At 47.9% G+C, this 72,089-nt stretch overlaps 2 protein-coding genes and 1 pseudogene across 5 annotated transcripts; all 3 read right to left on the minus strand.

Moving 5' to 3' along the window:
* Positions 1-13,939: 13,939 nt before the first annotated feature.
* LOC123162522 (G-type lectin S-receptor-like serine/threonine-protein kinase LECRK2) lies at positions 13,940-16,432 on the minus strand. The gene has a single exon (XM_044580300.1). It carries the CDS (start codon positions 16,430-16,432, stop codon positions 13,940-13,942), a length of 2,493 nt encoding a protein of 830 aa, XP_044436235.1.
* Positions 16,433-46,139: 29,707 nt separating this feature from the next.
* LOC123160184 (F-box only protein 6) lies at positions 46,140-58,091 on the minus strand. 4 transcript variants are annotated; one of them, XR_006480032.1, is made up of 6 exons: positions 57,997-58,091; positions 56,870-57,965; positions 54,760-54,876; positions 54,511-54,586; positions 54,297-54,362; positions 46,140-46,651 (listed from the first exon to the last, which is right to left on the minus strand). XR_006480032.1 is itself a non-coding variant. In XM_044577993.1 (3 exons), the coding sequence occupies exon 2, from the start codon at positions 57,924-57,926 to the stop codon at positions 56,871-56,873; it is 1,056 nt and encodes a 351-aa protein (XP_044433928.1). In that variant the 5' UTR covers positions 57,927-57,965; positions 57,997-58,091; the 3' UTR covers positions 56,362-56,465; position 56,870. The 4 variants fall into 4 exon arrangements, 2 of the variants coding, with proteins under 2 accessions (XP_044433928.1, XP_044433927.1); XR_006480031.1 differs by having other exon boundaries at positions 54,292-54,362; XM_044577993.1 differs by lacking the exons at positions 46,140-46,651; positions 54,297-54,362; positions 54,511-54,586; positions 54,760-54,876 and adding an exon at positions 56,362-56,465.
* On the minus strand, positions 48,289-52,066 carry LOC123160183 (G-type lectin S-receptor-like serine/threonine-protein kinase LECRK2; annotated as a pseudogene).
* Positions 58,092-72,089: the final 13,998 nt, after the last annotated feature.

The raw sequence follows: 72,089 nt of genomic DNA on the forward strand, positions 1-72,089 counted from the left end.
TTCTATGAATTATGAAAATTATTTTCCTGGGCGCAAAAGTTTCTGTTTTTCAGCAAGATCAAAACAACTATCACCGTAAGCCATCCCAAAGGTCTTACTTGGCACAAACACCAACTAAAACACAAAACCACATCTAACCAAAGGCTATATGAATTATTCAAAGAAAAACGGGAGCAAAAAGCAAAGAACAAAAATAAAATTGGGTTGCCTCCTAACAAGTGGTATTGTTTAACGCCCTTAGCTAGGCATTGATAATTTCAGTGATACTCACATAAGAGAGAAGAATTGAAGCACAAAGAGAGCATCATAAAACACGTGACAAAAGAGTCCAAAGATATCATATCATGCATATAAGAGTTCATGGAAGATTCCAATAATATTCATAGATAAGCTGATCATAAATCCACAATTCATCGGATCTCGACAAATTACATACCGCAAAAGAAGATTACATTGGATAAATCTCCAAGAACATCAAGGAGAACATGGTATTGATAATCAAAGAGAGAGAAGAAACCATCTAGCTACTAACTATGGACCCGTGGGTCTGAGGTAAACTAATCATGGTTCATCGGAAGGGCAATAGAGTTGATGTAGAAGCCCTCTGTGATCGAATCCCCCTCCGACAGGATGCCAGAAAAGGCCCCTAGATGGGATCTCATGGGTATAGAAGGTTGCGGCGGTGGAAAAGTGTCTTCTTGGATGCTTATGATGGTTTCGGGATATTTAGGAATATATAGGATGAAGAAGTAGGTCGGTGGAGTCAGGGGGCCCACAAGGCAGGGGGCGCGCCTTACCCCCTGGGCGCGCCCTCCACCCTTGTGGCCGCCTCATGGCTCTTCCAACTTGATCTCCAAGTCTCCTGGGTGTCTTCTGGTCCAAAAAAATCATCACGAAGATTTTATTCCGTTTGGTATTCCTTCTCTGCGAAGCTCAAAAACAAGAAAAAACAAAAACTGACACTGGGCTCTAGGTTAATAGGTTAGTCCCAAAAAATAATATAAAATAACATATTAATGATTATAAAAACATCCAAAACAAATAATATAATAGCATGGAACAATCAAAAATTATAGATACGTTGGAGACGTATTGTATGACTCTACGAGTAGTGAGATATATGTATCACTTGATTATAGTCAGTGATGTAAGGAAAGTGATTCTGTTTGAGAGTTTTAAGATAAAGAAAAAATTGCAGGTGCTATAGGCAGGTTGAAAGGTAGGTGTTAACTTTTGTGATGCACTATTTTATTTTTCTAGAGGGAAATAGTGCTCCTTAATGCTGATAGAACTTTGTTACTGATAGTTCAAGACATTCTTGATTAAATGTTGCTTTTGTGAATAATAAGATTTTTCCTGAATGCGGGTCTACAACCATATTTTCCTCTCTCATAATAATTATTTGTAGGATCATAAGCAAATTCAACAATATAGCTATCAACACGATCCACATGCATGCGAAGTTGATAGTCTTCCAAAATAGTGGGATTAACATCATTGCAATCATGCTTTTCATCCAAGGCACTACCGTGAATCACTTCAAAATTTTATTCTTTCAACATTTCATCACACTTTTTAGATTCACGAATTTCAAGCAAAACATGCATAGCGATAATCTAGTGCACTCAATTCACTAGCAATTGGTTCATCATAATTGGTTCTTTTAAAAAGATTAGCAAGTGGATAAGGATCCATAAACCTTTTGGTTCTTGATTTTCAATAAACACACAATTATACCAAGCAAATGAGCAATCAAACCAAGTAAGACATAAGGGAAAACAAAAAGACGAACGGAAGAAGGGCGAAAAAAGGCATATCTTTTTGAAAATCGTTTTATAAGTGGGGGAGAGGAAAACGAGAGGCAAATGGCGAACAATGTAACGCGAGAGATGGGAGTTTTATGATGGGTACTTGGTATGTCTTGACTTGGAGTAGATCTCCTCGGCAACGGCGCCAGAAATTCTTCCTGCTACTTCTTGAGCTTGCGTTGGGTTTTCCCTTGAAGAGGAAAGGGTGATGCAGGAAAGTAGAGATAAGTATTTCCCTCAGTTAGAGAACCAAGGTATCAATCCAGTAGGAGACAACGCACAAATCACCAAGACCTGCACAAACAATCAAACAACTTGCAACCAACGCGATAAAGGGGTTGTCAATCCCTTCACGGTTACTTGCAAAAGTGATATTTGATAGAGATAGATGAAACTAAACAAAAAATAAAGTAATTATTTTTGGTATTTTTGGTTTATAGATTGGAAAGTAAAAGATTGCAAAATAGTAGATTGGAAACTTATATGATAGAAAATAGACCCAGGAGCCATAGGTTTCACTAGTGGCTTCTCTTAAGATAGCATATAATACAGTGGGTGAACAAATTACTGTCGAGCAATTGATAGAAAGTGCAAAGTTATGACAATATCTAAGGCAATGATTATGAAATATAGGCATCATGTCTGTGTCAAGTAGACCGACTCCTAGCTGCATCTACTACTATTACTCCACACATCGACCGACTCCTGCCTGCATTTAGAGTATTAAGTTCATGAAGAATAGAGTAACACATTAAGTAGAGTGAATAGCATAAAACTACCACTTTTCGCGTTATGGTTCCCCAAAACTACCAGATTTTTGTTTGTCGCTGATAACTACCAGAATCGGCGTCGACTGTTTTCAAAAAACCCAAATGAGTGGGTATTTTACAATTGATCACGGTTATGACAGGTTGGGCCCACGCGTAAGAGCTATGATTGTTTGACCTTTAACTGCCGTAGCATAAGAACAATTAGGACCCTGCCAAGAAATAGGAAAGCAATCGGGCCCCTGTATTTTTCTTTAATAAAGCAATCGGGTCCCTGGTCGTCCTGCAGCTCACGCCCTCACGCAGCGACCTCGCCGGACTCCCTCCGGTCGCTCCTCATGCCTGGCCATGTTGCAGGACCGGCGAAGGGCTCCCTCGTGCCACTCCCCTTGCCCGGCCGCGCGTGCTCAGGCGAGCGCAGACGCGAGCCGCTGGAGAAGCGGCCTCCTCTCTCTGCATTCGGGCCACCATGCCCAGGAGCTCGGGCCGCCGCGTTCCTCGGGGTGGCATGGTCCTGCGAGAAGCCCCGCCGTGCCCGTAGACGTCGTGCAGCAGCTCCACAGGCTCGGCTCCCATGCCCATTGCCGGCAATCTCCTCGCCGGTAATCTCCGTGGAGCATAGGGCAGCAGGAACAGTGGAGGCGGGGCTCCACGTGCGCGGAAGGAGGCGGTCGGACGTGGTATAAGGCATGGTGTGCGCCAACAATGTGGCCGGTGGTCATGGCTATGTGACAGTGCTCTGTAGAGAGGAGGAGAAGAAGGGAGACAGATAGGAGGGGAAGATAGAGATGAGACACTAACATGTGAGGCCCACGTGTCATCTAACAGTCAAACAAATGGTCAAACAGACGGTTTGTTTAGGTGTGGGCCCAACCTGTCATAAACCGGTTTTATTTCTAAGCAACGGGCGGTTTGGGTTTTTCGAAACAGCCGACGCCGATTCTGGTAGCTATCAGCGACAAATAAAAATCTTGTAGTTTTTTGGAACCATAACGCGAAAAGTGGTAGTTTTATGCTATTCACTCCATTAAGTAAGATGACATGATGGTAGAGGAATAAACTCAAGCAATATGATGTAAACCCAATCTTCTTACCCTCGATGGCAACAATGCAATACGTGCCTTGCTGCCCCTATTGTCACTGGAAAAGGACACCGCAAGATTGAACCCAAAGCTAAGCATGTCTCCCATTGCAAGAAAAACCAATCTAGTTGGCCAAACTAAACCGATAGTTCGAAGAGAATTACTAAGATATCAAATCACGCATACAAGAATTCAGAGAAGATTCAAATAATATTCATAGATAAGCTGATCATAAATCCACAATTCATCGGATCTCGACCAACACACCGCAAAAGAAGATTACATCGGATAGATCTCCAAGAACATCGAGGAGAACATGGTATTGAGAATCAAAGAGAGAGAAGAAGCCATCTAGCTACTAACTATGGACCCGTGGGTATGAGGTAAACTAATCACGCTTAATCGGAAGGGCAATAGAGTTGATGTAGAAGACCTCCGTGATCGAAACCCCTCCGACAGGATGCCAGAAAAGGCCCCTAGATGGGATCTCACGGATACAAAAGGTTGCGGCGATAGAAAAGTGTTTTCATGGATGCTTCTAATGGTTTGGGGATATTTGGGAATATATACGACGAAGAAGTAGGTCGGTGGAGTCACGGGGGGCCCACAAGGCGGGGGGCGCGCCCTCCACCCTTTTGGCCGCCTCGTGGCTCTTCCGACTTGATCTCCAAGTCTCCTGGTCCAAGAAAAATCATCGCGAAGATTTTATTCCGTTTGGACTCTGTTTGGTATTTCTTCTCTGCGAAGCTCAAAACAAGAAAAAAAAACTGGCACTGGGCTCTTGGTTAATACGTTAGTCCCAAAAATATAAAATATCATATTAATGATTATAAAACATCCAAACCAAATAATATAATAGCATGGAACAATAAAAAATTATAGATACGTTGGAGACGTATCATATGACTTTACGAGTAGTGAGATGTATGCATCACTTGATTATAGTCAGTGATGTAAGGAAAGTGATTCTGTTTGATAGTTTAAGATAAGAAAAAAATTGCAGGTGCTATAGGAAGGTTGAAAGGTAGGTGTTAACTTTTGATGCACTATGTTATTTTTCTAGAGGGAAATGGTGCTCCTTAACGCTGTTAGAATTCTGTTACTGATGGTTCAGGACATTCTTGATTCAATGTTACTTTTGTGAATAATAAGATTTTTTTGGATGCAGGTTTACCCCGACGCAGTGCCTTTGGGATAAACCTGCTATACAGTTCACAAGAGGGTTAATTGGTTGGTTTATGCAAATCATTCTTATTACAGGCGTTATTTATCCAAAACCACCACACTTGAGGCTAGGGTAACAACTTGGTACCAGATTTGTGCCAGGGCACGAAAAACCTCCGAAATTGTGCGTAACATGTAACGCGGAGCACTGATGCTGGGATTTGATCGCGAAAATACTCGAACCGACAGGTAGGGCCCACCTGTCGGGCTAACGTGGCAAAGACCAAGCACATAAAAAAAGTGTTGACTAGGTGAGGTGGCAGATGAGATGCAGGTCCCGCCTGTCATTGTCTACGTGTTCAGTGACGGAGCTTGAAAGAAAATGTTGGGCGGGCCAGACTAAAGAAGAGCACATTAAAAAACCGAATCATAAGCATTAGTATATTACTGCATTATGCAAAGTTACAAGATGGAGCAAGCAAATATGTACATATATATATGGCAGCATATATTCAACCATGATTCCATGAAGCACCATTAAGTTAGCTAATACAAACAATGAAGCACCATTAAGTTAGCTAATTCAAGCAAGGGCAATACATGTTCTTCCTCAACTTTAGTTATGTCATCTATTTTTCTTTTAGAAACCAAACCAATTCTTTTCCAGGTGTGATTATCCTTCACATAATTACCTAGGTTGCAATTTGCATAAGATAAGACTATTACTTCTCATTAGATGTAAGGAGTTGAAAGAAGTCAGACTATTCCTTATCAAACATGGAATTTGGGGCAAGATGTTAGTTTACCAGTGCTGCCCTGTTCCGTGTCACTATGTGTCACTGTGTCCTCAAGAAAATTCAGTCCGACACGCAGTTGAGTCATGCACCAACGCAGGGATGTTGGCAGGACTGGATGTTGGAGCTTTGGATCAGGGCCGGTCCTGAGAGTTTGGGGGTCCGGGGCGAAACTAAATCTTGGGGCCCCTCAATATAAAGATCGCAACAATACTAATTAATACTTAGAGCCAAGGAAGTCAAGGTACACAACCTAATTATAGTCTCTGACTCAAAGCAAGTGGTGTGACAGATTAACCAAGGAAGTCAAGGTAGAGATGGAGCAATTATCATCGAGATCAGAACCAGAGCAGTTGTAGTTTTGTTTAATTGTATATTTACTTTTTAAGGTCGAGCAGTCAATATTGGCGCGCATAGTTTAGCTAGATTTTCCTTTTCCTTAGCTCCGGATCAAGTTTTGGTTTGGCAAACCACATGATCCAGATTGTGTCCCACTAGCTCTAGACATTGATTATAAAAGTTTGGCCTTACCTCTTAAAATAAAAACTTAGAGCCACTTAGATTGTTCTCAATGATGTTTCTTTCCTTCAAATTCAGAATTTATATTAGTTGGTCCTCTTACTGGCGGAACTATCACCAACTATTTATTGGGTTTCACCAATGCACCAATAGTACTTAAAAAACAATATCACTTCTATGTGGTTTTATCAAATCAATCACACGATGTTTTCTTCACTTTTTTCTTCTTATGGGCATACTTTCTGGACAATGCAACATGATAACACAGGGTGCTGACTACTGAGAATTTTAAAAACAAGTCAAAGATTGAAGAGTGCAAGCTATGCACCATGTAGGGAAATGCAAATTATTTAATTAGCAATATACAGCAGGGAATAGTAATATGAGACGTATATACCTCGGTCAGATCGGCGTGTTGTGTTTTGGCAACGGGGTGATGTGGGTTCGCGCATGGCAGGAGGCCCTCGGCTCGGCGATATGCGCGAGTGCAAGTTCGTCCTAGAGGATGGAGACCGAATCCAAGGCCTCGCCGGCGAGCAGAGTTCGTCGGTGTGGAAACTCGATCGGAGCCTGGGGGATGGGGAATAGGGTTCGTCGCTAGGTCTCGCAATCGGAAGGAAGATCCCGATGCGCGATGCATGATGCGTGTACGTTTTTTTGAGAATTCTCGCCAGTCTTTATTAAACCAACAAAATGTTTGTGGGTACAAGGTTTTGGTCGTGAGGCATGCCCAGCCAGACATGACGACCAACCGAAATACTACTAGCAAACTTGGTGAGATCATGAGCCCCGAAATTAAAATTTCTACGTTCAAAAACAAAATTGCAAGAAAGAAAAAGACTCTTCCATTCTGATATTTCATGTAGGATCGCTGCATGTGGCCCTCTGCTTCCGGAGTTGATGTCCGCGATCACCCCTTGACAATCATTAGCAATACATAGCCTGTGGATGTTGAGGTCTTCTGCCAGGGCCATTGCTTCTCTACACGCATAAACTTCAAGGATCAAAGGATCCGTGATGCCTCTAAACACAACAGCCGAAGAGCTGAGGTATTCTCCTGTGTGATCTCGACATATTGCAGCTACAACACCCACATTGCCATCACCAGAAATGGCCCCATCAGCGTTGATCTTTGCTACCCCCTCCTCCGAAGGAAGCCATCGAGGAGCAGTCGTTGGTTGTGACACAATTACGCGCGCCTGTCTAGACTGTTTAGGGATAGTTTGTAGCTCCTGAAGATATGAGTTCACAAAGGAACTACTCCCTCCGTTCGGAATTACTTGTCGCAGAAATGGATGTATCTAGATGTATTTTAGTTTTAGATACATCAATTTTCGAGACAAGTAATTCCGAACGGAGGGAGTAGTTTGTTGCGGACTCCGGAAAATGTTTTCATGGATCGCCTTACGCCTGGCAACCCAAATAGCCCACATGGTCACCGCCATTTTTGTGAACTTTCCATGATTCAAAGTGTCATAAAGATCAAACAGCCAGTGCTTGGCACTTGTCTGACCATTCTCCCTCATTCTGTCAACAATCTCCTCGTCTGATAACGCCCATGTACATCTTGCCATAGTGCAAGAGACAAGAGCGTGTCTCCATGAATCTTCCCCTCCGCACAAAGGGCATGCATCTTGCACTGACATGTTTCTGTTTCAAAGAACATCCGTTGTCGGTAACGAGTGTCGTGCCAACCTCCATAAGAACACTCGAACTTTGGACGGAACTTGCAACTTCCAGAGAGAGCTCCAGGCCTTCTCTTCTGATAAGGTTTCTGAAGGGCCTGCGCGCCCTTCTAACAAGCTCTCCCTTTCTATCTTTGTGCTAATGATCATTCGGTAGACTGAGCTAACCGAAAAGTTACCTTTCTTATTCGGGTACCAAGCCCATGAGTCAGGAACATCTCGCATGCATACAAGTATTTTTAGGATTTCGTCCACATCAACTGGCAAAAATATGCTCCTCACTAGATCTTCATTCCAGGACGCCAACGCTGGAAGGAGTAGCTCATGCACCATGCGTGGTGGGTTAGCAACCAGCGATAAGATCGGTCTACGTGAGGCCTTCTTCGGTATCCAGTTGTCTGCCCATATATCTGTACTCTGGCCATTGCCAATTCTGCTGATGATCCCTTGTTTCATAATGTCCCTTCCTTCCAATATTGCTCTCCAAATTTGTGATGGCCTAGAACCCAATTCCAATTCTGCCGTGAGGATGGTTCCATTTGGATAATAGGAAGCCTTCAAAATCCTAGCACTCAGGGAGGTTGGCTCCTGAAGAAGTCTCCACGCCTGTCGCGCCAATAAAGCCAAGTTAAACAGCTCAAGATCTCTGAAGCCCAAACCTCCCAAATACTTAGGCCTTGTCATCACCTCCCAATGCTGGCTTTCGTTTGCCTTGTTTGCAACCCCACCAAAATTTTCGAATAATGGCATTTATGTTCTCACACAGCCCCCTGGGGAGTTTGAAACATGACATTGAAAAACAGGTATAGCTTGGGCGACGAACTTAATTAGCACATCCTTCCCTCCTGCCGAAAGTAGTTTGCCCATCCATCCCTTTACCTTCTTCCAAATTCTATCACTTAAATATTTGAACGTCCCCTTTTTGGAGTGTCCTACATCCGTAGGCAGCCCCAAATATTTGTCACTCAACGATTCATTGGGAACATGAAGATGGCCTTTCACTGTCGATCTTATAATCTCAGGGCATCCCTTGCTGAAAAATATAGAGGATTTCTCTCTGTTTATTCTCTGTCCCGATGCCGCACAATAGGTCTCCAGTAGGTTTGATACCTCTTCAGCTCCATCAACACTTGCCTGAAAAACAGCAGGCTGACATCCACGAATAATAGGTGGTTTACTGACGGTGCCGTCGGTGCCACCTTAATTCCGCCGAGCTGCGATGACAGATTTTGTGATTTCAAAAGGCGCGAAAGGCCCTATGCTGCCAACAAGAACAGGTGATGCGTGTACGTACAGAGCCGTTCGATTACCTGGGTCCTACGGGCCAAGCCTAGTAGGTAACCTCTGTGGAGCCTGACTGCCTCCATGGGCCATGGCTGAGAGCCTACATGTGTGTACGTACCTGCTGCTAGGGCTGCAAGAAAAGCTCGAGGCTCGTGAGTTGCTCGAGATCGACTTGTTTTTTGACTTGACTCGAGATCGACTCTAAAAGAAATGAGCCGAGTTTGAACACTTTATGTAGATCGATCGAGAAACGAGTCGATCTTGAGCCAATGTTGGATCGCTCAATTTTAGCTCGATAGCTCGACATAATGTCATTATGTTAAATGATCATGCCATATATATATATGTATATATATATATATATATATATATATTAAATGAAGATAAGATTATTACCATATTTGTTGTCCATAATGTTTCTCCATTTTACTTACCAACGAAACATGGAAACTTAATTAAGTGCAGAGAAGATTTAGGCCTAATTATGGCACGTGGTTGGCTATGTGTTAAATATCCTATATTTTTGGCAAAGGTTCCCAGCATGTTCGCCTTAATTTTTTTGTTTTTCATCCATAGATTTATAATTTTTACCATCTCATTTAGCTCGAAACTAGCTCGAGATCGACTCGAGATCGTTACAAGCTGAGTACGAGTCATGTTCTGCAGCTCGATCATGAGCTTCACTCAGTTTGAGCTCGCTCGAATTTTCATATGAGTTGAGCTGAGCCAACTCCAACTCGCTCGAGCTCGACTCGTTTGCAGCCCTACCTGCTGCCGAGGGGCCCCCTGGATGTTGGGGGCCCGGGGCGGCCGCCCCCTGCCCCCCTCAGGGCCGACCCTGCTTTGGATGAGAGCAGACGCAAGGCCGCAAGGGGCTTATGCGCCAGCAGTTTGCCGGCACCACGACGGCGCGGCCGCGCAGATGTCATCGCCGCTCGTTCGGGGGGAGAGAGTAGGACAGGGGCGTTGACGACGTTGACGCGAGATCCCGACGGGAAGCTGCTTCTCCGAGATATGGTGGGTGGCGGCTGCTTTGCGAGATGCCGGACGGCTCGCTCCAGTGGCCGGTGATCCCTGATCCGGGAGACGGCGCGACTACGTGCTCGAGACGGGAAAAGGATGGGGATGTCATGCGCTGCGCTAGTTGGGCTGGGCTACGAAGATGCATATGTAAATTTAGTTTTGCCAAAATCCTGGGCGGGCCATGGCCCTGTTTGGCCCCTACAGAGCTCCGCCCCTGCATCCAGGAAGTGGCGGAGCTTGAAGAAAAATGTTGGGCGGGCTAGACTAAAGAAGAGCACATTAAAAAACCGAATCATAAGCATTAGTATATTACTGCATTATGCAAAGTTACAAGATGGAGCAAGCAAATATGTACATATATATACGGCAGCATATATTCAACCATGATTACATGAAGCACCATTAAGTTAGCTAATACAAACAATGAAGCACCATTAAGTTAGCTAATACAAACAATGAAGCACCATTAAGTTAGCTAATTCAAACAAGGACAATACATGTTCTTCCTCAACTTCAGTTATGTCATCAATTTTTCTTTTAAAAACCAAACCAATTCTTTTCCATGTCTGATTATCCTTCACATAATTACCTAGGTTGCAATTTGCATAAGATAAGACTATTACTTATCATTAGATGTAAGGAGTTGAAAGAAGTCAGACTATTCCTTATCAAACATGGAATTTGGGGCAAGATGTTAGCTTACTAGTGCTGCCCTGTTCTGTGTCACTGTGTGTCACTGTGTCCTCAAGAAAATTCAGTCCGACAGGCAGTCGGGTCATGCACCAGCGCAGGGATGTTGGCAGGACTGGATGTTGGAACTTTGGATGAGAGCAGACGCAAGGCCGCAAGGGGCTTATGCGCCAGCAGTTTGCCGGCACCACGCCGGCGCGGCCGCGCAGATGTCGTCGCCGCTCGTTCAGGGGGAGAGAGTAGGGCAGGGGCGTTGACGACGTTGACGCGAGATCCGGACGGGAAGCTGCTTCTCCGATAGATGGTGGGTGACGGCTGCTCTGCGAGATGCCGGGCGGCTCGCTCCAGTGGCCGGTGATCCCTGATCCAGGAGACGGCGCGACTACGTGCTCAAGACGGGAAGAGGATGGGGATGTCATGGGCTGCGCTAGTTGGGCTGGGCTACAAAGATGCATATGTAAATTTAGTTTTGCCAAAATCCTGGGCGGGCCATGGCCCTGTTTGGCCCCTAGAGAGCTCCGCCCCTGAACGTGTTCATCTTCATCCCATCTTTTTTTTTTTGAGCATTGCATCGAGCAGCTTGTGGGCATCCGAGCCATCTCTGCCCATGCGAGCCGAGAGCTCCATAGCTATGGAAGCTGAGCCCCTGCTCAAGCATGCCCTAGGCCGCCTCAGCCTCTTCCCTACACCTCATGAACCCTCGAATCCCGCCGCCGCCCCCGCCGGCATGGACGGCCGAGCCGAGAGCTCCATGGCACGGCAGCCGAGCCCTGCTCGAGCTAGCCCAGGCCGCCTCACGCTTGGCGTCGGCGTGCTGGCCTGCGAGCAGGGCCAGCAAGGAGGCGCAGCTCCCGCGCTGCCTCCTGGGCAGGGCGACTGCATCGGGCGGCGCGACGGACGGCCTCCATGGACGACGACGAGCATGACCTCGCGTTCTTCTTCACGCAGGTTTGCTCATTCATGGCGTCGGCGTGTCCGAGCACTTATACGTGCTCAAGGTGAGCCACTCGCCCCTTTCCCACGCAGCCACAACTTGGCTCGCCCGGCACCTTGCCCGCGCCGCCGTCGTATGCCAGCTTCGGCAAGGTGGCCACCACCTTGGTAGTTGGTAGAAGGATAGGAAGAGCTACGTGAGCCTGCGGACAGGATGGATAAGTCTGGCTCGCCGTTCCTCTGGTCGCTGCTCCGGCGTGGCCATGGCGTACTGTGCCTTCTTCAATGGCTAGAGGATGAAGGCAGGCAAGGTGTTCGATGGAATGCTCCATAGAAACAATGTTGTGAAGAAGATGACTTTTTAGTCATTGACAGGTAGGGCCTGTGTCTCATTTGCCACATCAGTCGGTCAAACTTTTTGGTCTTCGCCACGTCAGCCCGACAGGCGGGCCCTACTTGTCGGTTTGGCTGTTTTCGCGACCAAATCCCAGCATCAGTGCTCCACGTTACATGTTAGGCACAATTTCGGTGGTTTTTTGTGCCCTGGCACAAATCTGGTACCAAGTTGTTACCCTAGCCCCAAGTGTGGTTGTTTTGGGTAAATAAAGCTCTACTGTACTCACTGGGAAGTGGTGAATCGCCATTGCTGGACAACGTGGCTAGTACCTCACTTGCGATGTGTGTCCGCATCTTCTGGAGCTACTCATACTATTTGTGCTGCCGTGGTTCTGTATCTGCACTGTAGTGTTCCTGGTGAAGACGACGAAGAGGGTTCTGCAGGGTGCATCGAGGACTTATGAGAGACATCCTAGCAGGAACCACTACTTTCTTCTATTTTGTGCAATTCCCCATGCATTTCTGGCTAGGCCACATCAAGGCTTGTTGTTTCAGTCTTTTTTTTTAAAGATTGATGTTTCAGTCTTATCTTCGAACTGGGATAACACTTCTCCCCTTCTTTTCTTGAAGCGGAGGCAAAACTCGATCTGAATAAAGTTTGAGGTTTCTTCTTACTAATGAACTTTTGTAGTAGCCTTGTCTTTAGTTCACACTCTTGTTGGAGTGGGTAAATTTCTTGATAAAAGGGCAATGCAATCGATGTTTATCTTATTGGCCTGCAGAAGATGTTATTTTCTCACGATTTGGGATGAGGTGTATCTTCAATTATCACTGTTCGTGTTCATGTCATCTGCTGATATATTTGCAGCTGTTATCTTATTGGTAGGCTAAAAGGCCTGATTAAGTAGAACCTAGACTCTATTAACTAACAGAGTAACATGATCTTGAGTGTGAACTTATTTGGTGAATTAAACAGGTCATTGTTCTCCAAAATGTGGTTTCACATCAATTTTGATGAACTTATTTGCTAGTACTTCACAATGATTTTGAGTGACATCGACATGGCAGCGCCAACTTGACCAAGGAGCACCAAGGAAGCATGTGGACAGTGAATTTTGCATAGAAACACCTTTTTTCTTCACCCTCCAAAATTTTCTTCTCACCTGGATGGTTTTGTTTACCTCCAAGGTTACTATTCGTTCACCCTACTGTAGGTCTGTTATTATCCATTAGACAAATGAGTGAGAAGCTGATAAGCATTTCTAACCTTTAATTTGTTAACTTATACTGGTTGTTCTTTGGCCAAATATCTGTGAAGCACCCAGATCCATTTCCGTGAATTATGACTGTTGCTCTTATGAGAAATGCCTGACCAACTTCAGTTAGTAAATACTCCCTCCGTCCGGAAATACTTGTCGCAAAAATGGATACAAATGGATGCATCTAAAACTAAAATACGTCTAGATACATTCATTCCTCCGACAAGTATTTCCGGACGGAGGGAGTAGTTTGCTAATACTTTGCTCTCTGGCAGGTAGAACTGAATGGGCTATTGATGAATTTTTCAGCAAATCTTTCTGCTGCTGCTGCTGCTTTGGCTGTGTGGTATGTTTTCCGAAACCATTATACACACGTAAGTATTTAATTTCAACCAAGAAAAATATCTTGTGACATCAGAAAAGAGTCAAAAAATCTAATGATGAATTAGTGCTTAAACGAAAGGATTGTTGCATAACTGGACTACAATGGATGAATACATAGGATATGTTGGCATTTACTAGAAGACATGTACGTACATCATCAACAGTTACACAATGGTGAAACAATTAGCATTGGTAAAAAGTACAGTAAGAATCACTCTATCGCAAGAGTAGCACCACCTGGCAACAGAGGGCTCTCGTCGACTGAAGAGGTCAACGGCGATGAACAGTTGGAGCTTGTAGGCGCAGGTAGAGTGTCGACCTCAATCACACCCTCCAGCATCTGAACAACCTGATGCATTGTCGGACGGAGCGAAGGATTCTGCTCAATGCACCAGAGAGCAACACGCAAGAACCTCTCCACTCTGAACAAATCCTCAATGGCGTCGTCATCGCTATGAAAGAGAACCTCAGTCCTGCCATCACCAACCAACTGACCGGCCCACTCGAATAGCATGACCGAGTCATCACCATCCTGACCAGGCACTGGCTCCTGGGACTTTCGGCAGCATATCATCTCTAGTAGCACAACACCGAAGCTGTAAACATCAACCTTGGTGTCGATGCGCCTGTCGCTTTGGAACCACTCGGGGGCAATATAGCCCCTCGTGCCCCTGATGTTGGTCACCGTGGTGTGCATCTGCTGGTCACTAAGAAGCCTGGCAATCCCAAAGTCAGTAATCTTCGGATTTTTCTTGCTATCTAACAATATATTGTCGGGCTTGATGTCACAGTGGATGATTGGATAATTGCATCCTTCATGTAAGTACTCCATGCCCTTGGCAATGCCGAGCGCTGCCTCAGCGCGCCAACTCCACATCGGTTGCTGCTGAGGTTGGAAAAGGAAGCTCCGAAGGGAACCACCTGGCATGAACTCGAACACCAACATCCGTTGAGCCCGCTCTTTGCAGTAACCAACCATGCGGACTAGATTCCTATGGTGGATCTGGCCGATGGACTGTACCTCATTCCCAAACTCCCTCTCGCTGTAATCATTGGAGCTGATGAGCTTCTTCACTGCTATCTCAGGGTAGTGTAGCGACTTCAACACCCCATAGTAGACCTCGCCAAAGCCTCCTCTGCCTAGCAACCTATGAAAGCCATTGGTGGCTTTGTAAAGCTCTTTTGCAGTGTAAGCCCTCACAAAGTCATGGTTGGCGGTCTTTTTTCTGAGGTAGCAATGTAACATGAGACTACCTGCTGCCGACAACAACAGGAACGCCGAGCAACCGAGTAGTACATAAGGCAATATCCTTCTCAGTGATGCCGGCACCGAGGGGCTGCTTGTCCTCACCTTGATCAACACGTTCATGCTGACATTTCCTCCCTGCTGTCCGGCACCTGTCAATGACGCCATCTTAGCACAGTACGGTCCATGAAATAGAGCCGCTGTGCACAGGCAGTCGCTAAGGCAGAAGTCTCTACACTGGTCCTCTGTGACTGTGGTGTACGGATATCTTTCGTACGGCAAGTTTGTCCAATTGGTGTTGGGCATCTTGACAACTCCAAACTCGGCGGAGTGGTTGTTCCCATCACAGCTTTGCGGTACAAACTCCTGAGTGCATCCTCTGTGCTTGAGCTGCGCATCAAGGAAAGAGTAGCCGCTTGGACACTTGCAATCGAGACGGCCATTTGGGCCGTGCACGCAGTAGGAATTGGGGCCGCAGAAACCTTGCAAAGCGGTGCTCCTGCTGCAACCTTCACTTGGGAATAAGCCAGTGACTGCCCACGACACGTTGCTCCTTCCCCCAGCGGCATTCTTCGGCCGGGTGTAGACGCGGATGACGCCGTCTGGATCGAGTGTTGCGTATTGGTGGTAACTGGAGGTGGAGTTTGGAAATAGAGGTATCAGGTCTTGCACACTGCCGTCCTTGATATGGTAATAGAGATACCCCGGTGAGTCGAAGAAAAGGGTCGTGTTGCCGTCTTGGGTGTTGCCGGATTGGTAGGTGCCGCTCCCCCAATAAGCATTGTCCGATTTCAGGCTGCCGGCAGCAAGGTTGCTGCCAATGTTGTCGGCAGCGAGGTACAAGACAATGTTGCCGTCGGCCTGCATGTACAGGCCGAAGCGGCCACGGGAGAAATCCGTGTCCGAGCGCTTCGAATGAAGGGCTTCTCCAGAGCCCATGGACTGCCCTGGGAGGAGCGTATCGGTCGGATACCGAAAGCTCTCCCACATGACAGTGCTTCCCCCAAAGGCGAGGAACTGGAGGTTGCCCGAGTCCTGGAGCACGAGGTCAGAGCCATACTGTAAGTTAGGGTTCTGGTTTTTCCAAATTCTACCAGATGTGGTGTCGTCGAGGTAGAGCTGATCATTGATGCTGAATACGGATAGCCCTGTGACCGTGATGGCCGAGCCTGAGTCTGGGTCTTTCGCGTACCACACCACCCTCTGCTCCGCAGGGTCAGCCGCTTGGGTGAAGTTGAAGTTGAACCAGACGGCGAGGAGGAACCGGCTAGGGTCGTCGCCGAGGGCACGGAAGCCGAAGGCGTACTCCCCGGATGAGCAGGTGATGTAGTTTGGTGGCCTGAGAATCGACCCTCCCGCGAGCTTGTTTGCTACAAGCAGATGAGCTTGGTGCAGCAAGAGCACAAGCAGTGGGGCAAGGTGGCGAGAAAAAGAGGGAGAAATGCCTGATGGCTTCATTTGTGATTAGTTTGCTGCTGCTGGCCACTGTACTACTAGTCTACTACTCATGGTATGTTCTTATATATCTACAGTTCTCCACTCATATTGCATGCATTGTTTTTGCATGCATATATAGTGACACGGGCATGAGACAAGTTTATTTTGCAAGTCACACATGAGCCAAGCTAGCTAATTGCCTGAATGAAGTATTCCACTCGCCGGCCGGCTGCTATACATAGACGACACTGTCAAGGTTAAGCGTCATATCTCGTACGTATGCACCAGAGGATTTGATCGCCGTTTCATTTCTAAATTCGGCAGCCTTGCTTGAACTACCTCCAGTTTGATTGCCGTTTTGTTTCTGAACGCGACAGACTCAACCGCCTCTGGTGTGAATCTCATCCAGACCGCTAATTCTGATGTTTACGTCAGCAGATATAAGTGGATAAAGTTAGATGGGCATGTGCCATTTGTCACGAAGACGACGAGAACTACGTAGTAAAGTGTTGCCGTACGGCGAACAGGTCACGCTTAGATCTCATAGCTGACGTGAGGTTATCGTCTAGCGTTATATATATAATCATCAACAGAACGAGAGTGTACAAAAGAAGAAGAAAAAGAAGAAGAAAAACTCATTAGTGCGATTCGGCGAGTCAAAGGAATCTGACCTTTTCTTCTGCCCGGTGGTCTACCAATCTTATGTAGTTTTTATTATTTCTGGTATTCGTTGTACTGCCATAATTGGAGACGAATAGATCGAAAGTTTTTTTTTAAAAAAAAAGGATCACAACGCATTTTCACTGTTGCGTTCCTCACACCGATATCTATGCAACTATATCTCATGTTGACAGATTTCGACGGGTACTTTTTAGGACACAACATGTACTTCCAACAATAACATACTTTACTCATGCGATAATGTATTGTACTTCACACCATAACATTCTTTTTTTGAAACATAATCGACTTTATTCCTCAAATAAAGTTAAGGATGACAGAATCTCAAAACATGGAAGTATTATCTCTAAACAAACACTGTAATAACATCAAACTCAAAGCAAAAATCCTCCTCCTCCCTCGCTCCCGTGCGGCTGCACCGGGGCGCCCAAACTCCGGCCGCCTAGGGGCCCTCGTTCTCCTCCTCTCCCCTCACCGCCGCCGAAGGGCATCGCCGGGCAAAGCCCGAGCGGCGTCGGCGGCGGTGGGGCTGTATGGTGGCGTGGTTCGAGCGGATCTTGAGGTCCTGTCTGACTTCAATGGTGGTGTGCGGCGGCGGGAGTGGGGCTCAGCGAAGAAGTGGGGTGGCGGCCGTGGCTCGCGGAGGTGCTGAGAGCCGCGTGGCCGCGGCGACAAGGGGTGGCTGGGCGCACTGATGCGCGGCGGCATCCTGCTGCACGGATCTGGCGCCATGGCTCGCGTACGGCGCAGCGTTGCTGCTGCCGGGCGGATCCAGGGGCTGCCGGGCGCGGTGGTGTGTCAGGGAGGAGCGAGGGCGGTTCCAGGCCAGGTGCGGCAGCCCCGGGATGGTGGCTGCAACGGCGGCGGCTGTTGTCGTGGTAGTGGCGTGGAGTTCGTCGCCGCATGAGGTGCGGTGGTGGGGTTTGTGTGGTGGTGGTTGGCTGCATGTGGTGGAGGTGAGCTCTCGGGCGATCCGGGCGGCCATGGTGCTCTGGATCCGCAATCCGGTCGTGTGACGAGGAGCTCCGGCGAAAGCATTGCCCTGACCATGGTCAGGATCGGCGACGACGGCACCTACGGATGTCGTCTACCTTCTTGGAGGCGTCTTTGTGGAGCTCCTTCGGCCTCACGATGGATTTGGCTCTCCGGATGAAAATCCTAGCTTCGGTACTCCGAAGCAGGCGGCGGCGGCGTCTATGTCGTGTCCTCCTTGGAGGCGTCGCTTGGGAGAGGCAGTTGAGGCTGTTGCGGGGGATCTCTCTACCATCAGGGTCAGTGGATGTCGGGGCAGCGGCCCCGGACTTGGGCGCCGAGACGGCGGTCTCGGGAAGCGATGCAGTGACGGCTCCATGAGGTAGGGTTGCAGCTCAGCATGGCTTGGGTGGCGTTCTTGAGCTGCGAGGGCGGCAAGGTCGTCGGCTCGGTCGACGCGTTCCAGTGTGGACGGTTGGACTTTATGTCGGGGCGGCGGCCCCGGAAGCGATGCGACGGTCGTGGTCTGCGGGCGGTTTACCTGCGCAACGTGGGTTGCGGGTGGCTGGGTCGTGCGGCGTCATGGCTCGAGGGCGAGCGGTGGTATGTCGTGGCGGCGGCCCCGGAAGCGGTGCGACGGCCGTGGTCTGCGGGCGGTTTTCCTGCGCAACGCGGGTTGCGGGTGGCTGGGTCGTGCGGCGTCGTGGCTCGAGAGCGAGCGGTGGTATGTCGGGGTGGCGGCCTTGGAAGGTGGAGTTGGTTGATCGCGCAGGGCGCGGTGGAGCGGTGGATGTCGGGGTGGCGGCTCCGAGATATTGCAGCTTCGAGGGATCCGGCTTTGTGTCGTGTGGGCGACGAGGTTGCCTTGGATGTTGGCCATTGGCATGTTTATGCATTTGGGCGCAGGTCATGTGGTGTGCATGTCGTTCATTTCTTCCGGAGAGTCCCGTGACTGCTCCTCTCATAGTAGTCACGGATTCTTCTTTCCTGCAGTGGTGGATGGCCGGCTTGTTGTATTTCGGCATGTTCTCGACGAGTGTGGGCTTGGCCCTTGATGCATTGGTTTTTGCCCGGTTTTCCAGTAATTAACTGGGCAACTCTCTTCTGCTTAATTAATGGATGAGCCAAATTTTTTGCCTCCGTTTCAAAAAATAAACAAACATTGTGCTAACTCATGAGCCACCTTATTTGCTTCATGTAGGCAGTGAGAATACCCCACCCTCACGAAGTCCAACAATAATTGCTTGCATTCCAGTACAGTATCTAGTATCCGACTCCACTAGCACTTTGTTGCATCCAATTTTCTCAGCTAAGTATAGCATGTTCATGATCCCTATCATCTCCGTTGAATCAACACTGCCAAGTTGAGGTATATATCATGTTGCCGCCGCAATAAATTTTCCCTGTCCATTCCGGGCAATGCTCCCATTGCACCTGACAAGGTTAATTTCAGGCTTAAAGGCCGCGTCAACATTAACTTTCACCGGGGCATGCGGACGCGGCGGCATGGATGGATGCAGCTAGGTCATTCTCTGGATGGGGATTGCAATCGGGACGGGTGTGGTTCGTGTGTGTGTACAGTTTTGTGTGTCTAGAGTTTTGTGTATGGGTCACTTGCAAATCGGCCCTACAAGTCAGTAAGGGCAACTAATGTCATTTTTGCAAAAACTGACAGGTCTTTTCTTGGTCAACTGGCTAGAGTAAACGGTCAACTCACGGATGTGTAATGGAATGGCATTTGTGATATATTGTCAAAATCTAAGAGTGGCAGAAGTGAGATGTTGAATTCTAGGATGGCATAAGTGAAGTTAGCAAAAACTAGTGTGGCAAAAACAAAGTTTTCCCTTCAAAGAGTGGCCCGAAGTTTCTATCGGAGAGTCAAGATGAAAACGTGTGCCAACCCCTATGCATAAGTTCATTGAACCCGCAAGTTGATCACCAAAACATACATCAAATAGATCACGTGAATATCCCATTGTCACCATAGATAAGCAAGGCAAGACATACATCAAGTGTTCTCAAATCCTTAAAGACTCAATCCGACAAGACAACTTCAAGGGCAAAACTCAATTCATCACAAGAGAGTAGAGGGGGAGAAACATCATAAGATCCAACTATAATAGCAAATCTCGCGATACATCAAAATCGTATCACCTTAAGAACACAAGAGAGAGAGAGAGATCAAACACATAGCTACTGGTGCATACCCTCACCCCCAGGGGTGAACTACTCCCTCCTCGTCATGGAGAGCGCCGGGATGATGAAGATGGCCACCGGTGAGGGATCCCCCATCTAGCAGGGTGCCGGAACAGGGTCCCGATTGGTTTTTGGTGGCTACAGAGGTTTGCGGCAGCGGAACTCCTGATCTATTGTGCTCCTCGATGTTTTTAGGGTATATGGACATATATAGGCGAAAGAAGTCGGTCAGGGGAGCCAAGAGGGGCCCATGAGGGTGGGGGCGCGCCCAGGGGTGTAGGGCGCGCCTCCCTGCCTCGTGTCCACCTCGAAGCTGCCCTGGCGTCTACTCCAAGTCTCCTGGATTGCTTCCATTCCAAAAATAACTCTCCCGAAGGTTTCATTCCGTTTGGACTCCGTTAGATATTCCTTTTCTTCGAAACACTGAAATAGGCAAGAAAAACAACAATTTGGTCTGGGCCTCCGGTTAATATGTTAGTCCCAAAAATAATATAAAAGTGCTTAGTAAATCCCATAAACGTCCAAAATAGATAATATAATAGCATGGAACAATCAAAAATTATAGATACGTTGGAGACGTATCAGCGACGCTGCCACCAAAGAAACCATTTATAGAAACGGTAGTCCTATGAGGGGTCTCGAATGCCTCCTCCTTGACATGTTGGCGACGCTGCCACCAAAGAGACCATTTATAGAAACAACAGCCCTATCAGGGGTCTCCATCGCCTCCTCCTTGACATGTTGGTGATTGAGGGAGTCCTGGACTAAGGGGTCCTCGGACAGCCGGACTATATACTTGGGCCAAACTGTTGGGCTATGAAGATACAAGATAGAAGACGTCTTCCTGTGTCCGGATGAGACTCTCCTTTGCGTGGAAGGCAAACTTGGCGATTCGGATATGTAGATTCCTTTCTCTGTAACCGACTTTGTGTAACCCTAGCCCCCTCCGGTGTTTATATAAACCAGAGGGTTTAGTCCGTAGGACAACAATCATAATCTCATAGGCTAGACTTCTAGGGTTTAGCCATTATGATCTCGTGGTAGATCAACTCTTGTAATGCTCACATTCATCAAGATCAATCAAGCAGGAAGTAGGGTTTACCTCCATAGAGAGGGCCGGAACCTGGGTAAACATTGTGTCCCCCGCCTCCTGTTACCATTAGCCTTAGACGCACAGTTCGGGACCCCCTACCCAAGATCCGCCAGTTTTGATACCGACATTGGTGCTTTCATTGAGAGTTCTGCTGCGTCGTCACCAGAAGGCTTGATGGCTCCGTCAATCATCTACAACAACGCAGTCCAGGGAGATATCTTCCTCCCCGGACAGATCTTCGTATTCAGCGGCTTCGCACTGTGGGCCAACTCGCTTGGCCATCTGGAGAAGATCGATAGCTACGCCCCTGGCCATCAGGTCAGATTTGGAAGCCTGAATTTTGTGGCCGATATCCATGGAGACTTGATCTTCGACGGGCTCGAGCCCATGACGGCTGTCCTCGGCCACCACAATGAACATGACCTACACCTGTCATCTGGCCGTGCGCAGGAGATAGCACATGTGACCGCTCTGGCCCTATATCCGGAGCAGATTGCATCGTCCGAAGATGGGAAACTCAACCCCGCCATGGAGGCCGCAGACTCAGCGGCGCTTGAGCCGCACACAGACCCAACATCGAGTTGGGCTTGTGTCACCAGAACCTCGGACTCGTCTCTGGCCATGGGTTCCGAACCGCGTGCATCCGCGTCCATCGAACCTGATTGGGCGCCGATCTTGGAGTTCAGCTCCACGGACATCTTCCAGCACTCGCCTTTTGGCGACGTGTTAAACTCATTAAAATCCCTCTCCTTGTTGGGGGACTCTCAGCCGAACTATGTCCGACTCGAATGGGAAGTGGATGACAAAGAACTTCATTTCCCACCCACCACCCACTTTATAGCCACTGTCGACAACTTAACCGACATGCTTGATTACGACTCCGAAGACATCGACGGTATGGACGACGATGCCAGAGAGGAGCAAGAACCACCGCATACAGGGCATTGGACAGCCACCTCCTCGTACGACATATACATGGTGGATACACCCAAGGGGAACAACGGAGACAATGAAAATCCAGTCGAAGATAAACCTCCTGAGATACATCCAAAGCGCTGGCATCAGCGGCGCCGCTCTAAGCCACGCCGTAGTAAAAACAGCAACACCGTCACAGGAGAAAACAATACTCCGGACGACCCGAAGACAATGAAGACCCCGTTGAGCTAACCTCTGAACAGGACGAACGGGAAGATGGGCAAGCTAGCCCTGATGAACAAGCCACGAATGAAGACGCGGAGGACAGTAATTACCTTCCGCTCTCCGAGGATGAGGTGAGCCTCAGTGACAAAGACTTTATCGTGCCTGAGGAGCCCGCCAAGAAGGAGCGCTTTAAGCGTCGGCTAATAGCCACTGCAAGGAGCCTGAAATAGAAGCATCAGCAGCTTCAACCTGATCAAGATCTACTCAATGAAAGATGGATTCATGTCCTGGCAGCCGGAGAATATGGCCTCGAGCGCCCAACCAAAAGCTACCCGAAGAGCAAACTGTTACCACAGTTCGATGACGAGGCGCTGGAGCCCGTCCTACCAAGTTACAATGCGGCTGACCGACCACCACGTGGCCGGGACAAAGCGGCACCTCGAGCCGAACACCAGCCCGCATTACCTCGCCGAACAAACAGAAATACAACATCTCGGGGATATACACATGACCTGCGAAATGACTTGGAAAACAGAGCAGGTCAGACAAGATCGATCTACGGATCACGGGGGCGTGCCCCTACGCGCTATGATAGCCATCCGGCTGAATGTGACAAACATAACCACGTCCGGGCCGAAAACCGCAGACGAACTCCATCCGAGCTACATCACGACTTGGCCCGATACAGAGGCACCACACACCCCCTTTGCTTCACTGATGAAGTAATGGAACACGATTTCCCAGAAGGGTTTAAACCCGTGAACATCGAATCATATGATGGCACAACAGACCCCGCGGTATGGATTGAGGACTTTCTTCTCCATATTCATATGGCCCGCGGTGATGATCTTCACGCCATCAAATACCTCCCACTCAAACTCAAGGGACCAGCTAGGTACTGGTTGAACAGTCTGCCGGAAAACTTCATTGGCAGCTGGGAGGACTTGGAGGACGCCTTCCTCAACAACTTCCAAGGCACATATGTCCGACCTCCGGATGCCGATGACCTAAGTCACATAATCCAACAGCCCGGAGAGTCAGCCAGAAAATTCTGGACTAGGTTCCTAACTAAAAAGAACCAGATCATCGACTGTCCGGACGCTGAAGCCCTAGCGGCCTTTAAGCACAGCATCCGCGATGAATGGCTGGCCAGACACCTCGGCCAGGAAAAACCGAAGTCCATGTCAGCCCTTACGGCACTCATGACCTGCTTCTGTGCGGGCGAAGACAGCTGGCTAGCCCGTAGCAACAACAATACAAGCAAACCTGGCACGTCTAAAGCCAGAAGCAGCAACGACAAGCCCCGACGCAATAGACATAAGCGTCGAAACAATGGTGACAACACCAAAGATACGGCGGTCAACGCCAGATTCAGTGGCTCTAAGTCCGGTCAGTGGAAGAAGCCATTTAAGAGAAACAATTCGGGCCCGTCCAGTTTGGACCGCATACTCGATAGTCCATGCCAAATTCACGACACTCCTCATAAACCAGCTAATCATACCAACAAAGAATGTTGGGTTTTTAAACAGGCGGGCAAGTTAAACGCCGAGAACAAGGAGAAGGGGTCGCAAAGCAAGGATGATGACGAGGAACCCCGGCCACCGAACACAAGGGGACAGAAGAAGTTTCCTCCCCATGTCAAAAGGTTAACATGATATATGCTACCCATATCCCCAAAAGGGAGCGCAAGCGTGCACTCGGGGACGTCTACGCGATGGAGCCAGTCACCCTAAAGTTCAACTCATGGTCGTCCTGTCCGATCACCTTCGATCGCAGGGACCATCCGACCAGTATCCGTCATGGCGGTTCAGCCGCACTAGTCCTTGACCCAATTATTGATGGATTCCACCTTACGCGAGTCCTCATGGACGGCGGCAGCAGCCTGAACCTGATCTATCAGGATACAGTGCGCAAAATGGGTATCGATCCCTCAAGGATCAAGCCCACAAAAACCACCTTTAAAGGTGTCATACCAGGTGCAAAGGCCTGCTGTACGGGCTCAATCACACTAGAAGTGGTCTTCGGATCCCCGAATAATTTCCGAAGCGAAGAGTTGATCTTCGATATCGTCCCCTTCCGCAGTGGCTATCATGCACTGCTCAGATGAACTGCATTTGCTCGCTTCAATGCGGTGCCGCACTATGCTTACCTCAAGCTCAAGATGCCCAGACCACGCGGTGTTATAACAGTCAATGGAAACACGGAACGCTCTCTCCGTACCGAGGAGCACACCACGGCCCTTACAGCAGAAGTACAGAGCGGCCTTTTCAGGCATAACAGCAATTCAACAGCCAAACTCCCGGACACCGTCAAGCGAGTCCAGACTACTCTGCAGCAGGACAGTCCAGCTCGTCCAGAGCTTGACTAGCAATTCGGCCTCCATCCCAGTCCCAATCAAGCGGTGACATTTGTGTCACGCGTACATAACTATGCACTTAAAACACCATGGGCATGGACAGAGGCACAGCTAGACCGTGGTCCATAATGCGGCTCAACTGCTCCTGGACCCGCATACCTTTACTTTTTTTTCTTTCAGGTTTTTCTCTTTCCGAGGCTTTTTCTGATAACATGATCATTGGACCTATCAAGGGACGGATACACTAAGAAGGCAAAAAGCTTTGACGTACGAGGGAACCCCCAGGTGGTCTCTGCTAACGATCGTTTTACCTGTTTTACAAACCCGCACGCAGCTCGCCCTTGGTCATGGCATGTCAAATAGCCTTATTTTCTTATCGCATTACTTGTACAAATACGCCTTGACGTATTAATCAAATTACAATGGAAAATATTTTGCGGCTTAGTATTTGCAGCGTCAGCTTATTACTTGATTGTTTCCTTGTCTTTATATTTTTCATCAATTGCACCCGTACACTTTGGTACGCCTTAATTCGCCAGGGGCTTCATCATACCCCATAACATGGCAATAAAGTCCGAACACTTTCATAGTACAGTTCGGCACCCCGAACTTATAGCATTATATGCATCGGCTCCGAATCATGTCTTTGGTCAATAGTTGGGTTGCCTGGCTCCTGTGCTTACTACCTTACGTTCCGCTATATCGGCTAGGGTAGTAAAGGGAGAACTACTCGATTGTGTCCCGGTTCTTCCGGACAAGCACCTCAGTAGAGAAAGCCGAAAACTGACTGTCATGATGTGGCGAGAGCTGGTCAGCTGTTCGAGAGGTTTCAAATCCTTAGAGATTTTTTCCGCATTATGCGAGGAATCGGTTTTTATCCGATCAGGTGTTTACAGCATCCCAAGTCTGGATTTTCGAACACTAGGGGCTGCGCCTAAATTTTTGTTGTCAAACTCCTATGGCTAAGTGAGGGTGATAAAGCTGTATAATCTGATTGCCTTGTTTGTTGCGCTAAACACCTCCTTTAAGAACCAAACTCTAGAGTAAAGAGTGTTTAGATTTATCCCGAACACCCCCCATACTACCTACGTGGGGGCAGAAACCGACGACTGGCCAACTCTCAGATTTAACAAAACGGCCGCATAGGAGGTAAAATTTTAAATAACAAACATTATATTACACAACAGATCTATTTCATATTACAGGACAGGATAACATGAGTGTGTTCATGGGAATATGATATCCTTAGCATATTGCTCCACCACAAGGGGGGATCCCTCCAGGACACTGTCAAAATACAGTTCGGGTCGATGGTGCTCCTGCCCCTCAGGCGCCCCCTCGGTCATCAGCTTCGTGGCGTCCATCTTCACCCAATGCATCTTAGCGCGGGCAAAGGCCATCCGCGCACCTTCGATACAGACCGACCGCTTTATGGCTTCAAGCCTAGAGCAGGCACTGACAAGCTGCTTCACGAGTCCAAAGTAGCTGCTGGGAATGGCTTCGGCAGGCCATAGCCGGATTATCAAATCCTTCATGGCTAGTTTGGCCGCCCTATGCATCTCGACCAGCTGTTTTAGCTGATCGCTAAAGGGCACTGGATGTTCTAGTCCAAGGTATTGCGACCAGAACAGCTTCTCCATAGAGCTCCCCACTTCGGCTCGATAGAATTCTGCAGCGTCTGACACGCTGTCCGGCAGATCCGCAAACACCCCTAGAGAACTCCAAACCCGGGTCAGTAAGAGGAACCTTTCCTTCACATATTTGCTCTGCATTATAAAAGCCTTACCCGTGGTGATTTTCTTGGCTGCCTGGATTTCCTGGAGGGCGCCCTGGGCTTCAGCTCGAGCATCTTGTGCGCTCTGGCGGGCCTTGGCAAGTTCGCACTCTCGATCCTTAAAATCGCACTCCAAGGACTCATACTTCTTGACGGCGTCCTGGAGCTCTTACTGGACCTCACTGACTTGAGCCTCATGCTTTTCACGTGCGGCCTTTTCTTTAGCCGCCCTATCCTCGGCCTCGGCCAGCGACCTCTTGAGAGCCTCTGCCTCAGTCATTGCCCCTAACAAATATTATGACACTTCAGTCAGAATAAATCCTTCATTACACCTGAATTTGGACAAGGTTAAATACATACCTTTGCTTTCCTCCAGCTGCTTCTTCACGTGGCCGAGCTCTTCCTCGGCCCGCTCCAGATTCTGCTTCAGTCCGGAGACTTCCGTAGTATGGGCGGATGCAGCTAGCAGCGACGCCTACTTGTTCACATAGACATTTTAGATTAGACTCCTGCAAAAATTATTTGATCCTCTATTCGGCTTTTCTTTCCGAACACCGGATAGAGTATCAGGGGCTACTGTCTATACTATGACATTCTTTTTACAATTATATTACTTACCTCAAAGCCTGTTAGAAGGCTAGTGCGGGCTTTGGTCAGTCCGCTTTTCACGGACTGGATCCTCTCAATCACCGTACCCATAAGGGTACGGTGTTCATCCACAATGGAAGCGCCTTGCAGCGCTTCCAGCAAGCTATCCGGTGCCTCTGGATGGACAGAGGCCACCGGTGGAATAGGCGCACCGCCTCCTTTTGAAAGGGGCGGCTGGCCTGGTTCCGGAGCCGCATGTGTCTCCAAAACTATATTCGGCTGAGGGCCAATTTGTATATGGCCCCCACCGTCAGTGTCCATGGGGGCTGTTCCCCCATGTGTTCGGCCGCCGAGGCTTCACCCTCCGGCGCCTCCCTGACGGCCTCCGGATTCTCTCCCGGGACGGGGATCCTTCGGGACGATGCCTCGGTGCCATCCAGGTCCCGTGGATAGGTGGCCGATGGAAGGGTCCCGCTGTCCATCGCAGCCGGATCCAGCGAATCCTCTGAGGATAAGGACTGCTCGAGATTGGACCTAGCCGGACTGCAAATACATAAATCAGCATATTAAAACAATAAAATAAAGAGGTCGGATACATGAACATGTTCGGATACTTACAATTTGGCCAGGAGCTTCTCTCTGGATTCCCACTCCCAGCTGTTATCGGTGGCCGCTGCGGAGCTATCCGAAAGGGAAGCTTTCCCCTTCTTGGACGCCTCGGCCTCTAGGTGCGTGGAGGCCGTCCTCTTCTTTCTCCCCCCTGCAGGGGGGAATGGATTTCTTCTTCTTCCTCCTTCTCTTCCTCGTCGTCTTCGGCGATGGAGGAGTGATCCTCGGCGTCTTCAAACATTGCGTCCGAAACACCCTTGCGACGGAGACCATCTCTGGTCCCCTTGGCCTTCTTCTTGGCCTTCTTCTCCGGTACCTCATAAGGCGCCAGAAACAACATCTTCGTTAGAAGCGGGGTTTGTGGGCCTTCGGGCGGCGGAGCCAGACAGTTAATCCGCTCCGCTATCTCTATCCAGGCCTGAAAAAATTAATAGGGAGACTTAGATTCCTTCCTCAAATATGCCAGTAAAGGGTATACCTTGAACACATGAAAGAACTTACCGGATTAGCCTCGCGAGTTAAGCTAAGCCCACGATCCTCGGTCGTGGGCGGTGGTGTCACGCCGGCCTTGAAGAGCACCTTCCAGATGTCTTTGTGCATCATGCCGAAGAGCTCTAGTAGCGTCTGGTGCTTGGTCGGATCAAACTCCCACAAATAGCAAGTCCGGCGTTGGCACGGGAGGATCCGGCGAACAAGCATAACCTGGATCACGTTGACGAGCTTGATTCTCTTGTTTATCACGTTCTGGACACACGTCTGGAGCACTGTCAGCTCGTCCGAAGAGCCCTAGTCCAGGCCTTTCTCTTGCCAGGAGGTGAGCCGCATCGGGACTCCGGATCGGAATGCGGGGGCCGCCGCCCGATTGGTGCCACACGGCTCAGTGATGTAGAACCACCCCGACTGCCACCCTTTTACAGTCTCCACAAAGGAGCCTTCGGGCCATGTGACATTGGGCATCTTGCCAACCATGGCGCCTCCGCACTCTGCTTGTTGGCCGCTCACCACCTGTGACGCCCCCGATTCAATCGTACACTAATCATGCACGCAAACGTGTACGATCAAGACCAGGGACTCACGGGAATATATCACAACACAACTCTAAAAACATAAATAATTCATACAAGCATCATAACACAATCCAGGGGCCTCGAGGGCTCGAATACAAGTGCTCGATCATAGACGAGTCAGCGGAAGCAACAATATCTGAGTACAGACATAAGTAAACAAGTTTGCCTTAAGAAGGCTAGCATAAACTGGGATACAGATCGAAAGAGGCGCAGGCCTCCTGCCCGAGATCCTCCTAAACTACTCCTGGTCGCCGTCAGCGGCCTGCACGTAGTAGTAGGCACCTCCGGTGTAGTAGGAGTCATCGTCGACGGTGGCGTCTGGCTCCTGGGCTCCAGCATCTGGTTGTGACAACCAGGTAGAAGGGAAAGGGGGAAAAGAGGAAGAAAAGCAACTGTGAGTACTCATCCAAAGTACTCGCAAGCAAGGATCTACACTACATATGCATGGGTATATGTGTAAAGAGGCAATATCGGTGGACTGAACTGCAGAATGCCAGAATAAGAGGGGGATAGCTAGTCCTATCGAAGACTACGCTTCTGGCAGCCTCCGTCTTGCAGCATATAGAAGAGAGTAGATTGAAGTCCTCCAAGTAGCAATGCATAGAATAATCCTACCCGGCGATCCTCCCCTCGTCACCCTGTGGAAAAGCGATCACCGGGTTGTCTATGGAACTTGTCTGGGTGGGTTTTATTTTGTATCCGGTTCTAGTTGTCATAAGGTCAAGGTACAACTCCGTCATCCTTTTACCGAGGGACACGACTATTCGAATAGATAAACTTCCCTGCAGGGGTGCACCACATAACCCAACACGCTCGATCCCATTTGGCCGGACACACTTTCCTGGGTCATGCCTGACCTCGGAAGATCAACACGTCGCAGCCCCACCTAGGCCTAACAGAGAGGTCAGCATGCCGGTCTAACTCCTATGGCGCAGGGGTCTGGGCCCATCGCCCATTGCACACCTGCGTGTTGCGTGGGCGGCCGAAAGCAGAACTAGCCCCATTAATACAAGAGCAGGCTTACATTCCAATCCGGCGCGTGCCGCTCAGTCGCTGACGTCTAGAAGGCTTCGGCTGATACCACGACATCGAGTGCCCATATCTTTCCCGCGTAGTTGGTTAGTGCGTATAGGCCAGTGGCCAGTCTCAGATCAAATACCAAGATCTCGTTAAGCGTGTTATTATGAAGTAACCGCGGAAGCCGACCAGGGCTAGGCCCACCTCTCGCCTAGGTGGTCTCAACCTGCCCTGTCGCTCCGCCACAAAGATCCACACAGAGGGCTGTCGGGACAAAGGTCCTTTCAGCCCCCAATCCGTGAATCACTCGCGGGCACTCAACAAGCCGACCCGACTTTAGTCACCATCTGTATAGTATGTATATATTTATAGTATATACCCGGGATCACCTCCCGAGTGATCACGGCCCAATAGTATAGCAAGGCAGACTGGAAAGAATGTAGGGCCAATGATGATAAACTAGCATCCTATACTAAGCATTTAAGATTGCGGGTAAGGTATCAATGACTGTAGCAACAATGACAAGCTATGCAATAGAATAGGAGTAACCGAACAGTAACATGCTACACTACTCTAATGCAAGCAGTATAGAGAGGAATAGGCGATATATGGTGATCAAGGGGGGGCTTGCCTGGTTGCTCTGGCAAGGAGGGGTCGTCCACTCCGTAGTCGAACTGGGCAGCAGCAGCGTCGGTCTTGGTGTCTAGAGAGAGACGAGGGGGGAAGAAACAATGAATACAATGCAAACAGAGGCATAACGATGCATGACAAAGCAAACAGCGGTGTTAGGTGTGCCCTAACGCGGTAGTAGGTGATACCGGCGAAAGGGGGAAACATCCGGGAAAGTATCCCTGGTGTTTCACGTTTTCGGACAGAGGAACCGGAGGGGGAAAGTTGGGAGTTCGATAGGATAGGGATGTGTGGCAGACGAACGAGCTGCGTATCCGGATTCGTCTCGTCGTTCTGAGCAACTTTCATGTAGAAAGTATTTTCATCCGAGCTACAGTTTATTTTATATTAATTTTAAAAGATTTAATCATTTTTAGAATTTATTTAATTATTTAATTCTAACATTATCCAGAATAGTGTATGCTGACGTCATCATGAAATAAGCAGTCAACAGGGCGTTTGACTGGGTCAAACTGACGTGAGGGTCCCGCATGTCATTGACTGATTAATTAACAGTTAACTAATCATGGTTAATTAGTCCTAACCAGTTATTAGGTTAATCTAAACAGAATTAATTAAGTTAATTAATTAATTATTTACTTATTTATTATTAATTTTAATGTATTTATTATTATTTTTTCTTAAAAAAACGTTTCAGGGGCGGGCCCCACGCGTCATAGGCATAGGGGGCCTTAACGGGTGCTGGGTGCGGGGTGGCTCGAACGGGCGCTATGGGCACCCGACCGCAGGCAGAGGCCATGGCCCGACGTGTCTGGGCGTCGGCGGCCAAGGTGCCGGCCAAGGCAGGCAGCGGAGGTGGCCGCGGGGCGCGGCGATGAGGAGTAGCGCGGGGAGGAGGAGGCCGCGGGTGGTGGCCGGAGTGGGGCGGCTGCCGGAGGGGCGAGTCAGGGCGCCAGGGGCGCGAGGTCAGCCGGCAAGGCAAGCGCGGTGGTGCGCCGGTGGCGCGAGGAACGGGACGAGCGGGGGCGGGCAGCTGCAGAAGCAGCAGCCGTAGTGGCTGCAGCAGTATTAGGCAGCCACGACATGGGCACGCGCGGCCAGGGCGCTGGTGAGTACGGGGCTGCGGGAGCAAAGGGGCGCGCGGGGAACAGTGTGGCTGGACGTGGCCGCAATCGACGGCGGCGAGCTCGCGGACGACGCGTGCGGAGAGAGGAGGAGAGGCGGGGCCTCACCGCGATTTGTGGGGTCAAGGGCAGCGGGCTCGAGCTCGAGGAGGAGGACGGGGACAGCGACGACGTAGGGGAGGCAGTCCAGTGAGGCGACATCGGCGACGGGAACGGGGAGCGCCGGCGACGGAGAGGACCACGGCGATGGCGGGGTGGCGCCGAAGACGACTAGTGGCGTCGGCGCGTCGGGGTCAGGGGCAGCGACCCATGGGGAGGAGATGAGGAGGCGTCGGTGGTCCGGCGGGGAGGTCCGATGAGGGGAGAACTCCGGGCGGCGAGGCGCGGTCGTCGGTGGGGTCGGGGCACCATTGTCCCGATCTGGATCGAGCAGAGGGGGCGAGGAGCGAGGGGAGTGGGGGAGGTTGGTCCCGGATCCAGATCGAATCGGGAGAGGGAGTGGCGACGTGGGGGGAAGTTGGTGGGTTAGGGTTTGGCCTGGGAAGGCCATATAGGGGGCAGGGTGGGCCGGCCTGGTAGGCCGATGGCTGGGCTGAGGCCCAGTAGGTGGGGGGGGGGGGGTTGTTTTATTTTATATTTCCTATTGTTTTCTATTCTTTTCCTGTTTTAATTTTAGTTCCACGTTATTATAATTTTAGTTAGTAAAATATGACAATAGCTCCTAAAATTACGTTTCAAAATAACCATCTGCCACAAAAGGTTTTAACCCAAAATAAATAGTTTAGTATTTTATAAAATACCAAAGGCATTTAAATAATGTTTTGGCTACCGTTTAAATCATTTTAGTGCATTTATACATTATATAAAGATGTGGATTCTTCATCATAATCACCTATGCACTAACTGGTACAACCCGAACATTTTGGTTTTAATATTTGAAAATTATGATGTTTGGCTTTATTTTGAATTTGAATTTGTATCGGTTTTGAACTAACGCGAGATTAGCAATAGTAATCGAGGTGACGTGGCATCATTAGCAGTGGTTCACTGTAGCTTAATTATCCGGGCGTCACAATTCTCCTCCACTACAAGAAATCTCGTCCCGAGATTTAAGAAGTTGTGTATGGGGGAAAGTTCTGGTTACGAAATTCTAACGAGTCATCTCGGTCTGGGTTGCTCTTCTCGATGAGGTCGATCCATTACGTTGATGTCTTCATTTCTCTGCTTCAGATCATGATGATGAAGTCGGCATCTTTTCTTCGGGAACTCCATCGTACTTATGAAAGAATAAAAGGTGGGTATTCCGGGAGAATGGACCTCTGCAAGGTTGTCTATCTGGTAGATAACATCGGGGGAGGTGGCGGAAAGTAACTCTCAAATTGAAACTTAATAATATATCAAGAGAAAAGTATGAAGGTCGCATGAGAAGTTCCGAGCGGTCAGGCAATCGCTCATTGCCTGAAATGGAGTGTGGAAAGGGGTTCAAAGCAACGAGAATAAGTACTGCGTATGATACCAGAATAGATCACTAGGAAGGTGGGTCACGAATTACCTACAAAACCAAGAGCAAGGGATAACTTTGTCATCAAGGTGTACAGGAGAGTCAGGTTTCGATCCTATGGAACTGTGGGTTATGGGCCCACCATGTGGTCTAAAAGTAGGAAGGTGGGTGACATCTTGCACGATCATGTAAGCAAAGGCATGTCAGAGGATAGTATGTCGGTTATGTCGGCAACAACATCGATACCAAGGGCGAGGGACGAAGAGAACCATCTTCCTGCTCATTGAACGAGGCGGACCAATAGGCAAAGTTCTCGTCCATCGGTGGTTACCGGAATGTCATCAACAATAGTAACAGGGTCTTACTGACAGAATTGTACACCGAGGTGTTTACATAAGCAGGAGAATTTTACTGCTTATCTAATATACATCACAAGAAGGTTTAAACAAACCAATGGAAAGGAAAAGTGTTTATCAGGTTTAAACAGAACAATGGAAGGGAAAATGTGTATACACACATATTTCGGGGGTATATCCCTCCCAAGGACAAGCGGAGCATGATATCCATGACAGGATAGAAAGTAGAAAACCATTTAGGTAAGGGGGGAGGAATCTCATGATATTACCCATACAACGGTGTTAGGATAAATGATAAAGGAAATTTAGCATTGTGCTTCAAATGCTCTTATTGAAAATCGGATTACCACAGACATGCTTCGAGATAGCATTGACATGGTCTTCAAGCAAAGGTCAGACTTTGGATAAAGGAAGGATCCATCAGGAACAACTTGTAGAATAAGTCTTACAATTTCCTCATGGAAGAATGGATAACCTTGCAGAAAAGGAATCTATAACAACAGGGCCTCCGGCCAGGTGTGCTAGGTGACATCACCTTACCGGGCCATGTAAAGATGTTTATAACTCCTGGAAGTATGTTCCAACCATCATATCTGATCGAGATTCAGATCTGATTGGTGTCAGGATACCTCAGACTCAGGATGTCTGAGAAGAAATGGTGCAACACAAATTGACGGGATGACATTGTAAGATTCTCGGGAATGAACTATGGAAGCGAGTTCCGAACAAGAGTTCATCAGTAAACCAAGGAGAGGATGAGGGGGTGGCTGATGGACTCAGCGACAATTCCTCGAGATCTCCAAAAAGATGGATTTCCACAATCATGTGAACAAGGAGATAACATTTGTCAGATCAAATGATATAATGATGTATGCCTGAGGAAACATACGCAAGTAAACATTGGTTGAAAGGTCCACCTGAAAGATGGGCTTAGGTAGCATGATCAATGTTAGAAGGGTGATCCGATATCCAATACACAAAGAATGTGACTATCGTTCATTAACTTACAAGCAATAGGGTTGCTAGAAGTTTTGAATTGTTCACATCACAGTCTATTTGTCGGTATTCCGGTTAGAAATAACACAGGGACTAAGGAATAAAGGGAGATGGCAAGAGGTATTACTTGTATCAAGAATTTTTAAGAGGTGGCGAAATTCTCACGAAATTCTTGACATAAAAGATAGTAATACCCCAAGGTAAATAAGAACAAATGCTGGATAGCAAGGAACTCAAGGTATAACACAAAACACGGACAAGTTTGTGTTGAACGGAAGGTAATAAAGTGGTCGATGATAATACAAATCATCGAGGGAAAGGATGGTATTTCTCATCATGAATTCTTGATACCCTGGAAGAGCTTAGAATGCTAATGATGATCACGACACCATTGTCGAGAGATTTCATGAAGATGTAATTGACCGGCGATGACATCAAGTCAATGGAATGATGAAGTGAAAGGTTATTGGAACCATGAGTACGACACAAACTCGAAATCAAGCTTGCTGTTCAAGGCGAAATGATATGACGAGGAAAATCGACGTAAGCTTAGCTCATCGTCGAAAGTGGTGCTCCGGGAATAAGGACCAGGTAGCACAGTTAAAAATTGCACGATAATGATATAGTCGATCAGGCTATGAATGCCATGATGGAGTATTAAACTCGTAAGCAATGAAGATTACTAAGAGTTGTCGAATCGCAGTGCGGACTCGATTCACTATTAGGTGTTCTCGGTTGACGACAACCCAAAACTCATGGAGTGACTATGATAGGGAAAGGTATTACTCCGACTCAAATTCATAAGATGTAGTGCAATGGCATGATATCCTTGAGATACCAGGGAGATAATACTCGAAGGCATATCAAATTAAAGGTTGAAGTGGGGTGTATTGATCTATAGAAGACAAGCGCTTTTACTTGTCTGAGAAATGAAATCAAAGGAAGAAATTATGGTCGGAACCACGATTGCAAAGGATCAATTCACAGATCCAGATGATATTTTCAAGGAAATAGTTATTATTGCAAGAAGCTTCCATGATAGGATCTACATCGTGTCCATGGGCATGAACACCAAGGTTCAAGGTCGACTCCCACTTCGTCAATGCATAACCTTCCATTCACCTCTCATATTTCAAAAATGACATTAGTTCTTGAAAGTTTTACCTAGTGCAATACCAAATAAGTATGACCCATGAAATCTTTCGGGTTCACACTGATTAGGAAACACGTAGGTTCAACCCATCAGGGCATCTTAGGAACATATACCACAAACTTCAATAGTAATTAACACAAGCTCGATATTAGAGCATGGGTGACAAAAGGAGAGGATACAATTTACCGAATGAATTATGTATCAGGGAAAGATCTTCTCGAGGTTTTTGTATACGAAGGATACTATCGGATGATATTACAACAAAGGGTCTGACGGTCATAGCGGAGCTGATGTGAGTATCGATACACAAGTAGAGGAAGAAACAATGCGAAGGCATTGGATTATAGAAGCAACTAACTAATTCAAAGCTCAATGTAAAGAATCATGATTTCTGATTCAAGGGATCATAAGCAAACGCTCTGATTAAGGATGGGTAAGCTGAATGGACTTAGGGGTACAATCGACGACAATTTGATTGGTCGATAAACAGATCATGTTCAAAATGACATCTCAGCCGAAAAGATAATTTTAAAAGAATCAACCGATGATTGCGTGCATTCGCACTCATGTTGAATCAATAGGATCAAAATGACGGTGTCAAAGGAGACTAATGAATGTTGCTAGACCTATGGGAAGCAACCATAGTGCAAGCAAACAAGTATATGTAGAGCAATAGTTTTAAAGAGGAATCTCGAATGATCGGATAGAATTTCAAAGTATCATATGAAACATATGAACAACTGGGGATGGATGAATACTCGATAAGTACGAGTAATTATTTGCAGGGGTATTCATGTGGTAAAGAACTGCACGGCAGTAGACACAAGGTATTCTCATATCAATAGAGAGCAAGATAAACTGGGGATAAAAATAAGAACGACAAGTGTATGTATTTATCCATAGGGATATTTCGGTGGTAGGGAATTGCAAAAGCAACAGGCACAAAGTCTCAAGAGAACATCAGAGGGTATCTTTGGAATCCTTTGGTGCACCAAGCAATCATTTGGAGTGAGGGGCTCTCCGGGAGAAAGTAGTTACGAGAACCTAGTGTTTAGAGTTAGCAAAAATCATTTAACCCAAATAGAAGAGATGACAAAGTCCCAGAGTATAGGACGAGGAATAAAAGATCCTAATACCACCCAAATGGCGACGTGGGCCCATGGGCCGCACATCCATGTTCGTAAAACAGTTTTGCAATGTCTAGACTCGACTTCGGCCAAGGAGTTGGAGAGGGGATTCCTACAGGCAGTCGGCTCTGATACCAACTTGTGACGCTCCTGATTCAATCATACACTAATCATGCATGCAAACGTGTATGATCAAGATCAGGGACTCACGGAAAGATATCACAACACAACTCTAAAAACATAAATAAGTCATACAAGCATCATAATACAAGCCAGGGGCCTCGAGGGCTCGAATACAAGTGCTCGATCATAGACGAGTTAGCCGAAGCAACAATATCTGAGTACAGACATAAGTAAACAAGTTTGCCTTAAGAAGGCTAGCACAAACTGGGATACAGATCGAAAGAGGCGCAGGCCTCCTGCCTGGGATCCTCCTAAACTACTCCTGGTCGCCGTCAGCGGCCTGCACGTAGTAGTAGGCACCTTCGGTGTAGTAGGAGTCATCGTCGACGGTGGCGTCTGGCTCCTGGGCTCCAGCATCTGGTTGCCACAACCAGGTAGAAGGGAAAGGGGGAAAAGAGGGAGAAAAGTAACCGTGAGTACTCATCCAAAGTACTCGCAAGCAAGGATCTACACTACATATGCATGGGTATATATGTAAAGAGGCAATATCGGTGGACTGAACTGCAGAATGCCAGAATAAGAGGGGGATAGCTAGTCCTATCAAAGTCTACGCTTCTAGCAGCCTCCATCTTGCAGCATATAGAAGAGAGTAGATTGAAGTCCTCCAAGTAGCAATGCATAGCATAATCCTACCCGGCGATCCTCCCCTCGCCGCCCTGTGGAAAAGCGATCACCGGGTTGTCTGTGGAACTTGTTTGGGTGTCTTTTATTAAGTATCCGGTTCTAGTTGTCATAAGGTCAAGGTACAACTCCGGGTCGTCCTTTTACCGAGGGACACGACTATTCGAATAGATAAACTTCCCTGCAGGGGTGCACCACATAACCCAACACGCTCGATCCCATTTGGTCGGACACACTTTCCTGGGTCATGCCCGGCCTTGGAAGATCAACACGTCGCAGCCCCACATAGGCCTAACAGAGAGGTCAGCACGCCGGTCTAACTCCTATCGCGCAGGGGTCTGGGCCCATTGCCCATTGCACACCTGCACGTTGCGTGGGCGGCCGAAAGCAGAACTAGCCCCCTTAATACAAGAGCAGGCTTACGTTCCAATCCGGCGCGCGCCGCTCAGTCACTGACGTCTAGAAGGCTTCGGCTGATACGATGACGTCGAGTGCCCATATCTTTCCCGCGTAGTTGGTTAGTGCGTATAGGCCAGTGGCCAGACTCAGATCAAATACCAAGATCTTGTTAAGCGTGTTATTATGAAGTAACCGCGGACGCTGACCAGGGCCTGGCCCACCTCTCTCCTAGGTGGTCTCAACCTGCCCTGTCGCTCCACCACAAAGATCCACACAGAGGGCCGTCGGGACAAAGGTCCTTTCAGCCCCCAATCCATGAATCACTCGCGGGCACTCAACGAGCCGATCCGACTTTAGTCACCATCTGTATAGTATGTATATATGTACAGTATATACCCGTGATCACCTCCCGAGTGATCACGGCCCAATAGTATAGCAAGGCAGACTGAAAAGAATGTAGGGCCAATGATGATAAACTAGCATCCTATACTAAGCATTTAGGATTGCGGGTAAGGTATCAATGACTGTAGCAACAATGACAGGCTATGCAACAGAATAGGAGTAACCGAACAGTAACATGCTACACTACTCTAATGCAAGCAGTATAGAGAGGAATAGGCGATATCTGGTGATCAAGGGGGGGGCTTGCCTAGTTGCTCTGGCAAGGAGGGGTCATCAACTCCGTAGTCGAACTGGGCAGCAGCAGCATCGGTCTTGGTGTCTAGCAAGAGACGAGGGGGGAAGAAACAATGAATACAATGCAAACATAGGCATAATGATGCATGACAAAGCAAACAGCGGTGTTCGGTGTGCCCTAACGCGGTAGTAGGTGATACCGGCGAAAGGGGGAAACATCCGGGAAAGTATCCCCGGTGTTTCGCGTTTTCGGACAAAGGAACCGGAGAGGGAAAGTTGCGAGATCGATAGGTTAGGGATGTGTGGCGGACGAACGGGCTGCGTATCCGGATTCGTCTCATCGTTCTGAGCATCTTTCATGTAGAAAGTATTTTCATCCGAGCTACGTTTTATTTTATATTAATTTTAAAAGATTTAATCATTTTTAGAATTTATTTGATTATTTAATTCTAACATTATCCAGAATAGTGTATGCTGACGTCATCATGATGTCAGCAGTCAACAGGGCTTTTGACTGGGTCAAACTGACGTGAGGGTCCCGCATGTCATTAACTGATTAATTAACAGTTAACTAATCAAGGTTAATTAGTCCTAACAAGTGAGGTTAATCTAAACAGAATTAATTAAGTTAATTAATTAATTAATTAATTATTAATGTATTTATTATTATTTTTTTCTTAAAAAATGTTTCAGGGGCGGGCCCCACGCGTCATAGGCACAGGGGGCCTTAACGGGTGCTGGGTGCGGGGTGGCTCGAACGGGCGCTATGGGCACCCGACCGCAGGCAGAGGCCATGGCCCGACGCGTCTGGGCGCTGCCGGCCAAGGGAGGCAGCGGAGGTGGCCGCGGGGCGCGGCAATGAGGAGTAGCGCGGGGAGGAGGAGGCCGCGGGTGGTGGCCGGAGTGGGGCGGCTGCCGGAGGGGCGAGTCAGGGTGCCAGGGGCGCGAGGTCAGGCGGCAAGGCAAGCGTGGTGGTGCGGCGGTGGCGCGAGGAACGGGACGAGCGGGGGCGGGCAGCTGCAGAAGCAACAGCCGCAGTGGCTGCAGCAGTATTAGGCAGCCACGGCACGGGCACGCCCGGCCAGGGCGCTGGTGAGTACGGGGTTGCGGGAGCAAAGGGGCGCGCGGGGAACGGCTTGGCTGGACGTGGCCGCAATTGACGGCAGCGAGCTCGCGGACGACGCGTGCGGAGAGAGGAGGAGAGGCCGGGCCTCACCGCGATTCGTGGGGTCAAGGGCAGTGGGCTCGAGCTCGAGGAGGAGGACGGGGACGGCGGCGACGTAGGGAGGCAGTCCGGCGAGGCGGCATCGGCGACGGAGAGGACCACGGCGATGGCGGGGTGGCGCCGGAGACGACTAGTGGCGTCGGCGCGTCGGGGTCGGGGGCAGCGACCCGTGGGGAGGAGATGAGGAGGCGTCGATGGTCCGGCGGGGAGGTCCGGTAAGGGGAGAACTCCGGGCGGCGAGGCGCGGTCGTCGATGGGGTCGGGGCGCCGTTGTCCCGATCTGGATCGAGCAGAGGGGGCGAGGAGCGAGGGAAGTGGGGGAGGTTGGTCCCGGATCCAGATCGGATCGGGAGAGGGAGTGGTGACGTGGGGGGAAGTGGGGGTGTCGGTGGGTTAGGGTTTGGCCTGGGAAGGCCATATAGGGGGCGGGGTGGGCCAGCCTGGTAGGCCGATGGGTGGGCTGAGGCCCAGTAGGTGGGGGAGGGGGTTGTTTTATTTTATATTTCCTATTGTTTTCTATTGTTTTCCTGTTTTAATTTTAGTTCCACGTTATTATAATTTTAGTTAGTAAAATATGACAATAGCTCCTAAAATTACGTTTCAAAATAACCCTCTGCCACAAAAGGTTTTAACCCAAAATAAATAGTTTAGTATTTTATAAAATACCAAAGGCATTTAAATAATGTTTTTGGCTACCATTTAAATCATTTTAGTGCATTTATACATTATATAAAGATGTGGATTCTTCATCATAATCACCTATGCACTAACTAGTACAACCCGAACATTTTGGTTTTAATATTTGAAAAATTATGATGTTTGGCTTTATTTCAAATTTGAATTTGTATCGGTTTTGAACTAACGCGAGATTAGCAATAGTAATCGAGGTGACGTGGCATCATTAGCAGCGGTTCACTGTAGCTTAATTATCCGGGCCTCACACCACCTTCGGCTTCACATTGAAGGTCTTCAGCCATAGGCCGAAGTGAGGTGGGATGCGGAGGAAGGCCTCGCACACGACAATAAATGCCGAGATGTTGAGGATAGAGTTGGGGGCCAAATCATGGAAGTCTAGCCCGTAGCAAAACATCAGTCCGCGAACGAATGGGTGGAAGGAGAATCCCAGCCCGCGGACGAAGTGTGTGAGAAACACCACCCTCTCCTGGGGCTCCGGGGTGGGGACGATCTGTCCCTTGGCCGAAAGTCGATGAGCGATTTCCTTGGCTAGGTACCCGGCCTCCAGGAGCTCCTTGATGTCCTTCTCCTTGACGGAGGAGGCCATCCACTTGCCTCCTGCTCCGGATCCGGACATGATTGGAGTGCTTTTTTGGGAGGAGAAGGCGAAAGTTTGGGCGCTGGAGCTCGAGAATGGATGGGAAGAGGAAGGAGAAGGCGTGGGTGAACAAGGACGAATCCTTATCCCTTTATAAAGGCGGTAAAAATCATGTGCCTCCCCACTCGCCTTAAAACTCGCCTATTCCCCAAGGGTCGTGCAGATGGCATGGTTGGGTTACCCATGCCCGTATTGATGAGAATCCCGTGATAAGGGGACACGATCTCTGCTTTGACAAGACGTGCCAATGAAACCGCACCCCAAAATACGGAGCGGCAAGCTAAAAAACGGTTCGAATAATGACCGGGTAGTTGCGTGATGTCACGCTACAAAAAGTTGTCAGCGGATTGTACTCGTGAAAATATTATACTCTCTACGGTTGTGTGTGGAACTTGTTTTGCAAAGCCGGACACGATTCTTGTGTTCGAAATCTACTTTGAAGTATTCGGAGAAGGAACCCGCCTTGCAATGCCGAAGACAATCTGCGCGCCGGACTCATCGTCATTGAAGCCTGGTTCAGGGGCTACTGAGGGAGTCCTGGACTAAGGGGTCCTCGGACAGCCGGACTATATACTTGGGCCGGACTGTTGGGCTATGAAGATACAAGATAGAAGACTTCTTCCCGTGTTTGGATGGGACTTTCTTTGCGTGGAAGGCAAGCTTGGCAATTCGGATATGTAGATTCCTTTCTCTGTAACCGACTTTGTGTAACCCTAGCCCCCTCTGGCATCTATATAAACCGGAGGGTTTAGTCCGTAGGACAACAATCATAATCTCATAGGCTAGACTTCTAGGGTTTAGCCATTACGATCTTGTGGTAGATCAACTCTTGTAATACTCACATTCATCAAGATCAATCAAGCAGGAAGTAGGCTATTACCTCCATAGAGAGGGCCCAAACCTGGGTAAACATTGTGTCCCCCGCCACCTATTACCATTAGCCTTAGATGCACAGTTCAGGACCCCCTACCCGAGATCTGCCGGTTTTGACACCAACAACGATGCTGCCACCAAAGAAACTATTTATAGAAATAGCGGCCCTATCAGGGGTTTCGATCGCCTCCTCCTTGACATGTTGGTGACGCTGCCACCAAAGAAACCATGTATAGAAACAACAACCCTATTAGGGGGCTCGATCGCCTCCTCCTTGACATGTTGGCGAAGCTGCCACCAAAGAAATCATGCGGCCACTACTATGAGCTCCATCATTGGTAGCCCTTCTATGATAGAGTTATTGCGACACAAGATTTCTACAGTGATTGAGCCCGATCTATCCTGCTCGGCCGCTTTTGCAATAATCTTCTGTAGCTTCAACTCTGACCACACCTCCTTCGCCCTCTTTCAAGTGAATAAAAGATGTTGAATGTCCTCGATCCCCACTACATAAAACGGGCATTGGGGAACAGGTGGTTGTGTCTATTTGCTAATGTCGCAAGACAGGGTAGTGATCCATTGAGAGCCTTCCACACAGAGTGTTTGATCTTCCCTGGGAGTTCAAGTTTCCATACCTCCTTCCATATTGTATTAGGTTGCATGTTCCCTTGTCCATCCGACCGAACAAGCCGCTGGCCGTATTGATGTTCAAATTCCTTGTGGTATGCCGACCGGATAGAAAAGGTCCTTGATCATGTAATTCCAAGCTATGAAGCCCTCCATTAAATGAATGATTAAAGGGATCTATGGAATCCTATAAGCGTCCACTGATGAAAACACATCTCTGACCAAAACTTCATCCCACCTGCCAGTATGTGGATCAATAAGTTCCTCCACATATGTTAGCACCGTTGCGCCTTTCGGGGTGATTACTTTCCTTGAAGGACTTGATACAATCCAAGGGTTGTGCCATATGTTTATTTGTACTCCTGATCCCACGTGCCAAATGCACCCCCTTTGAAAGGTTTGGATGCCTGCACAGATGCTCTGCCAAGTAAATGACGATCCCTTCTTTGGTCATGCCTTCAAAATGTTTCCATCGAGGTAGCATTTTGAAGTCGCCAGCACTCTGATTGCTGCTTGTCGAGTTTAGTTTGATGGTTCTCAAGTTTTGGTTTGCCATTTATGGTCTCGAAAACTTGATTGATCTAGGTGAGATTCTGAGATCACTATTCCGGATGTAGTAGAAAATAGGATCAATAGTGTTACATAGTTCATGGCTATGAGCATTGTTTTCGGATCAAATCACTTCTGATGAAGCAAAGAAAACAAAAGAAAGAAAGAAGAAGTGAAATGAAGAATGGCCTTGTTTGTATACTAACATGGAGAACAATGTCTAGTATTCTGAATGTCTTGCTGGAAGTTTTGCCTTGAGAATTAGAGATAAATGACTGGTGATGGCCTAATGGAGGCAAATATTGATGGTATCGCTCGCCAAGTTTTGTCCGTTCAAGTTGATCGTAGTCTTTTAAGCTGGTAGTTCGTTTAACTACTGATGGCAAGTGCTATTTAGGGAAGGAAACATCAATATTAACCCTGAAGTTACAAGTCAGACAACCAGAAACAGGACTGTTTTGTGTCTACATCATCTTGACGTTGCAAGCTATGCTAAAAGGAGGTCAGGAACTTACATACAACCCCCTTTATTAGCACACAAGATGCAAACTAACTAACGGCCTTTACAGAGGAAAAAGAATTGGTCACCCCAGGGTATACAGAACAGAGCTAATTTTTTCATTTCCCAGCGTGTCAAAATGCCCACTCCTAATTTCTCTTCAGGAGGAAGCCGAGAAACTGCGGATGACGCTGAGGAAGAATTGCAATAGCTGTGGATGTTGCCAACGTTTCTCATTCTAGTTGAGTTGATTTTGAATGAAGCTGTGTAGTTTGAATTCACATGATGTATCATGCAGTGTAATTGCCTTAACTCAGTGGATCCATGTCATTGAATATGTTAAGTAATTGAAGTAAACCATTGCTGCCAAGTATTGATTTTCTCTGCAGTGTGACATGAAACTGGTCCGGCATATGCACCAATTGTACTGAACGAAATTTGCAGCAGTGGCAAACTTCAGACAGAAAGTACACATGAGCTATTGCCTATTGGCAACAATGGTGTAGGTATGCATCAGGATTCAGGATTTCAGCAAACATGGTTTTTGGCGCCTTCCTAATGCGACAACTAGATTCTGCATTGCGAGGTGTAAACTTTTCTAGACGGAGCACACATTTGTGAGGTGTAAACTTTTCTAGATTCTGCATCTGTTCTTCTCCTGAAAAATAGCAGCCATTTGGAATAGTTAAGCACAGAAGTAATCTTCTTCGTTAAAGAAAAAAAGTGTTACTAGGAGGGAACATACAACAGATGAACACATAGAAAGAGATCTAGTGTCAGATGCTTGCATACATCAGATCCAATGTTTTTACATGAACAAAACCCTTGCATTAATTGATCACTGTGATCATAATGCACATAATTAATGCTAAACGACACTACTGGAAAACATGCCATTGAGATACTACTACACACTCGCAACCGGAGTAGATTACATAGTTGACAACTTGTAGCTTCCTCTGCTTTTCTCAGCTACTCCCTCCGTTCGGAATTACTTGTCTTGGAAATGGATGTATCTTAGTTCTAGATACATCCATTTTCAAGACAAGTAATTCCGAACCGAGGGAGTAGGTAAGAGTAGACTATCACTGCCTCCTCTGTTTTGCTTCCTCTGATGTAAGACTACCAAGCAGCAAGCCTGCACTACTGATGACTTCTTCCTCTGCTTCCATCACTTGAGCACACATCCGTGGATTTGCATCGCTTGAGGAACGCCTCCATGCATGTCCCGTTGACGAGCCATCGCAATGAGTTGAGCTTGATAACGCCATGCTTCCTGTCTTGCTTGTAGCAGCTCCTCGGGGGACTTGGTCACGTCGGAGAGATCGATCCACGGGTCGTTGAACTGCACGGTGTCCACCATCTGCTCCACCTCCCGCCGGGCCTCCGCGCGGCTGCGCTCGATGTCGCGCCGACGGCCGGCCTCTTCTTCTTGGGCGGCAGCGCGAGCCATCGCGAGGCGAGCGTTCTGGATCAGCTCGCGCATGCTGGCCGGTGGCTTCGACTGCGTCGCGGCCACCGGCGAGCCGGCCACGGGGCTCTTGGTCGCGGAGGGGTGGAGGCACGCCGGGCTTTTCGGATCCTCGCCGCCGCTGCTGGTGCCGAGACACGGAAGGCCGCTGCTGTCGATCTTGGCGGCGACCGCGACATGGAGGAGCTCGACCCCGGAGCAGACACCGCGTGCGCGCTTCGCCGGCGGCTGCCCGTCGCGCACGGGCATGGGCCGCTTCGGCCTCTTGGCAGCGGCGGGATTCGCCATCAAGGCAGGGTTTACGCGCACGCGGGTAGAGCAGGGGTGGAGGTCGGCGGCGGCGCTGCGGCGCGGGAGCAGAGACGGCGGGAGCACCATGGTGCCGCCCATGGTCGCAACGATCAAACGATCGATGATCCGGCGTCGGGAGAGGGAGGAAGATGGGTCGAGGGAGGCTGATCGGAGGGCGAGTTCAGATTGATCGGGAATTGGGGAACGGGGCGAGCAAGAGAACAGGGACGCGGGAGACAGAGAAAGAAGTGGCGGCAAGCAATTTGAATCCGAGTCGGCCCAGGCTTAGCCAAAACGCGCTTTGTTAACTTTCCCGACTTCAGTTCAGAGTTTAACATCTTAACCAACTTATTTTGAGATCCTGATGTGTTTGTAGCGTGTTCTCCATTTCCACAGATGTACAGATCTTAACTCTGAGCTCTGTGGTTGCTGCTTGTCAAGTTGAAGTATGATGATTTCTCATTTCTCAAGTTGAATGTGCCGGCTAAATATCAGTTTTGGTTTGCAAACACTTGTTCTCATGGCCTTCTCCGTGTCCCCATAACCGTTCACAAATATGAGCAATCCCGGGTAAACTTCGCTAAAACTTGAATAGTAACAAGAAAGCATGAAACATAGTATATCTGAATTACAATGCAGCTGATGGAAAATCAATCTGGCAGCTGCTACCACACAACATGTTTATTTTCACTCTGAAATTGGTCTCAATATCTCGAATATGTACGCTACATGACACGTAAAAAGCCCACGATCCATACTCGCATTTTGTATATTATATATGGTACTGAATGTTGTTCATCATATCAAACCTCCGGGTCCAGAATGATTCGAACTCTAGTAGACATTGGAGCGGAACTCGTCATGGTTATGTCAATTGTCCTGCTTGATTGGTCCACGTATGTCGATGTCGTGTCTCTGTCGGCACACCCATGGATCAGTGTGGTGGGAAGCTTAGGCTCCATTGGTAATCTTATGCTTTCAGAGTTCAGGATTGCAGCAACATCTGTCATGGTGTGGGTCGATCTGCTGGACCTTCCCGAGCACAAAGCAGCGCCACCTGAGCGCATTTCATTATCTCGGCGACTTCATATCCGTCCCCTAACAACGGATCCACAAGCTCATGCAACCTTTGTTCCTTCCACATACGCCAGGCCTGAAATAGTTTTCAACAAGATTGACATGAGAGAACCGCAGCGCAAAAGAAGGAAAATAATTTGGCAACAAAATTAAACATCTCGTGAACCTTTTAGATCACTAAAGTAGTGGTCTAAAAGGTCTTATATGTTCTTGGAAGGTAAATGCACGGCCAGAACAACTTTTGATTCTTGTACTTGTAGGAATCGACAAGAAATGTGATGTATGACTCTACGAGTAGTGAGATATATGTATCACTTGATTATAGTCAGTAATGTAAGGAAAATGATTCTGTTTGAGAGTTTAAGATAAGAAAAAATTGCAGGTACTACAGGAAGGTTGAGAGGTAGGTAATAACTTTTGAGATGCACTAATTTTATTTTTCTAGAGGGAAACTGTGCTCCTTAGCTGATAGAATTTCGTTATTGATAGTTCAGGACATTCTTGATTCAATGTTGCTTTTGTGAATAATAAGATTGTTCCTGAATGCAGGTTTACCCCAGATGCACTGACTTTACAGTTCACGAGAGGGTTACTTGGTTGGTTTATGCAAGTCATTCTCATTAAAGCTCTACTGTACTCACTGGGAAGTGGTGAATCGCCATTGCTGGACAACGTGGCATATGCTGGGTATGGGTTTGCTGGTACCTCACTTGCGATGCTTGTCCGCATCTTCTGGAGCTACTCATACTATTTGTGCTGCCGTGGTTCTGTATCTGCACTGGAGTGTTCCTGGTTAAGACTGATGAAGAGGGTTCTGCAGGGTGCATCGAGGACTTATGAGAGACATCCTAGCAGGAACCACTACTTTCTTCTATTCCTCGCGGTTGCGCAATTCCCCATGCTTTTCTGGCTAGGCAACATCAATGCTTGATGTTTCGGTCTCTTTTTTTTAAAGGTTGATGTTTCAGTCTTATCTTAGAACTGGGATAACACTTCTCCCCTTTTTTTCTTGAAGGCGAAGGAAAAACTCGATCTGAATAAACTTTTGTAGTAGCCTTCACACTCTTTTTGGAGCAGGTAAATTTCTTGATAAAGGGGCCGGAAAGAAAATGAGTCGATGTTTATCTTATTGGCCTGCAGAAGATGTTACTTTCTCACGATTGGGATGAGGTGAAGACAAATGGATAAATGGATTTTCAATATTGGTTTGTACCTCATCCTGAAAGAGTGAAAGTATATCTTCGACTATCATCGTTCGTGTTCATGTCATCTGCTGATATATTTGCAGCTGTTATCTTATAGGTAGGCTAAGGCCTGATTAAGTAGAACCTGGACTCTATTAACTAACAAAGTAAACATGATCTTGAGTAACTGAACTTATTTGGTGAAACAAAGAGATCATTGACTGTTCTCCAAAATGTGGTTTGGCATCAATTTTGATGAACTTCTTTTCTACTCCCTCTGTAAACTTTTATAAGAGCATATAGATCACTAAAATAGTGATCTAAACGCTCTTATATTTGTTTACAGAGGGAGTACTTCACAATGGTTTTGAGTGACATGGCAGCGCCAACTTGACCAAGGAGCACCAAGGAAGCATGTGGACAGTGAAATTTGCATAGAAACACCTTTTTTCTTCACACTCCAAAATTTTCTTTTCACCCGGATGGTTTTGTTTACCTCCAAGGTTACTATTCGTTCACCCTACTGTTGGTCTGTTATTATCCATTGGACAAATGAGTGAGAAGCTCCTTTAATTTGTGAACTTATATTGGTTGTTCTTCGGCCAAATATCTGTGAAGCACCCAGATTCATTTCGGTGAATCATGACTGGTGCTCTTATGAGAAATGCCCGACCAACTTCAGTTAGTAAATATAAGTAGTTTGCTAACACTTTGCTCTCTAGCAGGTACGAGTAGAACTGAATGACCTATTGACGAAATTTTCAGCAAATCTTTCTGCTGCTGCTGCTTTGGCTGTGTTGTGTGTTTTCCTAAACCATTATACAAACTTAACTAGTTAATTTCAACCAAGAACAATATCTCGTGACTTCAGAAAAGTGTCAAAAAACATCTGATGATGAATTAGTGCTCAAACCAAAGGATTGTTGCATAACTGGACTACAATGGATGAATACATAGGATATGCTGGCACTTACTAGTAGAAGACATGTATGTAGCTACCCTAGAATGCATGACTGATGTCCTGTTTACAGAAACGCAGCAGATTTGGCAAGTACAGTAAGAATCACTCTATCTCAAGAGTAGCAGCACCCGACAACAGAGCGCTCCCTTCATCGATGGAAGAGGTCGACGATGATGAACAGTTGGAGCTTGTAGGAGCAGGTAGAGTGTCGACCTCAACCACACCCTCCAGCATCTGCACCACCTGATGCATCGTCGGACGGAGCGAAGGATTCTGCTCAACGCACCAGAGAGCAACACGCAAGAACCTCTCCACTCTGACCAAATCCTCAATGGCGTCATCATCGCTATGAAACAGCACCTCTGTCCTGCCATCACCAACCAACTGACCGGCCCACTCGAATAGCATGACTGAGTCGTCACCATCCTGACCAGGCACTGGCTCCTGGGACTTTCGGCAGCATATCATCTCTAGTAGCACAACACCAAAGCTGTACACATCAACCTTGGTGTCGATGCGCCTGTCGCTTTGGAACCACTCGGGGGCTATATAGCCCCTTGTGCCCCTGATGTTGGTCACCGTGGTGTGCATCTGCTGGTCACTAAGAAGCCTGGCAATCCCAAAGTCAGTAATCTTTGGATTTTTCTTGGCATCTAACAATATATTGTCAGGCTTGATGTCACAGTGGATGATTGGATAATTGCACCCTTCATGTAAGTACTCCAGGCCCTTGGCAATGCCAAGGGCTGCTTCAGCGCGCCAACTCCACATCGGTTGCTGCTGAGGCTGGAAAAGGAAGCTCCGAAGGGAACCACCTGGCATGAACTCGAACACCAACATCCGCTGCTCCTTCTCTTTGCAGTAGCCAACCATGCGGACTAGGTTCCTATGGTGGATCTGGCCGATGGACTGTACCTCGTTTGCGAACTCCCTCTCACTGTAATCATTGGAGCTGATGAGCTTCTTCACTGCTATGTCGGGGGAGTGTAGCGACTTCAACACCCCATGGTAGACCTCGCCAAAGCCTCCTCTGCCTAGCAACTTATGAAAGCCATTGGTGGCTTTGTAAAGCTCTTTTGTGGTGTAAGCCCTAACAAAGTCATGGTTGGTATTCTTCTTCCTAAGGTAGCAATGTAACATAAAACTACTTACCCCGGACAGCAGCAACAGGAATGTCGAGCCACCGAGTAGTGCATAAGGCAATATCCTTCTTGGTGGCGCCGGCAACGAGGGGCTGCTCGTCCGCACCTTGATCAACGCCTTCATGGCGATGTCACCTCCACGGCGTCCGACACCTGCCAGCGACACCATCTTGCTACAGTAAGTTCCATCATAAGTAGCAGCGGCACAGAGGCAGTCCTCCAAGCAGTAGTTTGCACACTCGTCCTCTGTGATGTGCAAAAGTCTTTCGTATGGCGAGTTTGTCCAAGTGGTGTTCGGGAGCTTGACAACCTCAAACTCGGCGGAGTAGTTCTTCCTGTCACAGCTCTGCGGCATGAACCCCTGTGTGCAGCCCATGTACCTGAGCTGAGAATCGACATAGGAGTAGCCGCTTGGGCACTCACAATCGAGCCGGTCGTTAGGACCATACACACAGTATGAGTTGGGGCCACACAAACCTTGCAGAGAGGTTTTTACCTTGCAACCTTCGGTTGGGAACTGTCCTCTGACTGCCCACGACACATTGCTGCTTCCCCGGCGCTATTCTTTGGTCTGGTGTAGACGCGGACGATGCCGTCTGGATCGAGCGTTGCGTGCTGGTGGTAACTGATGGTGGAGTTAAGAAGTGGAGGTATCATGTCATGCACCGTGCCGTCCTTGATTTGGAAGTAGAGATGCCCCGGCGAGTCAAAGAAAAGAGTCGTGTTGCCGTCCTCCCCAGTTTTGTATGTGCCACTCGCCCAGTATATGTTGTATGAGTCCCGAGCCAGATTGCCAGCGGCATGGTTCAGGAGGTGGAAGACAAGGTGGCCGTCAGTCTGCACGTTCAGGCTGAAGCGGCCACGAGACAGGAAGTCTGTGTCCGAGAGCTTGGAATAAAGGGCAGCTCCAGAGCCCATGTACTGCCCCGGGAGAAGCGTATCGGTCGGATCCTGAAAGCTCTCCCACACGACAGTTGTAGCCAGGGAGGTGAGGAACTGGAGGTTGCCTGAGTCCTGGAGCACGAGGTCAGTGCCCCACATGCCAGGGTTGGGGTTCCTCCAGATGTTGCCGGTGTCGGCGGCAAGGGAGAGCATACCATCTTTGATGGTAAGCTTGGATAGTGCCGTGGCCATGACGGCCGAGCCTGAGACTGGGTCTTTCGCGTACCAGACCACCTTGTTCTCCGCAGGGCTGGCTCCCTCGGTGAGGTTGAAGTTGAACCAGACGGCAAGGAGGAACCGGCTAGGGTCAGCGTCAAGGGCGCGGAACCCGAAGGCGTAGTCCCCGGACGAGCATGTGATGTTATCTGGGGGCCTGAAAGTCGATGTGATTGTGAGTCTGTTGGCTACAACTAGAAGCAGATGAGCTTGGAGCAGCAAGAGCACAAGCAGTGGGGCAAGGCAGCAGTGGCGGGAAAAAGAGGGAGACATGGCTAATGGCTTCGTTTGTGTTTACTTTGCTGGTCAGTGTATACTCATGTTATGTTCTTATATATCTTCAGTTCTTCACTTACGCTACATTGTTTTCCATAGTGTGATAGTGACACACACAGGAGAAAAGTTAACTGATAGCCAAAACAAAGCATTCCACTCGCCGGACGGCAGTCACAGACAATGTCAAGGTTAAGCGCCATATCTCATACGTATGCAGGAGATAATTTGATTGCCGTTTTGTTTCTAAATGGGACAGACTTGTTTAAACTACACACATGTCTGGACGGAATCGCACTTTTGAATCTTGACCCAGACTGCTAAGTACGAGGTTCCATCAGCAAATCGGTGGATAATTAAGTTAGATGGGCATGTGCCATTTGGCACGAACCATGAGCTCCAAAGGAGGTGACACTAGCTAGTGACCTGTTGCCGCACAGCCAAACCATCAAGCTTAGATCTCGGAGGTGACGTGAAGGCCAGGGTGCAATTTGGCCGGCCAAAGAAAGATGACATTTTCTTCCCCCATCTTTATTTGTTACTCCCTCCTTTCACAAATATAAGATGTTCTAACCTTTTTGTGAGTCGGATGTATAGTCACATTTTAGTGTATTTATTCACTCATTTCAGTTCGTATGTAGTCCGTCATAAGTGAGTAGAGGGTAGGTCGGATAAAATCCGCATGTAAATAGATACCTTGTAACAAAACCGAGAGCCAACCCTAGCCTCCCGCGACTCCGCTGGCGGCCGCCGCCGCCGCCACCGCGCAGCCCCCGCCGCCGCCCTCGCCCATGGCCCCCGTAGCCCCCGCCGCTTCCCCCGCCGCCGCCCCTCCCCCTCCCCCTCCCAGCCCGGCCGGGGATGAAGGCCCTGACCCGAATCCCTACCCGCGCCCCTCTCCGACGGTCGTTCTTTTCGCCCCTGCTGCTCCGGCACCGGCGCCGGCCGCTCCGGCCCCTGCTGCTCCGACCCCGGCGCCCGCCGATCTGGCCCCGGCCGCCCCGCACCTGGCCGCTCCGGCCCCTGCGGCTCCGACCCCGGCGCCCGCCGCTCTGGCCCCGGCCGCCCCGGCTTGGGTGGAGGTTGGGAGACGGCGCCGCCCGAGCCTGGAGAAGGTGGCTGCTCCCCCTCCCAGGAAGGATGCTGGACTGCCTCGCACTTTCAAGCAGAGGACTTTCGGCCTCTGCTTTCGGTGCTTGGCGTCGGACCACTTCGTCGCGGGTTGCCACGGCCCTGTCCGGTGCTTGGGATGTGGCCACTCCGGCCATCGCGAGCGGGAGTGCTTGGCACGGCATCCTGCCGGTTCAGAACCTTGCCGTCCCCCCGTCGCGCCTACCGGGCCTCGTCAGCGGCCTCCCCCTGCAGCGGATCGCCTCCCGCCCCACTTCATCGACCTGGTTGCACTTGGGCTTCGGTGGTTTCTCATCAAGACAGCCCTGCGACTGGTGGTGTCGTGCCGGCGGCTGACCCCGGCGTGCCTCCTGCTGTTTTGGAGCCCTTGCGGCCTCTCCTTGCAGCTCAGGCGGAGGCGCTCGGCGCTGAGCTACAGGCCTTGTTCGCTGCTCGTCTTGGTGCTGTTCAAGCCTCTTCAAGACTTGGTTGCTGCTGTGGAGAGTTGGACTGCTCAAGTCTCAAGCCTATGGGAACCTATGGAAGCTATCGGGGGCAGCCAAGACCTTGCCAATGTTGAATCTGCTCCTCCTGCTGTGGCCGTTGGTGAGGATTGCAGTGCGCTTGTTGTGGCTGGCTGCTCAGCTGAGTTGAGTGAGAAGGCTCAGTCCGTCGATGATCCGCCTGCCTTGGATAAGGTCATGGTTGAGGATGATCCTCCTGACTTGGCTTCTGTCCTACCCGGGATGTCGACACTGGAGGAGCCAAAGGTTTCCAGTGCTCCTTGCACCGGGAAGCCTTCAAAGGAGCTGATCCAGATGGATGCAGATGAGCCTCTTGGGAGAGCCTCCTCTCCGTGGGAGGAGTTCCTCGAAGAGCTTGCTCTCACTGTGTCGAGCTCGCCGCAAGTTTTGCAGGTGGGAGAGGCTGCCCCTTCTCTCTTAGAGCGACGAAGCTGCCGTTTGGACAAGAAAAACAAAGATTGCGACATTCCTATAGCCAAGCGCGCGGAGTATAGGCGGGCAGAGGCCTTTGGAGAGGTTCCAACACTCAAGAGCAAAGGAAAAGCATCTGAGGAAGATCTGAATGAGAAGATGCAACACTATCTGCAGATGTACAAGAAGGAACACACGCCCAAGGCGATCGAGGCGGTGCGCGCATTAGTTCAGGCCAATGCTTGACCACTTCTGTTGCGAGGGTGCACTTCGGTGTGCTGCCATTGTAGAGAGTTTGTGGGTGTTTGCGGAGTTCGTCTTTGTTGGATACAAGGCATGGCCTCCGTTCCTAGGTCTGGGGGCTCTTGTTTCCGGCACAGATGATGTGCCATGAGTTGTTGGGTGTGGTTTTTGCCGGTTTCCCATATTAACTGCGCGTTGTATGGTTTTCGGGTCCGGTTTCCCTATTAACTGGACCATTTTCCCTCTTCTATAATGCAAAGGCAGAGCACCTGCCATTCACGTCAAAATAGATACCTTGTTGTAATGGTGGTTTGGGGCTCCCCACCCCTCTTCTTCTTTAATGAATGATACGCAAAAGTTCGTATGTAGTCTATATTCAAATATCTAAAACATTTTATATTTGTGAACGGAGGAGTACTTATTTCATTTCTTTTCCGACAGATACATGTTTCATTTCTTACTTTAGGGGAACTTGTTTCGTTCATTCCTAAACAAAGAAACACTAGTGGATGAAACTCATCGTGTAACCGCTTTTTTCAGGGAAGGCCATCATGACTATCTTTATTTGACTGCAAATGATAATTACATCATCAACACGATTTTTTGAAATACTGTAAATAAAGATGAGCATGGATTACTTGTGTTGTTGAACTTGCAAGATTTTATCATAGGAAAGGGGTACCCTTTATAAACAGAATTGCTTTACGTACCACACCTTCTGGTTATGTACGACGGTGTGATCCTTAGATCATTGTTCAACTGGCAATTACTAGATCCTTTCCTGCAAAAAAAAAAAAACTGGCAATTAGATCCTAGGGTGATTAACTAACTCAGACAAGCGTCGGATAGAAAAATGTCGGATGCATGGCACTGCTCCTTTATAAACTCATCAGATGGCCAAAGTAAATAAAAAATTCTATTCTTTTTACTACAAGGGTTGCGCTTCTATTTTAGTCGTCCCCTATACATGGTATGCCAGCTGAAGATGATTCACTCCCACGGTTCCTGCACAGCATGATATGTTAGACACATCTTTCTTCAACAGTGTCACACCAATACAACAGAGGGAAGGCAGATGCGAGCAAATGCAGAACAACTAGACAGATTGACTAGCTTCCCAAAAGGAAACCTGATATCGTCTTCAAGATATTGGTAATAAACAGGCTGAACATGCGTACCTTCTAGTCTAGTCATCAAAGGCCAGCTACCAGCTGAAACAACACCAAGTCTAGCCCATGATCAGAAGCAGGTCCATCAATTCCCGGGCAGCCCACTGTTGTTAGTTCTCCAACATCCTGAAACCAAGGTAGGTTTAAGTCTCTGTCTTTATGACTCTGGCATTGGCTTGGCCATGTTGCCTGAAGTAGGTATGTATCATATTTCTTTGCTTGCATGTGGAGTTAACAGTTGGGGTTGTCACAGATTAATTTTGTGCAAGGAAGTGGGGAATTGAACGGCAAGAGAGAATGACTGCCTTTGCACATGAAAAAGGAAAGCTTACCAAAAGCTTATGAAATGGATGACAGCTATGGAATGGATAAAAGAAAATATTGACAAGGACAAAAAGGAAGGATAGTGGCATAAAAATGCACCAACACCTAACAAAAAACAGTGATAAGCAAAGCAAATTCACCGGCCAGAAATATTTGGTGGTTAAACTAGGGAACACCTGTCATGGGAGAGCTAATTTGGTCGCAAACATGAGGATCAAAATACTGTTGACCCTAAATCTGTGTATAAATAAGCTCAGATGAGCTTACTTCAAATCCAATCAAGACATAAATTTTGGCCTCCTCTCACACAAAAAAGGTACATGTTCCCAGTCCCAAATCCAAGCTCCACTATGCGTGCTCAATATTTCCATAGCATGTACCCCCTCATTGAATAAGACCCGGCAGATCAGCATAATCTTCTATCTCTGCTTAAACAAGCTTGGGGCTTGGGGACCAGTAATCTTCTTTTGAAGATTAGAACTAAGTAGTCTTCTCTCTTGATTGTAAAGTAGTTTTACGATGAAAACATAATCTTCCATTGTGAGAACATAAAAAGGTTAGGCTGCCTACACGAAACAGCTTAGCAAAAGTACATTTTTAGATAAACTGTATGTGTGCAAGATACAATGCCATCCATGGTGAAATAAGGCATGGTAAGGCTCACATCCAGCCGAATTTAAACACTCGCTTCTATGGGGCGGCTTCTACAAGGCCACAGTGGGCACCAGAGAGGACTCAACAGGCCGGAAGCCTTCTCTTTGCCTCCCACACCCAATCCTGCTCCCCAACTCTTCAGCCTATGCTCCAGTAGACTGCCAACTCCTATTCAATATCGGAAGACATAATACATTGACACTTGACCCAAAAGAACCAAGATAGCTCTGCAGGCCAATGAGCAAACAAATCAGACTGGGCATCAATTATAAGACTGTCACTGCATCACAATCTTTTTATCTATGCCTTCTGGCAAGATAGAAAACACTGATAAGCATGATCGAGAATTCAATGTCAGAATAGAACTTAGGATGCTTTCCACAAGGAAATGACTAAATGGGCCATTATATGGAGCTCCATAGCATCAATAACAAACATCAGCAAAAATACATGAAGAAACTAGGTAACTGTTTTGCCAAGGCTTGACATGGTTGAGTTACTTGTTTGACACAGTATGAATGACAGTGACAGACACTTCGACGGTAATTATGCTGTGCCACCTAATGTTGAGGGGCTTTGACAAATGCTAACTGACAAACAGTAGCAAAAATCACCCCCCCCCCCCCCCACACACACACACACAAAAACTGCACATAAAATTATTGGGAAATTTTGAGCTTATGTGATACAACAGCCTTGACTCAATGATGGCTTTGAATCTTGAAGTTAGATATCTCCTGTGGAAACAAAAATGGTTACTAACGAGTAAAAGAAATAACACTGAGGTACATGTAAAAAGAAAGGTTCCATTCAAGCGTATGGCTACCAGGAATAAAACTGCACAGAACCTTGGGGAAGATTGATGCAGAAATTTGCACTGACATTCATCCCACAGACAAACAGAAAAGGGAAATCTAGCCCTTTTGGTTTATCAAAGTTTTCATCATTGATATTCTTTCACGATACAACTTGGGATGCTTGAAGCATTATGCCACATACAAGGACAAGATTGCTTTATTTTTGGAGCAAACAGCTAAAAGAACCAGTTATTCCTACTTACAAACAACCATATGTACACGGTTCAGGGAACATGATTTGAAGCTTCAGAATTGCACCAACACATGAAGGCCAAGAAAACAACCTCATGAACACGGGCTGCGTTCTCCCAGCAAGAGCTCGACGCCTGGCTCCAAGACATGCCCAAACCACATTTGGCTCTCCCCGGCTCCTAACCCAGACACTCGTGGCATCATCGTCCATACACAATCCACCGCATCAAACATCACCAGTCTCCCATCTACAGCATTGTACAGACAAAGAGTCCCCATTCTGTCCGCAGCCTGAAAGTGCCAGAAACTGCCATGCCTATCAGCCACCAGCTCAGTGAACACCTCCGACGGCATTGTGGCTACCTCCACCCATCCCACTGCCTCGTCGTTGTCCAACTGCCACACCACCACCCGCTCCAGTACCCCGAGCCTCTCCACCCCACCGACCAAGAATAGCCGATCATCAAGAACAAACAGGTGCGCCGTCGTAAGGCCGTGCGGGATCACAACTGGCGGAGCAGCCCACTTTCCGGTCTCGAGATCAAGCACCAGAAGCGCGTCCGGACCCCGGCCAAGCACAAAGAGCCGAGAACGGTCACTGGCGACCGCAGCATTGCCAAGGATCGCAAATGGCAGCGGCAGCTCGGCCCCAGGTACCCACCGTGGGGAGGGATCGGCGGAGTCCAGGGAATACGAGCGGACAGCGGCGCCGTTGGTGGTGACGGCGACGAGGGTGTAATCCCGGCTGGAGGAGGTGGAGGGTGAGGGTGGGACGACGACGGCGATGAGGTAGGAGCGGTCGGGGAGCACTGGGAGGCGGAGGAGCGAGTCGGCGGTGACAAGGAAGGAGGGGGAGGCGGAGGAGATGAGGGGAGGGCAAGATGGATCGAGCGGGGGCGTGGTGGGCACCTGGAGGAGGCGCCGGGAGAGCGGGTGGAAGGCGAGGCGCGGCGAGAGGAGGAAGAAGGCGTCGAGGCGGTGCTGGGAGAGGAGGGCGTGGAAGGCCGGGGAGCGCAGGAGGCGGCGCAGCGCCCGGGAGACGGCGGCGACGGGGATGAGCGCGGTGAGCGGCAGGCGGGAGAGGATGCGCTCCTGGACGTGCGCCGGGAGCGCGTCCCACGGGCAGCAGGCGGCGGAGTCGGCGGCCATGGCCGGGGATCGGGTCGGTGGCGGATCACGGTGCCGTATTTTTTTTTTTTGAGATATCACGGTGCCGTATTTGGTGGGAGGAAATGGGGACGCGAGAAAGGGGAGGAGGAGGAGGAGCGAGAAGGGCATGTGGGCCCGGGAAGGCTCGATGGCAGATAAAGTTGATATACTCCGTAGTAGGAAACCTTAAAAAAAAATACTCCTCCCTCCGTTCATAAATACTACTCCCTCCTTCCGGAAATACTTGTCGAAGCAATGAATGTATCTAGATATATTTTAGTTCTAGATACATCTAATTTTATCTATTTGTGTGACAAGTAATTCCGGACGGAAGGAGTACTGTATTTGTCTTTGTAGAGATTTCAACGAGTGACTATATACGAAGCAAAATGAGTGAGTCTACACTCTAAAATATATCTATATACATCCGTATGTGGTAACCATTTGAAATCTCACAAATACTCCCTCCGTCTCATAATATAAGAATATTTTTGACACTAGAGTGGGTAGTAGGAAAAGAGAAAATCCATGAAAAAAAAGAAAAAGAGAGAAATTCCACGACAGCTTGTGAATTATGATTCGTGATTCACATTATCAAGAATAGGGCGAATTCTAAATGTAAGTAGTTTTTGGATTTCTCTATCAATTAAAGCACTGGACATTTGGTGTCATGTTAAAACAACTGCGTAAATAGGTGCTAAATGGAAACGGCCAAAACTAATGCAGAGGAAATATAAGAATATGCTCGGTTTATATTTAAAAAGTAAATTAAACAAATGAAGTATGTTGACAATACGATATGTAATAAAAAGATTAAAAAAATGAAACATGTACTACAAACTTGCTCCAATCGTCCACCAGTTCACAACATGTACTAAAAAAGGGTGTTGCCCGCGTCCAGCGACTCGGGGGAAATCCTAGCCGCCGCTCCAAGGGCCCCCTCTACCGCCTCCTACCGCATCGCCGACACCTGAGGGACTGTCGGCGAAGCCGTGCCTTGCTCGGGGATGGTGGCGGCGAGGCGATCTCGTCCTGGTCTCGCTCGCGGCGCCCCCTCCCCTTCCCAGATCTGTTCTGGCGCGAGGCGTCCCCTTCCTACTGCTGCTTCTCCCCTACTCGCCGGCGCGGCAACGCGGCCTTGGCCTGCGGCAGCTCCTCCCTCGCCCCTTGGACCCCCCGACCCGACGGCGCATCCTTTCTCTGTTGTTGCAGCTGGTTGAGCTTTCGTGGGGTGCTTGGTTGGAGGGCTTCGCTCGGGTTGGCGGAGACCGTCCCTGCCTCGGGCATGCCGGTTTCCCTGACGACATCGTCTTCCGGGCTGCGTTGGCGGCTACAGCGAGATCATTCTTTATGGTCACGGTGGTCTTCTTGGCAGACGTTTGGTTCTTAATGGTGGATTCCTTGTCGGCGCTGCCCCGGTCTCGGCAGCCCTGGACCTACGTCCTCCAGCGTCCTCTGCCAGCGCAGTTCTGGCCCCGACGCTGCGGATGTTGCGTTCCTTCCAGCTCCTTCGGTCGTTGGTGGCTCGGTGACTCCATCCTCGGCAGCTCAGATCTGCGTTCCTTCTCTGGTTCCTTGCTTGCCGGCGTTGCCGGTAGTCGCCACTTCCCTCACGTAGGCTCTCTACTCCGCTGCCTTGACCTCGTCGACCTTGCCGCCTTGTCCTTGGCCAATCCAAAGCTCGCGTCTTTTCGACGGCGCCAAGTGCCACCCTTCGACGGCATATGCGGCCCACCCCTCCTGTGGTAGCGGTCCTGGCGAGTGGTCTGACTTCATCATCTTCAAAACCATGCTTCGGTGACATTGGGATTGCTCGGACATAGGCTGGGGAGAAATCCATGCTCGGCTTACCGATGCTGGCAGCGGCGATACCCGCGGGTATCGTTTCCCTTCTTGGAGGCGCTTCCATGGCCTTTATCCATGCCCCTTTTCGAGCACGAGGGAAACCTTGATTCCGGTTCTTCAGACAGGATGGCGGCGGCACCACGAGGTCATTTCCCTTCTTGAAGGCGCCATCTTGTTTTCTCGAATCGTCCTCGATGTTTGGTTTTTGAGGTGCTGGACGTTGCACTGATCCAGCTTGCCTCCTTAGTTCATGGCTTCGTGGGTTTAGCAGTGTTTTTTCTCTGTTTGTCGAGTGCCATGCTCATGCATTTGCGTTCTGAAAGCACAAGTGCTCCCTGGGTGATTTTGGTAATTAATGTCAACATATCTCTTGTTGGACTTATGCTTTTACCTAGTATGTTTCAGATAAGTTCAACAATGGAGTGGCGTGGACTAAAGGATGTGGAACCCCTTCAAAATGCTAAGGACAAAAGGATTGGCTCAAGCTCAAAGCACAAGACTCCATTTTACTTTTAGTGATTCAAGATCACATTGAGTCAATAGGAAAGTCAATACTATTAAGAGGGGGTGAGGTGTTGCTTAATGGCTTGCTTGCTCAAAATGTTTAGTGATGTGCTCCAAAGCCCTCAACCACTTTCTCACATCCACATATGTCCCAAACCAAAAGTCAAACTCGGCTCTACCGAAACTTTCTATCCGGCGCCATCAAATTCAGTTGACATAGCCACTGCCAAAAACCCTAGTCTTTTCGGTCTCACAGATAGGAATCTCGGTCTCACCGAGATGGGGTTGTAATCTCTCTGTCTCCTTTTCTAACTGTTTCGGTCTAACCGAGATGAAAATATCGGTCACACTGAGATTGCAATGCAAACTCTCTGTTTCCCTTTCGTAATGTTTCGGTCCCACCGAGATGAGCGAATCAGTCCCATCGAGTTTGCCTGGCCAACTCTTTGGTTAGCTTATTACCAAAATCGGTCTCACCGAGTTTGTGTAATCGGTCTCACCGAGATTACGTTATGCCCTAACCCTAATGATATCTGTCCCACCAAGTTTAACGATTCGGTCCCACCGAGTTTGGTAAGTTGTGTGTAACGGTTAGATTTTGTGTGGAGGCTATATATACCCCTCCACCCACTCTTCATTCATGGAGAGAGCCATCAGAACGTGCCCACACTTCCAGCATACATTTTCTGAGAGAGAACCACCTACACTTGTGTTGAGATCAAGATCTTCCATTCCTACCACTTAAATCTTGATCTCTAGCATTCCCCAAGTTGCTTTCCACTCAAATCTTCTTTCCACCAAATCCAAATCCTGTGAGAGAGAGTTGAGTGTTGGGGAGACTATCATTTGAAGCACAAGAGCAAGGAGTTCATCATCAACACACCATCTATTACCTTTTGGAGAGTGGTGTCTCCTAGATTGGTTAGGTGTCACTTGGGAGCCTCCGTCAAGATTGTGGAGTTGAACCAAGGAGTTTGTAAGTAAAAGGAGATTGCCTACTTCGTGAAGATCTACCCGAGTGAGGCAAGTCCTTCGAGGGCGAAGGCCATGGTGGGATAGACAAGGTTGCTTCTTCGTGGACCCTTCGTGGGTGGATCCCTCCATGGACTCGAGCAACCGTTACCCTTCGTGGGTTGAAGTCTCCATCAACATGGATGTACGATAGCACCACTATCGAAACCACGGATAAAAAATCTTCGTGTCTCCAAATTGCGTTTGCACATTCCAATCCCATTCCCTTAGTTTCTTGCAAGTTGCATGCTTCACTTTACGCTGCTCATATACTCTTTGCATATTTCTTGATTTACATTGTGAATGGTTAAACTTGTGCCAAAACTCCACTCCAAATTAAAGAAATTAAAAAATTGCCAACTTTGTGTGTTGAGTGTCTATTCACCCCCCCTCTAGACCCCTCTTTTCGATCCTTTCACGTTCGTGTCATGTGTTGTACGTCTTATGTACTCATTCTACTTCCTCCTAGCAATGAAATGATACACAAGCTTTGGGTATTCGTGAAAAAAAAGAAAAAAAGTTCACAACAAAATAAAATTAATGCGAGAATTTTGACTTAAGAATGACATGTGACTTGATTTCACATGCAAAAAAATGTGCATGACTTTTTTTTGACAAATCATCTCCTCGTTTATTCAATCACAATTCTATCATTTACAAGAAAAGGTATAATCTCATCCGGAGGTGAATCCATCCAGATACTAGGAGGAGAGAACTTGGCCAACTTGGCCAATTCATGGGCTACATTTTCTGCTGAAGCAACGGCTGTGAGATTTCGGTTAAACTTAGCACATAAAGTTGGATGTAGCAAGATTGTGGTTGTCTCCGACAATGAAGAAGTTGTTATTGCTTTGAAGGAAGGCTTCTCCAGCTCAGTGGCAAGTGCTATATTTGATGACTGTTATTACATGTCGCTAGACTTTAATCACGTTTTGTTTGATTCATGTAAAATGTGCATGACTTGATAAGGTGATATGGCCTAAATAGATAAATTAATGCAAAAAAAATTATAACTTATGACTGGATGCATGGTTTGATGGCGTGACATGGTTGCAAAGAGAGAGAAAAATAAGATAACGGATTGTAATTATTTAAAAATAGAGGACCATCATCATTATCCAGATAATCTTTCTTAGTCAAAGACACATCATCAGCATACTATCTCATGCATGTGGTCTCAGGAATTGATTGGAAGTGACACTACATATTGATTGTTAGGATTTGGATTAAAGAGTGAAAAGAGAAACCCGAGAAGTATATATACCGAGAAGCCAAGGCATGAATATAAAACAACCTTTATTTTTCTGTAAGCTCCCTCAAATTAGTGGTATGTGGTAGCTTAGGGCTAAGGGAGACATTTCTAGGGCCATTTGTCAGCGTGAGACCTGCTGCTTAAGTGTGTATGTGCATCAATATGTTACTCTATGTCTGAAGCACCAACTATATGTATATTATAGATATAGGAACGATATTGTGGAAGTGGAGTATCTGCACTCGATCTCAAATGCTCCCTGTTGAACAGTAATTTTTTAAAAAGTAGAAAAAAAGATCAAATAATATTAAACAAAATTGTGGTAACATTGACAAATGTTTTGTGCCTTGCAAAAATTTATAATGATAGCAAATTCATGGAAGTCGTGGCAAAATTCAAAATCGATGCTCCAAAAATGTTATTTTTAAAGCATTTTGGGGTACTCTTTTTTTGTTTTTTTCATGACTTCCACGAATGCCATTTCGTGATGAAATTTTTCAAGCATACAAAACATTGTCAAAATTTGCCACAAAAATTTCACGCTATTGTGAATTTTCTTTTATGCTAGCTGCTGACAATACCTCATGAATGGATCCACCTATGCTCAATGTCTTAAAGAAAGGACAACCAACCTATATAGCTAAAGATACATGTGCTTGGTCTATGGAGCATTTATTCATGCGACGAAGTAAACTTAAAACAAATAGCAAACAAATTTAAAAAATGTTATTTTACATGTTCATATTACTACCCAAAGCGTGCATGATAATTTTCATTCGAAACGGAATAATAGTGTTTATTTAATAAAAATACAAAGTTAAATAATAGAGAAATGGCAAAAAATTGTGGTCTTACAATCCAAATGATTGTTTGGTTGGATGCTTCCGCTATTCCTAAATATGAATCCAATCTTTTCGACCAAAGTATTTATGTAGATGAGCCTGAGAAAATAAAAGATGAGGAGTATTGATCCAACTTGAGACAATTTTTAATTGAAATAATTAAATTAAATTACTGTCAAAGTTCCTCAAATTTTTAAGTTACTAACTTAACACGATTTGTGTATTGGGCTGACAGCAACAATATTTTGTGGTTACATGTCTCTAGGTGTTCCACCTGCAACACAGGGGAAATAATCTAGTACTCCCTCCGTTCCTAAATATAAGTCTTTCTAGAGATTTCAATTAGTGACCACACACGGAGTAAAATGAATGAATCTATACTCTAAAATATGTCTATATACATCCGTATGTGGTATTTCATTTGAAATCTCTGAAAAGACTAACATTTAGGAACGGAGGGAGTATTTGCTAATCTTGTATGGGAGAAGGCATTAAATATGTATGTCTATAGTGTACCATTTGTTGGTCAAGGGCTAACAGTGTACCATTTGTTGGTCAAAGGCTAACAGTGTAACAAAAGAAGATGACACTAACAGTTCAGGACTTTAGTGAAACAAAGTTAAAAGAATACTAATCTATATATGCTAAATCATAACATGGAGATACAATGATATAAATTGTAATAAAAAAATAAAGTAACTATAGACTAATTGTATACCTAACCATGGACGTTTAACGATAGAATTTTGGATGCTTAAGTTGAAAGAAATTACCGACTTTATCCATGGTACGAATGCATACGGAGAATCATCAGCTGGACCTACAGTGAGATGTTAGTGACATGCAAAGCGATGTACTCCCTCCATTCTGAAATATAAGTTTTTTTAGAGATTTCAACAAGAAACTACATACGGAGTAAAATGAGTGAATCTACACTCTAAAATGTGTCTATATACATCCGTATGTTGTAGTCCATTTGAAACCTCTACAATGACTTATATTTAGAAATGGAGGGAGTACATGTGAAGCGACTGCAAGAGACCTACTCCCTCCGTCCGAAAATACTTGTCATCAAGATAAATAAAAGGGGATGTATTTAGACGTATTTTAGTTATAGATACATCCTTTTTTTATCTATTTTGATGACAAGTATTTCAGGACGGAAGGAGTACTCGATAGAGCACGCATTTTTTCGAAAATGGGGGCTCCCCGGCCTCTGCATCAGAATGATGCATACGACCAACTTTATAGAAAGCAAATAGATTCAACAAGGTCTTATAGTCTCAAGAAAAGTAAAGAAAAACTCACAAAGAGCCAATAAAAAAGTAGCCAAAAAGCCACAACCGGCTGGCATAAGAAAGATAGGAAAACTAATTGCCTATCCTATTACATGACCGCCATCCAAACCGGTTGAAAATATCCCGTGCTACCATCTCCCACCGGATAGATCCAGTAATCAAACGTTCCCTGGCCTCCGTCGGAGTGAGTAGCGACCACATACGGATCAACGCAGTGGCACGGGAAATAACCTGCAAAAAATTAATATTTCTTGTTGTGTTAAAAACCATATCATTTCTACAGTTCCAGACTGCCCACAATAAAGCACATACTCCTACGTGAATGTGTCTCGCTGTTTTGGACTCTACCCCGTTAAGCCACGTTCCAAATAACATGCTCACGGAATTCGGAGGAGTAATGTTAAAAGCTATGTGCACCATCCTCCATAGAACCTTGGCCAACGAGAAATCAAGAAAAAGGTGTTTGATAGTTTCATCCGGATCACAAAAACTACACCTAGTAGGTCCTGTCCAGTTACGCTTTACCAGATTGTCCTTAGTTAAGATGACTTGTTTATGTATAAACCACATAAATACTTTAATTTTCAAAGGAACTTTCACTTTCCAAACATATTTGGAACTAGGAATGGAGCTAGAATTGGTAACATCGAGATACATTGATTTAACTGTAAACTCCCCAGTCCTAGTAAGCTTCCAGCACAACTGATCAGGCTATTGAGACAGCTAAACCTCCATCAGTCTACTCACTAAATGGAGCCACGCTTCCCAATGATTACCGGCAAGCGTCCTCCTGAACTGAATATTAAGGGGGATGGACTGAAGTGCCGTTGCAACGTAAGCTTCACGATGTTGAACAATACTATAAAGAGACGGGTATTGAAGCGCGAGGGGTGTCTCTTCTAGCCAAGTATCCTCCCAAAATCGCGTGTTGGCGCCATTTCCGATTATAAACTTTTTCCTATTAAAAAAGGCTGATTTGACTCTCACGAGCCCTTTCCAAAAAGGCAAGTCCGTCGGCCTCGCTGTCACCTGGGACAAAGTTTTGGAGTGAAGATACTTACTACGAAGAATCTGCGCCCATGTGGCCTCATTCTCAACAGATAGCTTATACAACCACTTGTTGAGAAGACATCTGTTTTTGACTTCAAGACTTTCAATGCCAAGACCCCCTTGGTCTTTTGGTCGACAAATAATATCCCATTTGGTGAGTCTATATTTTCTTTTTAGTTCATCACTCTGCCAGAAGAATCGGGATCGATAGAAGTCCAGCCTTTTCCTCACTCCAACTGGAACCTCGAAAAAAGACAAGAGAAACACAGGCATAGTCGTGAGAACCGAATTAATAAGAATTAATCGGCCTCCGTATGACATGAGCTTGCCCTTCCAGCAACTCAGTTTCTTCTCAAATCGATCCTCGATGCACTTCCATTCTCTGTTTGTCAGCTTACGATGGTGAATTGGTATACCTAAATACGTAAAAGGTAAAGTCCCCAATTCGCACCCAAGAAATTGCCTATAAGCCTCTTGTTCCTCATTGGCTCTTCCAAAATAGAACAATTTGCTTTTATGAAAGTTAATCTTTAACCCGGTCAATTATTCAAATAAGCATAACACCAGCTTCATATTTCTCGCTTTCGCCAAGTCATGCTCCATAAAGATGATCGTATCATCGGCATACTGTAGGGTAGACACACCTCCATCAACTAGATGAGGCACCAAGCCACCCATATGACCAGCCTCCTTAGCCCTTCCTATTAGAATTGCCAACATATCAACTACAATGTTGAACAAAATAGGAGACATCGAATCACCTTGTCTCAGGCCCTTATGTGTCTGGAAATAATGACCTATGTCGTCATTCACTTTAATTCCAACACTCCCCTTTTGCATGAAAGATTCTACCTGGCGTCGCCAGGCTTGATCGAAACCTTTCATACGTAAGTCCTGTTGAAGGAAAGGCCATTTGATTTTATCGTACGCTTTCTCGGAATCCACCTTGAAAATGACTCCATCTAGTTTTTCATGTGAATTTCATGGAGTGTTTCATGAAGGACCACAACCCCTTCTAGGATGTTTCTGTCCGGCATGAAAGCAGTTTGGAATGCTGCACCACCGAATGTGCAATCTGTGTGAGCCTATTAGTCCCAACCTTGGTGAAAATTTTGAAACTAACGTTAAGAAGACAGATCGGCCTGAACTGCTCAATTCTCACAACCTCTGTTTTCTTAGGAAGCAGGGTTATCATTCCAAAATTCAGGTGAAATAACTGAAGTTGTCCAGAGAATAAATCATGGAACATCGGTAACAAATCCCCCTTAATAATATGCCATCACTTTTTATAGAACTCCGCCGGAAATCCATCCGGCCCTGGAGCCTTATTATTTTCATCTATGAAATGGCTTCAAACACCTCCTTCTCCGAAAATGGGGCAGTCAAAATATCATTCTCATCAGTAGGAAGTTGAGGAACATCCTCAATCCTAGACTCATCCAGGGATACACAATTATCCTCCGGAGGCCCAAACAGCTGCTTGTAGTATTCGGTTATGTATAGTTTTAGGTTTTCCTGTCCTAAAATCGTTCCTTCATATTGTTCTAGCTGAAATATTCTATTCTTTCTGTGCTTGCCATTAGCAATCATGTGAAAGAATTGAGTGTTGGCGTCCCCTTGGACGACTTTGCGAACCTTAGCCCGCAGCGCCCACTTCAATTCCTCTTCACGAAGAAGCTCTTTTAATCTCATCTCCGCCTCGAGTTTAGCATGAAGCTCCATGGCTGGCAGAATTGTGGACTCGACTTTTAGATCTAGGGACTGAATAAGTGTAAGGAGCCTTTCATTTTTGACCTTATAAATCCCACTAAGATGCTTAGCCCACCCACGTAAGAAACTTCTCAAGTGCCTTATTTTATTCTATCAGCACTCAACCGAAGTCCTACCTCCTGCATCCTTAGCCCATTGCCTGGCTACTAGATCCAAGAAGCCTTCTCATTCAAACCATGCTAGTTCGAACGAAAAGGATTTTTTGTTCCCCATATGGGTTGCCTCACCAGAGTCCATCAACAAAGGCGTGTGGTCAGAAATACCGCGCGAAAGCACCTGCACCGTAACCGAAGGAAATTGCTGTTCCCATACGACGCTCGCAAGGAATCAATTCAGCTTCTCAAACGTCGGATTTGGCAAAGAATTAGCCCAGGTGTATTTTCTACCTGAAAGCTCTATCTCTCTCAGCTCCAAGCTTTCGATAATGGTATTAAACATAAACGACCACCTGCCGTCGAAATTATCACTGTTCTTTTCCTCTCTTCTTCTAATAATGTTGAAATCACCCCCAACCGGGATTGGAAGCTGCTCGGAACCGCAAATTTGAACAAGATCTGCCAAAAACTCTGGTTTGAGCTCGGTCTGCGCGGCACCATAAACCGCCACCAGAGCCCAATTAAACCCATCGGCCTTCAACCTAACCCGAAACTTAACTGCGAAATCTCCCATCATTACACTTCGAACTTCCAACGAATCGCATCTAACTCCAAGTAAGATCCCACCCGATCTTCCTCTCGGAGGCAGGCAGTGCCAATCAAAATCAACACCTCCCGATAAAGAACTAAGAAACTGGGGAGAAAAATTATCTCTACCTGTATCCGAGAGCGCAATAAAATGCAACCTATGCTCAATAGATGCATCTGCAAGAAACCTTCTCTTAGCCAAGTCTTTCAGACCTCTGCTATTCCAAAGATTCCTTTCATATGTCATCATGAAATTTTTTAGTTGTACGGATCCTAGCACTCCTACGCACTGCTGAAGCAGGGGAAATCTTCCGCTTCCACTTGCGTTTAGGTTTGTTTTGATTCTCCACCAGGTCCTCACAACCGGGCTCCGTGGATCTAACTACTGCAGCCTCAAAAGTGTCCTCCTCTTCCTCTGACTCAGGAAGGGATGATGCAAGATCCGCACAAAAATTATCGAGCACCCTGACCCCCAACGCGTCTATATCTGAATCATTCATGGGTTTGATCGCTGCTAAGTTTTGAATCATTTCTAAAGCGTGTTCCGGTTCCAAATCCAGGATATCGTTTATGGAATTAGAGATTTCACTATCATTACTACCTAGTGAAACTCCTAATTGATTTGCATTATTAATAATCTCATTATTAGAAAAATGCAGAATGGAATTAGAGGTGTTGCCCGACATACCAGTAGTGACCTCAGTGTCACGAAGCTTGGCCGCCCTCATGGCGCACCACTGCTGCATGTCATCAACTTCCAGATGATCCAGGAGTCGGTAGGTCATCCGTCGCCCCTCAGATACCGGATCCGGAATCCCTCCATAACCAATGACCTCCTCCCGAGAAGCCCTGCTTGGAGTAAGGCCACCGGCCTCACCCCCAACACACGGCGGGGCTGCACCCCTCGAAGAAACGGCAGGAGCTACCGTAAGCAGCGGCGTAGAGCTCCACGGCCCCGTCGACGTCATCCTCGAACCATGGCCCTGGGACACAGGCGCGCCGGAGGAAGGAATAGCATGGTCCGCCTTCCCGTACTCCCCGGCCGCCCTGGCCCTCTGACTTGAGGGAGTCGCGGGCGCCACAGGAGGCGCAGCCACCCTAGCCGCCAGAGAAGAAGAAGGTGCCGAGGCCACCTGCCCCAGACCCCCTCCCCTAGGCACAACCGCCATCATTAGCTCCGTCACCGCCATAGGAGAAGAAGGAGCCGAGGCCACCTGCCCCGAACCCCCTCTATCAGTGTCAAAACCGATGGATCTCGGGTAGGGGGTCCCGAACTGTGCGTCTAGGCGGATGGTAACAGGAGACAAGGGGCACGATGTTTTTACCCAGGTTCGGGCCCTCTCGATGGAGGTAAAACCCTACTCCTGCTTGATTAATATTGATGGTATGGGTAGTACAAGAGTTGATCTACCACGAGATCAGAGAGGCTAAACCCTAGAAGCTAGCCTATGGTATGGTTGTCGTTCGTCCTACGGACTAAAACTCTCCAGTTTATATAGACACCAAAGAGGGCTAGGGTTACATAGAGTCGGTTACAATGGGAGGAGATCTTCATATCCAATCGCCAAGCTTGCCTTCCACGCCAAGGAAAGTCCTATCCGGACACGGGATGAAGTCTTCAAACTTGTATCTTCATAGTGCGGGAGTTCGGCCATCCGGACACCCCCTAATCCGGGACTCCCTCAGTAGCCCCTGAACCAGGCTTTCAATGATGACGAGTCCGGCGCGTAAATTGTCTTCGGCATTGCAAGGCGGGTTCCTCCTCAAAATTTTCCGTAGAAGATGTCGAACACAAGGATAGTGTCCGGCTCTGCAAAGTAAGTTCCACATGCCACCATAGAGAGAATAATATCTGCACAAATCTAATCTGCTGACGTATTCCACAGCGTGACATCACGCCATGGCCAGGCCTTTATTCGAATCGTTTTACTGTTCCACCTTAGCGCGTTTAGCGAGGCGGTTTCCTTGGCACGTCTTGTCAAAGCAGAGATCGTGTCCTTTTATTCTGGGATTCTCATCAATACGGGCGTGGGTAACCCAACCGTGCCTTTGGTATGACTCCTTAATTGAAAGTGAGTCCCAAACGGTTACGGGGAGGGCTCTTGGTATTCAACCTCTTTATAAAGAGACCAAGGCTCGACTCCTTTTAACTCGATCGAATCCGCCCCTCGCCTTGAGCTCCAATATCCAGAGCTCTAGCTTTAGGCGCCTCGGACCCTCGAAGATGTCCGGCTCCGACCTTAAAGGCCGGTGGATGCCTTCCTCCGTTACGGAAGAAGACGTGCGAAAGCTGAGAGATGCCAGGTATCTGACCGGCGAAATCTCGCATAGGCTGCCTGCACAAGGGCAAGTCATTCCCACTCCCTAGCCCGGTGAGAGCGTGGTGTTCATATCTCACTTCCTTCGGGGGCTAGGCTTCCCGATTGATCCCTTCGTGAGGGGACTTATGTTTTATTACGGGCTGGAATTTCACGACCTAGCTCCGGAGTCCATCCTCCAGATCTCATCGTTCATTGTCATGTGTGAGGCCTTCCTCCATATTACTCCTCACTTCGGATTGTGGCTGAGAACCTTCAAGGTGGAACCGAAGATAATCGAGGGGCAGCACGCTGAGTGCGGAGGAGCCATCGTAAGCAAGATGGCCGACGCTCCATGGCCCGAGGGCTCTTTCCAAGAGGAGTTCGGCTCATGGCAACGGGACTGGTTTTATATCACAGCCCCCAGAGGCACCACATGGGTGGCGCCACCTGCTTTTCGCTTGGGTCCCCCACCACGGCTAGCGTCATGGGTCAATGAAGGGCTTATCTGGGGGCCGTCCAAAGACGTGCCCTTGCTGCAGGACCGCATTCGAGATCTTCTAGAAAGAGATATCAACTTGACCGTAGTGGCGCAAGTTATGCTGATTCGCTGCACGCTGCCCTGCAAACGTCGCCCTCTCCGCCTGTGGGAATTTAATCCGGAGGGACCGCGAGTCCTCCAACACTTTATGGGCACGACGCCCGTGGAGATGTACAAATTGTTCTTCGGATCACAAGCAAGGTGTCCGGATTTGTCCGAGGATGCACGTCTGAGCTGCAATCGCCTGGATGCTCGAGTAAGTAGCCCCGTATTTGGACATGCCATTCGTATTTTCATCATAAAATTACCCTTAACAGAGCTGTCCTTTGAACAGGAGTGGATAGCGAAGGCAAAGCTTATCAGGTGTCCAGCCCCCCTACCTGAGACCGCGCCGGATCCCGTGTTAACCAGGATGCTGGAGGTCTTGCTTTTGGCAGAAGGCAAAGGGGGGAACCAAGGAGCTACCGCCTCCGTGAAGGAGGCTGTTAGGAGGGGAGGAATCGAAAATTCCCCCGACCAGGGAAAGAAAAGGACTGCCTCTAAAGACCCGGAAGGGATGGCCTCAAAACGGGGGAAGAAATCTTCGCCAGAGGGTTCGGCGCCGTAGAATGCCCCGGCCGCATTGCGCCCTCAAGGGGATCCGCACTCCCCCGAGCCGTAAGTGAAGAGAGGGTTTCCAAAATGAATGACATTCCTGTTTTATTTCCGAGGAAGATAACCGAAATATTACCTTGCAGTTCGGATCTCAACCCTTCTCAGCAGAGCTCATCTTCAGGGGATCTTCGTCCGGAGATGATAGAGAGCGAAACGCCTCCCCTTGTTGCACCGTCTCATGAGGCAGGCGACCCCGAGGTGTCATCTCGGAGGGTTTTTCTAAGTCTAGACCCTGAAAAAGGTCGTCAGGCTAGTCCGGCACCCTCTGGTGCGCGGTCGGAGGGGCTGAAGGATCTGCTCGGGAGGGCGTCCATCTCAGAATAACACCGTATGCTGATGAACATGGTGATTGGAAGGATTTCATCCGCGGAAAGCGGACTGTACGAGGCTGCCAGGAGTTTGCTAACAGGCTTTGA

The sequence above is a fragment of the Triticum aestivum genome, chromosome 7B, assembly GCF_018294505.1.
Source record: "Triticum aestivum cultivar Chinese Spring chromosome 7B, IWGSC CS RefSeq v2.1, whole genome shotgun sequence".
Lineage (NCBI taxonomy): Eukaryota > Viridiplantae > Streptophyta > Magnoliopsida > Poales > Poaceae > Triticum > Triticum aestivum.

Coding starts and splice junctions, on each gene's coding strand:
- LOC123162522 (XM_044580300.1), bottom strand. CDS start 16,432: ATGAAGCCATCAGGCATTTCTCCCTCTTTTTCTCGCCACCTTGCCCCA.
- LOC123160184 (XM_044577993.1), bottom strand. CDS start 57,926: ATGGCCGCCGACTCCGCCGCCTGCTGCCCGTGGGACGCGCTCCCGGCG.